Source organism: Microcaecilia unicolor, chromosome 6, assembly GCF_901765095.1.
Source record: "Microcaecilia unicolor chromosome 6, aMicUni1.1, whole genome shotgun sequence".
NCBI classification, from domain to species: Eukaryota; Metazoa; Chordata; class Amphibia; order Gymnophiona; family Siphonopidae; genus Microcaecilia; species Microcaecilia unicolor.
Window position 1 is genome coordinate 293,987,124 of NC_044036.1, and position 72,089 is coordinate 294,059,212.

The window sequence follows — 72,089 nt, forward strand, 5'->3', positions numbered from 1 at the left end:
GAATTTTGTGTCCCATTTGCCCATCTGGAAGCAGAAAAATATGTTAAATTCCAAAGGAAAACCAGTACATCATGGAAACTTGATCCGGATTTTAGATCAACTGGTAAAGGACCATGACATGACCATCTATTGGAAGAAGGTCAAGGGTCATGCAAAAGTTGACAGTCCCGACAAGCTGGGAAACGACTTGGCCGATCACCTGGCCAAGGAGGGTGCGCTTACAGGAGAATTATGGCGACCCCCAGATGTGGAGACTGCGGCTGTCCATGCGGTCACCCGACGACAGGCGAAGCAGTCCAACGACACGCCGGTGGTCCAGTGGTGCAGAGAAGTCCCATCCTTTGATCTTGTCATGGCACAGAAATCCGACCCGGTGATCGGTAGATTTTATGAGTACATATGGAATCCGCAAGACTGTTCCCTGACGGAAGAACACAAGCAAGATGAGGAAATGAGGATACTCTACGCCTCCCGAGAGAAGTTCAAACTTCACAAGGACCTGCTTATTCGGACGAGCAAGCATGGCATTGAGCAATGGGTGGTGCCTAAAGAATATCGAGGCATTATGTTGCAGCATGCCCATGACGAACCATGTGCTGGACATCGAGGGGAGAATATCACCTATGAGACCCTAAAGCAAGTAGCTTATTGGCCTCACATGCGACAGGATGTACAGTTGTACACGCGAGGGTGTTTGACCTGTTGTCGTTTCCAGCCATCTTCACCATCTCACCGAGCACCACTTAGGAAGAAGGGTATCGCCATGCCCTGGTCGGATATCCAGATTGATTGGGTTGGTCCTGTAGTTCGATCCACTCGTGGTAACAAGTACTTGCTCACAGTCACCTGCTTGTTCACCAAGTGGTTGGAGTGTCTGCCTGCACCCAACTGCACGGCAGAAACCACGGCTACCTTACTACTGAATCATGTGTTCAGCCGGTGGGGTTTGCCTATGCGAGTGGATTCAGACCAAGGTTCTCAGTTCACGGCAGAGGTGATTCAACATATGTGGAAGATGCTTGGAGTAAAGAGTAAGTTGCACATAGCTTACCGACCTCAATCTTCGGGACAGGTGGAAAGAGCTAATCGCACCATCGTGACCATTCTGAAGAAGTATGTGTCATCCTCAGGTAAGAATTGGGACCTTGTCTTACCATTGGTCCTTATGGCGATTAGTTCCACACCCCACCGTTCCACCGGAGTGTCTCCTTTTGAGATGATGACAGGTAGGGAAATGACATTACCAATTCATTTGTTGTACAGGACTAATGATGTGAACTTGTCCAGTGCTACCTCCACTCATGAATATGTCACCCATTTGCGTAAGCATTTGCAAAGTGCCTTTGCCTTTGCTCAGAAAAATTTGGAAAGTAGCGCTAGAGGTAGAAAAGCCTATTATGATCAAGGGACTACCTCTAAAGAATACCAAATTGGCGACAAGGTATTCTACTTCAATTTTGCCAGAAACAAGGTTAAAGAAAGGAAGTTTCTGCCTAGTTGGCGTGGTCCATTCCCAATAGTGGAAAAAGCTTCACCTGTGGCTTACCAAATTTGCCTCAAGAAAAATACTAAGGGTGAAGACACCCTTAAATGGGTCCACATCAATCAGTTGAGACCACGTCATCCCAGTCATTTGATTCCAGACGTAGGTGTTGATGACACGAACTGTACTAACACCCCAACAGCATAGTCTGTTTTCTTTGTACCTTGCAGATGCAGAAAAGAACCCTGATGATCGTGTTCTTGATCTCCGTGCTGCTGGGATCGTGGTCCAAGATGATCGAACCTGGTCCCATGTCTGGAGTTGTTCTGCAAGATACCCCTGGCTTCCTGATTACCCAGTCCCAGATTGTTCCACAGAAAGTAGTTGTGTCCCTTGACCCAATGCATGTACTACTGAAACATTTCAATATGAGTAACTTATCTCTGTCTGCTGTTACCCATTCCTGGTTTCGCAATTATATGCAAAATGCCCGTGCACAAGTGAAGAACATTTTGCATCAACTGGACAAAGTCATGGTACAACCTATGCAACCTTATAATTCCAGGTCCAGATCTAAGCGTTTTCTTGGTCTGGCCGGTGGTTTGATTTTTTCGGCCATTGGTTCACTTTTTGGTATTTCCATGTCTGTTGCCAACGTAGTTTCTGTCCAAAAGCTGCAGGCCAATATACAAGCCATCCAAGCAGACTTGAAAGCCATCGAGACCAAATTGGTAGTCCAACAGAGCCAACTTGTGGCCCAGGGTAAAACTATTGCTGATACGGTCACTCTTGTGAATTTACATACACATAAAATTAGTGCTAACACAGCTGATTTGTTGACAATTAAAGGTACCATGAATGAAGACCGTGTGTTTATACAACCTGTTAAGGACCTTATCCAGGATTTATTTAGGGAAGTAGATACTAGTGTTAGTAAGCTAATGCAGGGACAGATACCAACGTACCTGATACCATCTGATGTTGTTAAAGATGCCTTTGCCAAAGTTACCCGTTTGTCTATTGAACCTTTTCAAATTCAAATCGCATTTCATTTAGGTACTGCCTTTCCCCTTTATTTGGATATGGAGCGTATGGAAATTGCCTTCATCCTTAATTTGCCATTTATTATGCCTGAGAATGTATACCAGCTTAAACAAGTTGTAAACGTAGGTACGTGGCATGAGAATTTGTACCTTAATGTTGATACACCTAAGTATGTTGCTTACCAACAGGATGCTCCGCAACATTATTTGGTCCCTAACTTAGACCTTTGCCACAAAACTAAAGATGTTAATTGGCTATGCCCTGGTAAACCTTTCCTGAAAGACACAACAGAAGCTCTTTGTGGCTTGTCCACAGAGAATGTCCAAGAGAAATGTAAGGTTACCGTGTCAAAATATGACGATTTTTCTGATACCACTGTAGCTGTACTGGATACGGTATGGTTAGTTAGCACACCTAGTACGGAACTTACTGTCACCTTTCAGAAGCATGATGTAATCAACCGTTACACTCTTCCTTGCAATGTTTGTGTGATCGCTGTACCCAAGTATGCTGTTGCCCATGTAGGAGGAGTTTCCCTGTTTTATCTTGACACAGACCCGGTTGTTTCTGAGTTGGAAGTGCTTGATGTATTTCGTGGACATCCTATTGACTTTGCTATGGACCTTATACCCTTTTTACAGTCCAAAGACTCTCACACTGTTGAATTATCTGTTGACCATGAGACTCTCGAGGTTGCAGATTACAAACGTCGTTCATCTGATGTCACCCAGTTCCACATGTCCACTCACGTTGTCATCCCACTTTTGACCATCTCGTGGGTCATCATGCTCCTGTGTGCTGTAGTGTTTTGGAGAGACCTTCGTCATTTACGCTATCGCGTAAACACTTTGTCTCCTACGGCGATGAGATTGCAAGACTTTATGTAGTTACATCTGACCAGAGTTTTGCCAACAATTTATTCCGTTCACTTTTCTGTACTAATATGCTTTGCTTTGCATGATGTGATTTTCATGATCTATGTGATTATGGTTCATGATTTGTTTGATTAATTTTCATGTGTTAAGACTTTTAACTAACTGCACATGCGGGTTCTATTATTCAGTATTTTGCTGTATTAGCATGTGTGATTTCCTTGTGAACATTATTTTGCTTAATTGAACTGTTTGAAGAGCGTTAGTTTGCATTAGTTGAGATTTACTTTGAAACTTTTTGTAGTTTTGACCATGAAGTTTGTACCTGAATCCTGACTGAACTGTCTGGCTTATTTTTGTAGTTAGGTTGGAGAAGGCCTTTACTCCTTTGCAGTAATTTCCATCTCCAAGGGGGGGAATCTGTAGGAGTATTTGCTGTGATCTCACCCACCCTGTGTGCAAATGAGAGCACCTTGTCAGCCAACATGGACGCTGCAACCTTTCACCTATATGTCTGACTACCAACTGTGCAGAAGTCAGCATTTCAGCTTGTAATAGATTTACTGAAGCCTGCACCACCTCCAAGGTCACTCTGTATCGGGGGAGAATGCATGTCCCTGAGGGAGAGGGAGAGAGAGAGAGCGTACGAGATAAGACGGACAAAGGAAGCTTCATACAGATGCTGGGAGTACATGGTGGGATTATTTCTGATTGGCTCCCAGAAAACTGATTGGTCTGAGAAGCGGGAACAGAAACAAGTTAGTTGCTGAAGAACCGAACAGAAGTACAGAAGAACGGAAGAGGAGAACCCTTGCATTTCTGCAAGCACCTGATTACCTGAGAGACTTACTGATAATACCTGGCAAAGCTTTTCCCCAGATTACAGCTGTCTACAGGATCTATACTGAGTCTGTATCATCTGTGGCTGATCAAGACAAGTGCATCACCTGAGCTTGTGGGACCTCGCTGAGACATTCGGCTGAGGTATCGGAAGGAATCGGATCTGGTGACCGGGACGGTGAGATCATAGTTTACTTCCTTCAGGCTGGGTTAGATAATTAGTCTGTGCTCGGACCCATCAGATGTGTGACGTCAGGATTTATGATCTCTAGTTGCTGTTAGCCTAGTATAAGATTTGTGTGGTAATCATTAGGATCTCGGTATTGTGTTTATCTGTCATTACAGATTTTAGCCCATAGGATAATCGTAGTTATTCTCTATATTTTGGTATCATTGTACATGCAATCAGGAATTGCTGATGCTATAAGCTGATAAGAGTTTTCTATATTTTTGTATATAACGCTGTATAAATAAACTAATATATTCCATTGGTCTGTCCGTTATTTTCCATGCAGCTAAGGTTGGGCAGAGGCCACGCCCCTAGACATAAGCGAGTACATATGTAGGAATTGGCCTCTTACAAAATATATAACCACCTACATCACCGGGAGTAGGGTCCAGGCAATCCATAAATTTTTAATGTTCAGTGGTGTTGTGTGGTAGTGTGGCTCGAAGTTTTATAATTTTCTCTTTGAAGTATTTGGCCAGTTGATCTGCTGATGGGGTGTCTGTGCTGTCTGTGGTCACCAGAGTTGTGTCTATTAGTTTATTCACAAGTTGGTAGAGTTTATGTGCGTCTTTGTAGTCTGGTCCTATTTTGGTTTTGTAGTAAGCTCTTTTGGTTTGTCTTATTGTGTATTTGTATTTTCTTTGCTGTCTAAGTGATTTTCTGATACCACAATACCTTACAGGGAGCAGAGAAAGAGGGAGATACTAGATAGAAGAAGGGAGAGGGGGCAGATGCTGGATTGGGGGGAGGAGACAGTGGGCAGATATTGGATGTAAGGGGGAGAGAGAAGGTATACGCTGGATGTAAGGGAGCAGAGAAAGAAGGTAGACACTGGATGGAAGATGGAGAGGGGGCAGATGCTGGATGGAGGTGAGGGGAGAGAAAGAGGACAGAGTTACCAAGAGACTGTGGAAAAAGAGGAAGTGAAATAGGAGAGCCAGAGTGAGGGAAAGAGATGACAAGCTGTAGGAAATTGAACAATGTATAGTAAGAAAGAATTACATCTGGACAGAGGCTGAAAAATACATTGAAGAAAGCTGAACAGAAAAAGAGAAGAAATCCTGGCAACAGAGTTAAGGAGAAGATGAGGAAAGCAGAAATTAAAGAGTGAAACCAACATAATTTGAAAAATAAACAGTTAGACAAGAAAGGAAGAAAAAATTATTGCATTTGTTAGTTTAGGATAAAGTAGTGTGGTAGCTGTGCTAGTAAGCATTCATAAATATAGAGATCCTTTATTAAGTTGCAGTAAAAAGTGTCTTAGCGTACCCTTACATGGGTTTTTCACCTCTCCCTCTATCCACCTAAAAAATAAAAAAAAAAATTAGCACATGAATAGCATGCAGATTTGGAACTTATCGCAGTCTCTTATCCCATATTCCAGTAAGCATGCATGAGCACTTACTACGGCTTGGTAAAAAGACCTAATAAAAAGAAAATGGAACTCAGGGCTATCAGAATACAAGCCAGGAGGGAGATCGGGGAGAGAGGGGTGAAGGAGTAAACAAATGGATGGTATCATTGGAAAGAAGAGGGAGGGAGGGAGGGGTGGGGGGAGGAGGGTGAAAAGGGGGGGGGGGGAAATAATGTTGGATGCTGATAATGATCACAGACGACAATTGGCTTTGTAGATTCATATGTGCAAAATTTTATTTCTGTATCGATTGGTCAATAAAAATGTTGAAACATAAAAAAGAAAATGGAAATAAGGCGATATCTTTAGTACATTAATTTTATACAATTTGCCTAGTTTTAGTAAATAAATGCACAACTTGTCAATTCCAGATACTTTAAATTTGCCTGGTTTACCATGGCACATCACCCACTAGACTGGACAGCTGTTAATATGTTAGTGGAGTTCCTTCCTCATCAAGAAGAGATGACACCCTTACAGATTCAGATAACTTTTATTGGCCTAATATTTGTTGCCAGCTACATGTGGGAAGCATAGGCGCCTGGTATAAGAGGCTTGGAGAGGCTAAGCCTCCCCCCTGCTGCAGCAGAATGGATCAGCTGTGGATCCAGCTGCTCTGAGGGGATTAAATTGTTGATTTACCTCCATCCTCACAGCAGGAGCTGCAGTGAAAGCCCTCTAGCAGTTGTAGAAATTGGTTTATGGTTTGTTTACCTTACTGCTGGGAAAGCAGGGGGGGTTGACTGGAGGTGTCCTGGGTTGCCAGGGAGATATTTAACGAGGATGACTTCCTGACCTGCACTGAGGACAGATAGCAGCAGAACGGATACTGGGCCAGCATGATCAGAAAAAGTCACCAGACAACAAAGGTAGAAAAGATCATTTTATTTTCATTATAGTGTTTGGAATATGTCCACTTTGAGAATCAGGTGCTCAACATTAAAAGTTTATATTTATTTACTTATTTATGGCATTTTATCCCATATTAAACATGAATTAGGGTGTTTTGTGGCTGTACATGATAATTGTGATGATATGATCCCTTGTTTCATATTGTTGATGGTCTGCATTTTCCGTATGGGTGGTATATTGGTGTATTAGGTTCTGCCCAGTGTAATATTTATGGTACAGTAAGGTTCTGAGTGTGTTTTTGGACAAAGTTGTGCATAGTGTTTTGCAGTTGAGCGATTGTGGTTAGAATATGCTTTGAGCAACCATTTTATTCTTTGACATATGATACATATCTAATATCTAAATTTAATAAAAGTTATTAATTGTGACTTATTTTTATTTTTTATTTTTTTCTGTGTGTTATTAGACAATTATGGATTTAAGCTCCACCCCTGGCCCCACCCCTAACCCCACCCCCTTTAGCCTCCCCAAACAGTTGGGCCACCGATCGCCTATAGTGGGAAGTAATTTTGCAACAGAGGGATATTACAAAAATCAACCCACACTTAAGTTTTATAAGAAAAGTTGTATGTTTAACTGTCTTTATACAAGAGGCTCCTATAATAATCTCCAGCAGTACACAAATGCTCTTATACAAAGTTACACCCTGATTCAATGCAGGCACATGCCCATTTCATAAAATAAAATACATAGCTATAACAGCTCCCCCCAAATGCAGACCTCAGGAACACTTACAGGCAAACCCTCTGAAAAAAAAACCATAACAACACATGCTCCTATTGGATTTTATAAAGATGTGTGGATATGTATGCATTCGTAAGTACACGTGCCAATGACTCACACACAGAAAATGCTTTAGGAAAATATATTCCAAGGCAGTAAATGTGGGAGCGTACAGTACACGTTGAAGGCTATGCATGCATAAACATGAGTGCAAGTTCCTGATGCCCTTTACTGGATACACACAAGGCCTATGGCAAACTGCAGCTTGGGATGCATGCTTTTTCTTTGAGATTTCCAAGAACAGGTCCTGTGCCCTTCTTCCAAGCAACTCACATGCATCTTATTAAACCTCCTTACATGCGATCCCTTCCGCCCCCATCTGGTATCTCACCCAACCCAGCATCTCTCCCTTGTTCTCAAACTCTTCACCCCGCATCCCATCTTCCCAACTTGTCTTTGAAGTTGCCCCCTGCGACCAGGCCCACAGCCCAAGCGTGTTCCATCTGTAAAAAGTATAAAGCTGTTCCAGTTGGATAGGTAGTGCCTTAAAAGGTGGAGGACAAACAATATATATATATTGAATATCACTAAAATTGCTTAAAAAATGATGGTCTTCTTTTACAAAGCCACACTAGTAATTCCCAAGCGGCAAATGAGAGGAATTGATAGGTGGCTTTGTAAAAGAGGCCCTATTATAGAAACAGCAGTTATAATTTCAGTGAGGATATCCTGTTTCCTGATGGGTTAATCTTAACTGTTGTAATCTGCCTTGGGAAGCCTGGTGTTATAAAGCTGGAATATATTGAAATTACATGGAAGTAAAATTAAACTCTTCTTTCATTGGGGCACATGGAATCACATCTTCACTTCATCTGTTTTGTAGAAATGTACGTATTAGATATACAAATGGACTATTCTGTTTTGAGCATGTTTCAAGGACAAGTGGTTTTATAAGTCAAAATAACAATAAATATTTTGTTTAATGAAGATCTCTTGTTTAAACATAACTAAACGGGCTATAAGCCCCTAATGCAGGCCATTGTTTTTCTTATATTTTGTTATTGTGATAACTTATACTGTGCCAAAACTGAAAACTCTCTCTTCTATCTGGTTGATAATAAAAGGAGCTAATTGTGAACACGATCCGACCACCCTGAAAGGAATTATGATATTGAATAAATAAGTATATGTTTTTGTTCCTAGTCATGCATCGAAAGGTTATATAATCCTTTCAAGAAAGCCAGTTAATGTTTAAGTTATTAATGGAACATAACCACAGAGGCACGGTATGGTTGCATTTTCAATATGGTAATACTAGAGCCCAGCTAAGGAACAGCTTATTTTGAATTAGTCTTCACTGGAACAAACTTGCTTTCCTTATGCCATCCAACATCCAGCTGGATAGGCAGTGTCATAACAGGTAAAGGATAAAGCTTTTTTTTTTTTTTTTGTACATCCCACATTATCCCAAGCAAAGTCGGGTTCAATGTGGCTTACATTTGAAAATACAGTGAGACAGAATAATATAATTCAGTTATACCACAGGAGCAAGTAGATGGATATGTCTGAAACATTTAACAAAGTTGAGATTAGCATATGTACCCAACTGGGCATTTAAAACTCTGTCCTTTAATGATGCTGCATGTTCAGAAATCATAGCCATAAGTATAGACAGTTATTAAAATATTATCACATGCACACACCAGAATAGGCATCCATACACACAATGCAAAAGTAAAAAAAAAAAAAAAAAAGTCTACAGTACATCCAAAACTTAATTTTGATGTTCTCATTCCCACCTTAGAAAATTCTGTACAACAGATGAACAGTTCAGTAGGACCTAAAGCAGTAAAAATCAAGTAAAGTCAGAAACAACACAGTTTATATCTAATTGTTCAATTATCCTTAGGATATTCACCTTTGCATATAAAAAGCAAAACCATGTGCATGTAAGGACTGGATAAATTAATAATAAAAAAGAATTAAAAAGTTTAAAGCAAATGCCCTTAATATGTAATACTTGGTAGCAATAATGAAACAGTGATGGAATATTCACATAGTAGACAGCCTGAGCCTAATAGTGTGCTGAACTGGACAATGTGGCACATGTAGACTGACTCTGGACAGACCTTTTGCATGAAAGAAGCCCTTTCCTTATTATTCAATACCCCCCTGTGAAATAGTAGTAATAAAAAAAAGGCAAGTGCATTTTTATAATATACCACTGCATTCCACAAAACAAAAGGAGCAAGCACATACCATATTTTTCTTTTGATGTAGGCACAAGAAAAAAGATGTTAAATGCTCCCAGGTTTCAACCTAATGAATGTTTTTGTGTTTTTTTTTTTACTTATAAATAGTAAGTCTTATTGTTAAGCACCTGATTCTCTACATGACGTCTGTTTTGGTGTCCCTTTAATAGGTGAAAACATCTCTGCAAGACAGGGAGTCCCTAGAAGAACCAGCCCCTCCAAATGACACAATGATTTACAATTTAGAGCTAAGTACTACGCTAACCGATGAAACCAGTACTTCCTCTGTGTACATCCGTATGCTGCAGAAGCCGGCATATTTGAAAATATAAGTGCAATCAAGTGAAAATACTACCAACAATAAAGAACGACAACGTGGACAGAGCAGCTCATAGGTTTGCTTGCTTTGTTTTGGGTTAATGGGGATGACGGTTGAGCATAGGGGAGGGAAAGGGAGATTAACCTAATTGACTTCAGCCTTTTGACGTCATGCTATATACTGTTTCAATCAAGCTTCTTTACCCACTGCTGGCGTTTCAACTCTCCCCTCCCGCCCCCCCCCCCCCTCCTCTGACGCGACTTCCATCATGATATATTCTTCCTGTTTCCGGCAGGTTGTGGGAAGTGGGAGAGAACGAGAAGGAAAATCGTGGTGGGGTCTGATCAGGTCGCTTCAACTTCAGATATGAGTTTGAAGGTAGGACGATGATGGTGGTGGAGTAGGAGTGACTGGGATGTGGGATCTGGTATCGGTGCAGGACTGCGTATAGGCGGAAGAACATGTTGGACCAGGGAGGGCAAAAGAGAGAGGGGGAAAGATGGTAGATCGCGGGGAGGAGGGTTGTCCTGAAAGGTGGTAGATCGCGGGGAGGGGAGAGGAGGGATGCCCTGAGTGTGTAGGGCAGTCAAGTGTGTGTGACTTGGTATCTGTGGTCAGTGATATGAAGTCACAGCATATATGGAAGTGGAGTTGAACTGGAAACACTGTAGTTTTTATATACCTGGGCAAAATAAAGTGCAAAGCACAGCAACCAAATCTAACAAAAACCTGTGACCGTGATAGGAATTAGTAAGTCAGTGGCAAGAGAATTAGATTAATATACAATTACAATCGCTGCTGGTGTTGGTGGAGAAGAGTGGTATGGAGAGATAAGAGAACATAAGAATAGTCAGGCTAGCCCAGTATCCTGCTTCTTAGAATTACCATATTTGCACAAAGAAAAAAGAGGACACGTGCTGCCCCCTGTCACCTTGACCCCCCTCCCCGAAAGAAAGCCAGATCCCCTCCCCAATTTTCCAGCCTTCCTCCACCCACATGACTACCCCTCTCCTTTACCTTACCCTGGTGGTCTAGTGACCTCTTTGGGGCAGGAAAGAGCCCCCTCCTTGCTGCCTGATGCATCTGCAAACTATCTTTCTCCCTGCATCGATTCAGAATGGCTGCCGAGAGTTCAAGCAGTGACCTTGCAAGAGTTCTGCAGAAGTCTCTCGAGGCCGCTGCTTGGAACTCTCAGCAGCCATCTTGAATCGGCGCAGGGCAGGAAAGAGGGGGGGCGCTTTCCTGCCTCAAAGAGGTCACTAGACCACCAGGGCATGACACTAAGGTAAAGGAGGGGAGGATAGGATACCCGCTCATCTGCAAATCCGGACAAAGAGGCAGGATGGCAAAATCCACCTGGTTGACTGGCCGTGTCCTCAAAAAGAGGACTTGTCCAGGAAAAATTGGGCATATGGCAACCCTCTTCAAATTTTGGCCAATCCAGGTCACAAATATTGCCAGCATCCCCAAATTGTTGCAAGATTCCATGCTGCTGATCTCAGGAATAAGCAGTAGCTTTCCCCATGGCTGTCTTAATAGTAGATTATGAATTTTTCCTCCAGAAACTTGTCCAAATCTTTTAAAAACTCAGATATGGTGCAGCAATGAGTTCCAAAGGTTAGCTATTCATTGAATGAAATGCGTTTTCTGTTTTTAAAAGTATTATTGGGGGGGAGAGGTCACGTGATGCATGAGCGACAGTGGATGTGGGTCTCATTGTTAGCTCCGGAACCCGCTTCTAACCCGAGCTTTGGGAAGCTCTGCAACCCCACAAGACATACAGAGCAAAATATAAAGCTAGCAGGAGTGCATGGATAAATTTCTGGTACAACAAAAAATGTCGGCAGCCGCAAAAACGATGAAGAGAAAGGACGATAGGCTCCGTGGAGCCGAAAACAAAATGGCGCCGGCCTCACCGCCGCCCCAGATTCCAACAGACTCTCTGGTACTAGACCTGACCGATGCGGTAGTACGCGCTCTAGACCCACTCTTTACCCAGCTATCGGAACAGATTTCTGGGATTACAGCACTCACCTCCAAGTTGACACGCCGTGCGGCGAACTGGAAACGCGCGTTTCAGAGGTAGAGGATGTCCAGAATGAGCACGCAGAGAGTATTGCAAAACTGGAACAAGTAACCAGAGAATACCAGGAAAAAATCGATGATCTAGAAAACCGTGCCAGAAGAGAAAATTTGCGGTTTGTAGGGTTCCCCGAAACACTTACAGAGGGGGAGATTAAATCAACCCTAGAAACATGGCTGCAGGCGCGGTTTCCAGAGGCCAATGAGGGCGGTAATATCCAGTTGGACAGGGCACACAGAATAGGCCAAAAGCAACCCAGAGACATCGCTATGCGCAGAAAGCAGCGGTGCTTTGGCTATGTAAAAATAATAACGAGGATGCAAAGTTCGAAGGCAGCGCCATAAAGATATTTCAAGACTATTCTACCTCACTGGCGACAAAGAGAAGAGCCTTTACGCTGGCCTGCACATGTCTAGTGGAGAAAAAGCAAAGATTTATACTTCAGTATCCTGCTGTATTGAAGGTTCAAACAAACAGTGGATGGAAATCTTTTACCACGCCAGAATCAGCTTTGGAATGGATGAACTCCTCGGTGGAGTGAGAATACTGAGAACTAAAACGCCACTATTTCGAAGCGGCTGAGATCGCAGTGGGAGCACAGCTAATAGAGAAAACATTATGGATAGTGAATCTTGCAAAGGACAATGATTTACGGATGTTCCAATGGACAGATAAGTTATATAAAGAATGTTAAAAGTTTGAACAGTTTAAGCAGGGTTAAGGGAAGCAGAAAAGAGTTCATTTATGTATCATAAGGGTTGGAGGTGGGTTGCCGGGTGCATTAAACAGACCCGCGTGCCGAACATAAGGCATGCTGGGAAAGGTAAACGAGAAAGGGAAGGATTGTAGGGTGGGGGGGGGGGATAGGTGCGGGGGTGGGTAGGGATGAACAAGCTATGCCAGGACTCGTGGTGCATTACAAGGAGAAATGGACAAATAGAGTCAAACATAAGGAAGATAACATTTTGGAAGGTGAAGGGTTTTAGCTGGGAGACCTGGAGCCTTGGAAATTGTTAAAAACCTGCCCTCGCCCCAATCTCATAAGAGATAATGGCTAGGCCAGCCACACTGCGATTGGTGTCCTGGAATGTGTCCGGGATAACCTCTCCAGTGAAGAGGACCAAGATACTAGCCCACCTAAAAAAATATAGAGCATCAATAGCATGTCTGCAGGAAACCAACTGTGTCAAAAGCAGAGGATAGATCAAGAAGGATGAGGACTGAATAAAAGCCCTTGGATCTGGCCAGGAACAGGTCACTGTATTTATTATGTACAGTGGGGGAAATAAGTATTTGATCCCTTGCTGATTTTGTAAGTTTGCCCACTGACAAAGACATGAGCAGCCCATAATTGAAGGGTAGGTTATTGGTAACAGTGAGAGATAGCACATCACAAATTAAATCCGGAAAATCACATTGTGGAAAGTATATGAATTTATTTGCATTCTGCAGAGGGAAATAAGTATTTGATCCCCCACCAACCAGTAAGAGATCTGGCCCCTACAGACCAGGTAGATGCTCCAAATCAACTCGTTACCTGCATGACAGACAGCTGTCGGCAATGGTCACCTGTATGAAAGACACCTGTCCACAGACTCAGTGAATCAGTCAGACTCTAACCTCTACAAAATGGCCAAGAGCAAGGAGCTGTCTAAGGATGTCAGGGACAAGATCATACACCTGCACAAGGCTGGAATGGGCTACAAAACCATCAGTAAGACGCTGGGCGAGAAGGAGACAACTGTTGGTGCCATAGTAAGAAAATGGAAGAAGTACAAAATGACTGTCAATCGACAAAGATCTGGGGCTCCACGCAAAATCTCACCTCGTGGGGTATCCTTGATCATGAGGAAGGTTAGAAATCAGCCTACAACTACAAGGGGGGAACTTGTCAATGATCTCAAGGCAGCTGGGACCACTGTCACCACGAAAACCATTGGTAACACATTACGACATAACGGATTGCAATCCTGCAGTGCCCGCAAGGTCCCCCTGCTCCGGAAGGCACATGTGACGGCCCGTCTGAAGTTTGCCAGTGAACACCTGGATGATGCCGAGAGTGATTGGGAGAAGGTGCTGTGGTCAGATGAGACAAAAATTGAGCTCTTTGGCATGAACTCAACTCGCCGTGTTTGGAGGAAGAGAAATGCTGCCTATGACCCAAAGAACACCGTCCCCACTGTCAAGCATGGAGGTGGAAATGTTATGTTTTGGGGGTGTTTCTCTGCTAAGGGCACAGGACTACTTCACCGCATCAATGGGAGAATGGATGGGGCCATGTACCGTACAATTCTGAGTGACAACCTCCTTCCCTCCGCCAGGGCCTTAAAAATGGGTCGTGGCTGGGTCTTCCAGCACGACAATGACCCAAAACATACAGCCAAGGCAACAAAGGAGTGGCTCAGGAAGAAGCACATTAGGGTCATGGAGTGGCCTAGCCAGTCACCAGACCTTAATCCCATTGAAAACTTATGGAGGGAGCTGAAGATGCGAGTTGCCAAGCGACAGCCCAGAACTCTTAATGATTTAGAGATGATCTGCAAAGAGGAGTGGACCAAAATTCCTCCTGACATGTGTGCAAACCTCATCATCAACTACAGAAGACGTCTGACCGCTGTGCTTGGCAGCAAGGGTTTTGCCACCAAGTATTAGGTCTTGTTTGCCAGAGGGATTAAATACTTATTTCCCTCTGCAGAATGCAAATAAATTCATATACTTTCCACAATGTGATTTTCCGGATTTAATTTGTGATGTGCTATCTCTCACTGTTACCAATAACCTACCCTTCAATTATGGGCTGCTCATGTCTTTGTCAGTGGGCAAACTTACAAAATCAGCAAGGGATCAAATACTTATTTCCCCCACTGTATAGTTTGCTGTAGTTTGATATCAGTCTCCTGGCTTTTGAAAAAGAGAATTGAGAGGGGTGGGGAGGGTTTATTTATTTGTGAATTTGTCTGTCTAGACAAGGAGTGGGCATCCTCAACTCTCGAGGGCTAAAACCCAATCGATTTTTAGGATTTTCCCAATTAGTATGAGATATATTTGCATACAATGGAGGCAGTGCATGCAAATAGATCTCAAGTATATTATTGGGGAAATCCTGAAAACCCAACTGGGTTACCCACCACTGGTCTGGAATACAAAGATTGCAAAGATAGAGATGTTGCACACCTGTAACAGATGTTCTTTGTGGACAGCAGGATACAATAGCCATACGTGTGGGTGACGTCACAGCTGATGGTGTCAATCGGCCCATGTCCCATAGCCCAGAAACACCTGAAAGAGGTTTCTGAGCATTCTCAGTAGTTCCTGCCCTCTTTCAAACTGCTCAAGAGCATCCATTTTAGTTCAGAGCTGGCTTCAACAAAGGGAAGGGAAGAGCGGGATTGTGTCTCTGTTGTATCCTGCTGTCTACAAAAAACACCTGTTACATCTCTTTCTTCATGGACAAGCAGGATGAACAACAGCCACACTCATGGAGATTCACAATCTAAGGGTTGCTTAATATGATTTGTAAATTTGTAACCCAATACAAAAGGAGGAGGAGACAGTGGGGTAAAGGTAATAACAAATATGGAAGACAAAATTTTCTAGGAGATTTCCTGATAAAAGAAAGTGTTGCCTTATAAAAATTAAACCTAAAAAGGGAATTTGTGGCAGATAATCGAGTTGGTTTCCTCCTACTGTCTGAGACCTGTCTAAATGAGTCTGATCAGTTTGTAGCAAATTTAATGTCCCCTTATGGCTAAGCAATTCCTTTTGGTGCTAGAAAACATAAGAGGTGGAAGCCCAGCGATTATCTGCAACAAACTTTTCCAGTTGGAGTTAGTGGAGGTATTTATGAAAAATGAGTTGGAGGCTGTGTTAGTTAAAGTACCCCTGAGGGTACTGTAGGGGGAATACTAGTTCTCTATAGACCACCATGAAGTTGGGAGGGGAGTTTTGAACATCTCTGTGCAATACTGATGCAGTCATTTCAATTTCAATCCATTCTTATTGCTGGGGATTTCAATATCCATTTAGAGAAACAAAATGATAAAAGAGTAGTAGAATTTCTGGAACTTTTACAAAAATGTAATTTGCAGATTATAATTGAAGATAGTTAGGAGGTTATGTAATGCGTTGGTAGGACAGACGTGTTCAAGTCCCTCTCTGAGGTCCTGCTTTTTGAAACTGTTCCAGCACGATGATATAGAACACCTGCTTACCAAGCTTTTACCCCATGATCTTCTGAAAGTGTATGGCCAAATTTCTAGTTAAAATTGGGGGAGAGATGGGGAGAAGCCTTAAAAAAGATAAAGATCGGGTGCGGAATGGCGAGGACAAGATGGCGCCTGTGGAGGTAGCGGGGGCTCTGCCTTTTCTGAACGCCAACTGGAGCAGCTAGCAGCTGTAGTAGAAAAGTGCTGGAGCCGCGATTGGAGCGGATGTTGGGGCAATCCACGCATATGGAATCTTTGCTGGCAGAAACAACTCGGCGAACTGGAGACCTAGAGAAATAGGTTCTTGCAGTGGATGATGCTACAGCTATTTCTTCAAAGTCCCTGGAGAACCTAGATAAGTGGATGCGTAAGCAAGATGATCTTGAGAATCGCTCCTTTCGGAGCAACCTGTTGATTGTAGGGATGCGTGAGACTGTGCAAGACCATAACCTGGGACCCCTGATAGAACGATGGGTTTGCAGCAGACTTTTCTCTTACTGATGGCACAGGGTCACTGTGCTTTGAAAGGGCACACCGCCTAGGCCGTTATCAAGAAGGTCAGTTGAAGCCAAGAGTGGTGATCGTGAAAGTTCACAACTACATTCATAAGGTACAAAACCTGAGGGACTTCAAGCTAGAGAGAGATTCACTCTGCTATGAGGGCACGCCAATTTCTATTTATCAGGATTTCTTGGTAGCCCTCCAGGATTGAAGGCGTAGGTTCTCCCCTATCTGTGCAGTAGATGTTCATGAATAGGGAAGAATACAAGCAACTTGGAGCTTCAAGGTACTTGATTGCTTTTAAATATTTATTTATTGGATCAGGTTTATCAGTAGTAGTAAGAGTTAGCCTAAATGTTTGCAAAAAAATTTCAGGAGGGTCTTGATTCTCCAGTAAAGGTGGAGAAGGGTTGGAGGAGAGACCCGGAGAGGGTCTAAGTATTTTGTGAAAGAGAGAATAGAAGCGGATGGTCCAGGCTCTTCTTGTGTAGATGTTTGAGCTGAGTTTGCATTTTAATGGAGCCTGATGGCATCACCCACATGTGGGGCTGTTGATTATCTTGCTTGTCCATGGTGAACCATCCTATATAATAATTCTCACCTCCAACGTTCTGAGGCTGCCTGGAACCGTGGAAAAGGAAAGTGGAGTAGATAAATGTGATGTCATTCCTGAAGTGCCACTGATTGGCTGCTATGACATGCTGCAGGACGTTCAATAGACAGGAGTGGAGTGAACAAAACAAGTCTATGGTAAGCAAGGAAGCCCATTGGTTAATCTCTGATTCCACTCCCCAAAGCAGCCGTCATTCCTATACACTAAAAAAAAAAAAAAAAAAAAAAGGAAACCTAGGAGCTGCTTCTCATTGCCGTTTTTACAGCTGTTTCCACTGGACAAAAGGAGGGGGGAGACACACAGACCCTGCAACTGGGAAAAAAGGAGGAAGGAATGGAGGGGGGGACCCTGCAACTGGAAGGAAGGAAGGGAGGGAGGGGGGGGGACACCCCTGCAAATGGGAGACATACCGGGGGGGGGGGGGGGGGGGGGGGGGGCGACCCTGGAACTGGGAGAGAGGGGAGACCCTGGCACATACTCTCATTCTCATTCTCACACACACACTCGCACCCAGTCTCACTCTCTGTCACACACACACTCGCACATTCACACTCACTCAAACATACATACTCCGAGGAAAACCTTGCTAGTGCCCATTTCCTTTAAAACAGAAACGGGCCTTTTTTTACTAGTAATTACATAAAATCAACAGACACTATACAACAAAAATCAAACCTGTATATCTTAAAATCATAAAGGTAAAAAAAAAAAAAAAATATATATATATATATATATACATACTGCACTGGTTATAACAATCGATTTTAAGCTCTTTTCCAAAAGCCTGTTCAAATAAGTCATTCACCAGTGTTACTTTCCAATCTCAAAGCAAAAGTCTGTTCTTCTGGATCTTCAACTGAAAAGGTACACACTAGAGAATGACACGGGGATAAAATTTGTCCCCATCCCATCCCTGCAGGTTCTGTCTGTCCCTGTTCCCGCCCCCTCCCTGTGGGCTCTGTTCTCATTTGCAGAAGTCTCGAACACTTATGATTTTATATTTAAATCTTTTTATTAAAGTATAAAAAGGATCAATATGTTGTGCAACTGTTGTGTATAAATTACAAATAGAAAACAACAATAATAATGAGCAGCTATAATAAACCCTACCACCACCACCCTCTACCCTTCCAACCCCAACAATAGTTGACTTCTACTACCCCAAGGAATCCTAATCCACCATGTTAAAATGTCCAGGGGTACAAAATACAACCCATTCTGTATGCCCTAGAGGGGAGAAATATGCTCTATGAAGCACTGTTATGATTCTTTAATCTGTGGATGAATAAGAAGTCATCAACAATCTCAGGATTCAATCTAGCTCTCCTGTCTTCCACAGTCCTTCCTGCAACAGAAGATGTCTTCTTAGAAGATGTGCTGGTTGCCCCATGCAAATTTTGCTAGCGGTGGCCAGCATGTTTGCTTGTTTTTCCAAAAAAATAAAAATATTGTCTGCATCAATCAAACATAACAGTCCATTAACAGGCTTCAAAGTAGAAAGTGACACTGGGACAAAGTTTGTCCCTGTCCCGTCTCCGTGAGCTCTGTCCCCATCCCCGTGTCATTCTCTAGCACACACTTGTATTTCTGCAAATTCTAGGGACAGATCAGTGGCGTAGGAAGGGGGGGCGGTGGGGTGGTCCGCCCCGGGTGCACGCCGCTGGGGGGGTGTCGGCTCCGCTGGTTCCCTGCTCCCTCTGCCCCGGAACAGGAACCTGTTCCGGGGCAGAGAGAGCAAGGAACCAGCGGAGCCGACGCAGCTCCCAGCGACGTGCACTCAGGGCGGATCGGTTCTCTCGCCCGTCCCTCGCTTCCTAATTGAAGAAAGAATGCGCTCGGGAGGGGGGGTGGCTTGCTGCACCCGGGGGGGGGGGGGGGTGCATCAGCGACCCACCCCAGGTGTCAGCCGCCCTCGCTATGGCACTGGGACAGATAGAATGAAAGTCACTGTGTACCTTCAAGATCTTAAGGCCCTAAAAGGTTTTTAGATTTTCCGAATGGTTTACAGGTGGTGCATTGTTACACAACACATTATGAAACCAGTGGAATGAGCGTAAATTAAGAAAAATGTGAAAAGCAGGAAACTCTTGCAAGCAAAGAGGCAGCCACATTTTGAACTAATAACTTTATGTGCATATCCCTCGGGCAGTTTTATAAACATGTTATTTTTACATGTAACATGCTGAAATAGCTTATAAAATAATCCTTCTCAGACAGTCTGCCCTCACTTAGATGGTTTGCAACAGGTTTTACATTTTAGAACCAGATCTAATGTTTCATGAGAAAATGAATATAATTCTGCAAATATACATATTAAAATCCAAGCATCTGAATGTTTTCAACTGTGTTAGAGGATAGAAAAGATCATTTTGATAGATTTCATAGTGGATTCTCAGAAGGGTCTGTATTTCATGTTTTTTTAACTCTTTATGGTCCTTTTTTAGGGTGAAGATGGTAAAATTGATTGGCGGAAGCGGAAGCTGGAAAGTAAGAACATATTTGTTCATGGTAGTTTTTTTTGCTTATATTGAGAGAATGAACCCATTTCAGGTTTCCTTTGATTTGATTTACTGTTTGAGAACAGACTGACAAAATCCTTTGCATCCTTGTTAGACTACAGGAATTTTTTTTTTTTTTTTTTTTTTTTTGAAAGTTTATTAAACATTAATAAAAGTACAGACAGCCAGTGAGGCGCCCAAACATACTCAACACATATAATCAAAGACACTTCACCTCAACTAACAGTTTCTATGAAAATTTAACTTGCTCAACTTAGCAAACTTTTTCTTCAAAATTTTCCATGTTTTACGAAGGTTCCCACTTCTTAGTCAAACAAGTCCCCCCCCACCTCCCTACCCCATCCCCCCCCCAATGCACTCTTCCTCCCACTGTTCAATGTCCACCCACCAACAGCCCCCCAACCCACAGATTCCTCCCCCTTCCCAAACAATTAACATGAACAATTCTGCAAGAAGGGCTCCCACACAGTCTCCCACTTCCCCACAGTGCGGCACTGCTCCGAGCGAAGTCTTTCCCTCTCGCAAATGAACCACAGTTTGTTCAACCATCGCACCTTCGAGGGAACTACAGATGACTTCCAATGAGCTGCCAGTACCACTCTTGCCGCCAGCTTAGCCTGCCTGGTTAACAGCCCTTGCGATTGAGTAAGGCCCGGAGGCTTTTTGGAAAAAAGGAAAAATTCCGGAGACCACTTAATAGGCCTCCGAAACCAATGCTGTAATCTATATTGAATAGATTTCCAGTAGGCCCGCACCTTAGGACAGGTCCACCAAATGTGTCCCATCGAGCCTTTCTGACCGCATCCACGCCAGCACAAAGGAGAGACATCCGAGAACATGTGGTGCAACCTCACAGGAGTCAAATACCATCTGTAAAGCACTTTCAATACATTTTCCTGAAATGGAACAGATACTGACACCCTCGCCCAACCATTCTCCCAAACTGACCAGTCAGCCTCATCAAAAGTGACTCCTAACTCTTGATGCCAACACTCTCTGTGAAGAAGGCTGGGACGGAGCTGCTGACTCAAATAAGAATAAAGACACGTAATTAATCCTCTAGTGGTCTTAGAATCCTCACAAAGATCCTCTAAAAAGGAGTTTTCACGCAGTATTTTAGATCGAATTTCTCTAGTTTACAGAAAGTGCCGTATCTGTGAATAAGCAAACAATTTGTGCGGCAGAATCGGAAACTGATCCTGAAGAGACTCGAAAGAAATCAAACTACCATCATCAAAGAATTGACCCCAAGACACCAATCCCAAGGTGGCCCACCTAGAGAAAGGCCCATGTTGAAGTCCCGGAGAGAATAGAGGATTGTTAGCTATGGGCGAAAACCTAGAGAGCACCCCATCCGATGTGGTAAAAAGCACATCCCAATAAGAGAAAGTAGATAAAATCGAGGGACACAGATCACTGCATAAATCCTGATATCTACGTGGAAGCCACATTAAAGAGCGAAGAGAACAAGACCCTATCTCAGCCTGCTCCATGTGGACCCACAACTTATGGGAATGGGCCTGAAACCATTCAAAGGCCAAACGTGCCTGAGCTGCCTTGTAGTACCACATAATATTGGGAACTCCCAAACCACCTTTCCTCCACGTCCGATACAACAATATCCTAGGCAACCGGGGACGTTTATTTGACCAAACAAATCGGACCAATCGATCCTGAATCTTTGCCAAAAATCCCCTTGAGAGATTAAGAGGCAGAACCTGAAAAAGATATAATAATTTGGGCAAAACATTCATCTTTAATGTTGCGATCCTGCCGAGCCAGGATAAGTCTATCGCATCCCATCTATCCAAATCTTTATAGAGACTTTTCAACAAAGGAGGATAATTGGCTGAAAACAAATCTTTTAAGACTGGGGTTAGAGTGACCCCCAAGACTACAGGAATTTTTACAGTAAAGTTTGTCAGCTTGACAGACTATTTACTTAGGAAGGAATAATACATTCCAAATTTTGAAGTAATGGTATGACAGATATGACATGTAGTAGTAAATCTTTTTTCCATTTTTTTCACCAGCTGTCATTATCCAAACTACTACCATTGCATCCATTTTCACTGAACATGAGTTCAGTTTCTCTAGCTTTGTGTTTCTATACTGCAGAAAGGAAGGAGACCATCTTGATACTCATTCATATACCCTTAGTTAACATCCCCATCCAAGTGGAACGGCCCTCCTGCATGCCAGTAAAAGCTGCGCAATTAATTTTACTTTTTTTTATTTAATCTCTTAGTTGAATTTCTTGTATTGGTTTTCAATACAAATATAAGCAAGAGCTCACAGCATAACAACAAGCAATATGCTACAAAGTATGGCAACACTGGAGCTCACATTTAAGAAGTAGCAATCTACATCCGGAATCAAATTAAGTGAAAACGAGAGAGGGAGGAAAGAGGGAAAGGGGAGGGGGGGGGGCTGGAGGATACAAATCAAATTATAAAGCATGCATATGCCAAAAAATATATCAAATTTAGTACTTATCTTTGTACAGTAACAAAATAAGAGACAAGTGGTAGCCATTTTTCCCTATATGAAGCAAAACGAGAAGATTTCTTTGCAAGGTGTGAGTCGAATTTGTAAATTTGGAGCACTAAGTTCCACCATTCCTGGTAGGTAGCCTGATGTAAAGACTTCCAATGGGAGAAGATTACCTTCAATGCTAAAGAAACTATGGTGCTAACAAGAGCCCCTTCACTAGGAGTCAGCAGACTCTTGTAATACTGATCCCTGAGAATCACAAATTGATAAGTGAGTGAGCCAGGAAGGTGAAAAATGTCTACCAGCTGTGACCAGATTTCCAGCCAATACTTTTTTCAGTCCAGACCAGTGAGTTGTATCTACCGACCAGCAGATGAAGGTAGAGAAAGACAACCGTTTCTAGTCAGATCCACGGTAAAAGAAGAGGTGCAGTTTGGAGCTAGTTAGTATTTCTCTACAGCAGATCATGCAGGTTGGACTAGTGCTGTTGACTGGTTTCTTTCTTTCTTTCCTTCCTTCCTTCATCTGAGACCTGATTCCCACAGTTATAGGTCTAGCGTTAGATTTTTGTTTTTAAGCAGTGTGGGCTTGTGCTGAAGAGAATGGGTTGGCACAGGTCCTACGATGCCCCTGCCAGTGGAGTTAAAATAAAAGGGGAAGTGCTTGCCCAGTAATGTTTGTTGGAAAAAAAAAAAGTCTGCGGGAGTTCTGGAGCAAGAGTAGGGGAAAGTGGCAGTCTTTGGGGGCTGCCAGCCATGCCTGTCAAATGTTGTAGCTTATGCAACAGCCAGGGGCTTTCTGTGGTCACTGACTCCTCCTGTCCTGATCTGCACAGTGGGACTGTCAGCAGGACTGGATGACCCTAGAGTAAGTGGCAGGTTTTGCACCAGTCTCGGAGCAACCAGGGCTGGTGCTTGGGTCTCTGGCGCCCCCCTGCAAACTATCAGGTGGTGACACCCCCCCCCCCCCCTCGGTCTAGCATCTCCTTTCTCTCGTCTCCCTCCCCCCTTCTCCCACCCCATACTCTTTTTCAGCCCAGTGCCTTAAAAGGTGAAGAACAAAATATTTTTTGTTTTTTTTTTTGTTACTTGACAGCTTTTTGATTTATTTGAAAGCTTCCCATATGTAGATATAAATATCATGGAACCTCTAGATCACTACTGGGAATTCAAACTTACTCAAAAATTGACAAACTATCCTAAAAAGTTGGAATATAAATTTTTTTGTATCCCATCCACTTGTATCTTCTCAGTTTCAACCGGGAAATGTCTCAGGTTTAAACAAACAGGACCTCAAAACTTCCGATAGGAATGAATACTATAAGTATTAACACAATCCGCTATAATAGATGGAAGTGAGATATTATCATAGGTCCCCAAAATAAGAAAAAAGGAAAAAAGCATCAACTGCAAAAACTCCTTGACAAGGAGAAAATCAGATGATTTAAAAAAAACTTTTTTTCTCAAATGAGGAAGAAGTGAGTGACCATACAAATTAAATAACAAAAATGACCAAAGCTAGAATTTAACCAAAAAACCCAAACTAACAGGAACCTCCACAAAATGGCACCTTATATTGAAAAACAAAATAAAAAAACAGTTGCAGAAGCATGGCCAGCCCCACAAAAAAAAAAAAAGAGAGAAAAAGAATTAGCTGTAGCTGTGGCTGTCTCTGTAGCTCACCGTTTCAAAAAGCGATCTATCTCCCTCCAACAAGAGCACCTTGTTTTGCAAATCTTCATGCTGCCTCGGGAAGGAAAGAATAATCCACTGCCATCACTGGCTCAAAGATGGTGCCAGGAAGGCGCAGACGCTGGCGATTTAAAGAGACCATCTCACCCGGCTACCCAATCTCAAGAAAGCTGGCGAGACCAATAGGATCCTCAAGGAACGTCAATTAATACACCAATCAAAAATAAGCATTCCATTAGATGCTTCTATTTAAACCATTCGGTTCCACTGTATCCAACTTAAGATCCACTGTTGCTCTTTACGCCCTAATTTTTTTTTTTTTAATATCCCCCCCTCTCTTACCCAACCTAACTTGGTCAATTATCATACATCTCAATTGATCAAACTGATGTTTAAATTGAATACAGTGCCTCACCATAGGAGCTTAATTTTTCATTTGTGTTATGCAATGACGATGTTCAATCACGCTTATCTTAAATTTACGTGTGTGCCCAATATATAAGAGCTCACAAGGGCAATGAAAAAGATAAACCACAGTCATAGAATCATAAGTTGTGCTGCATATTAATGTGAATTTCGTGCCACTTCTCGAGATAAAAAAAGAACTCTCGATAGACACCGAACAAATAGAACAATGTCCACATCTCTTGTGTTGTCCTGCCAACTGTTGTTGAACTGTCCACACATCTGAAAAGCTTAATTTGTCCTGCAGATAGTTATTCTGAGCTATATAATCATAAGATGTTGATCATGAAACACTTCATTTGCATAACATTCCAATGATTTCTTATAATAGCAGCAATCTGAGGAGATCTATTTGAATACTTCAGAATGCACAGGACCACCGTGGAACTTCCTTTCTCTTTCTTGTTATCAGTTGGCTCCTACAGAGTCTCTCGATTGATTATAAAGAGCATGTTTAAAAGATCGTCTAATAAACTTATCAGGGTATCCTCTCTCCTTGCATACTGTCATAAGATAACAAAATTTCTATCAGTAGATTTGACATATACATCAGTTCTAAGTACCCCCTGTTCCTTTTTCACCAATACATCCAGGAACTTGATGTAATCAAAATGATGTTTTCATTCAAACTTGATGGTTTCATGACAACCAACAAATCCATGCGGATCATCCACTGTACCTTGCCACAATACAAAGATATCATCAATATATCGGCCCCAAAATTGGTCCTTAGCAAATTCAGGAAAGGTATATACATAACGGTCTTCAAACTGATCCATGAAAATGTTAGCTGTAGAAGGAGCAAAAGAAGCCCCCATAGCAATCCCTGATTTTTGAAGGTATAGTTCATCATCAAAAATAAAACAGTTGTTAAACAAGGCAATTTTGTTAAGTTTAAGCAGAAAATCTGTAGGGACCGCATGAGGACGTGGGTGTGTTTCCAAAGCAACCTACACAGTATCCACAGCTTCTTGTGAACAGTTAATTTCTAAGATTTCTGTCTCTGCTGCTCTTTTCTACACCTCACTTTTATACTGTATGTTTGCTTCTGACAGCTCTGTGCAAAGCAAAACATGGAGGTTTTGAAAACGGAGATGGCTGTCCTTGTTACCCTATTCAAATTTTTCTTTCAAATAAGGCACCAGAATATTAAAATATCTGAGATCCTAAAACTGAGGGGAAAAGTGTTCTTTATTTTCTTTGTTTCTGCTCTGTCCATTGCGTTAAAGAATCCCTTTTGGCTCTTTGAATTACACGTGCTCTTTCTATTCACTTATTAGGAAAAGAAGACAGAAAAAAATGGAAGGAAATGAAATTGCTGAAAAAGTTAGAGAAAAAAAAGGTCCAGGAGGTGACAGAGAAGCACAAGCAAGAAGAGGAGCAGAAGAAAGTGAAGGGTAATGCTCAGGAGAGGGGCTCTGGTTTAGGTGGCAGAAGGCTGTCAAGATGTGAATTGGCTTCATAGGTAGTGCAGTCCCTCTGTTAACAGGCATGTGTTATTTGCTTATTTCACATAGCTTGAAGTACCAAGTCCAGTTCTATTTTTTGTTGTTGGGGGGGGGGGGGGGGTAGAAACACATTGAGTGAAGGGATCAAATTTATAAAAGAGAAAAAGTTATGCATGTAAATTGTGAGAAATTGCAGGGGGATCTTGTAAGCTCTTTGAGCAGGGACTGTTCTTCTATGTTAAATTGTACAGTGCTGCGTAAGTAGCGCTTTAGAAATGTTAAGTAGTAGTAGTAGACTGGAAGACTGGGCTTCCAGATGGCAGATGTAATTTAATGTGGACAAATACAAAGTGATGCAGATATGGAAGAATCCAAATTATAGTTGTACAATACTAGGAGTCCCCACTCAAGAAAAGGTGGGAAAATGTGGGATACAAATGCTATAAATAAAAAATTAACTATATACCTGAAATCTTCTGCTTAGTGTGCAGCAGTGCCCAAAAAGTAGACAGAATGTTAGGAATTATTAGGAAAGAAATAGAGAATAAAACAGAGAATATTATAATGCCTCTGTATCCTCCGTGGTGTGACTTCACCTTGAGTATTATGTGCAGTTATGGTCATTGCATCTCAAAAAACATACCATAAAATTAGAAAAGGTATGGAGAAAGGCAACCAAAATGATTAAGGGGATGGGATGACCCTTGTATGAGAAAAGATGGGGGGGGGGGGAATAAGATAGAGGTCTATAAAATCTTGAGTGGAATGGGTAAACGTGAATCAATTGTGTACTCTTTTCAAAAAGTACAAATACTACAGGGACATGCCATGAAGTTACTAAGTAATACGTGCAAAACATGGGAGAAATATTTTTTAATTCAACTCATAGTTAAGCTCTGTAACTTGTTGGCAGAGGATGTGGTAAAAACAGAGTAGTTCGGATTAAAAATGGTTTAGACAAATTCTTGGAAGAAAATTCCATAAACCTAGGGAAAGCCGCTACTTAACCGGGAGGGAGAGGGGAAGGAGGTAAGTATCAAGGCGTCTTGCTACGTTTTGAGATCTTAGCATGGAGTCTTGCTACTTTTTGGGATCTTTCTAGGTACTTGTGACCTGGATTGGCCACTGTTGGAAACTGGATACTGGGGATGGATCTTTGGTCTGACCCAATATGGCAATTCTTATGCTCCAAGTTGAAAGAAGAGATTCTCAGCCATACAAGTCTGATTCATCTAGTATGAAGTGGGCTGAATAGGAGCCTCTATACAATCTATCAGATTGTGGTACATGTGAGCAGAGCAAGTAACTGTTAGCATGTTCTTTTCTAGGGCGCCAGTACACGTTGAGTGTGGCACTTCCAGGTTCTATATTGAATAATGCCCAGTCTCCTGAACTGCGTACATATCTTTCTGGCCAGATAGCTCGTGCATGTGCTATCTTCTCTGTAGATGAGATTGTGGTGTTTGATGAGACAGGAGAACTTTCACGGTAAGGACACTCCATTTCCTTGGCTGGCTCAATAACTTTTCTGTGTGTCCATATGCGCTCGTATTTTCTTTTAATGTGTTCATGAGGTATAGCTTGCATTTTACAGTATTTGATGTGAGTTTTACCTGTTTTTCTGTTTTAAATATGACGTGTTGCTGGAGTTTTATCTTGCCTAAATTTTGTATTTTGTTATGCAGGACTCCTTCCTGTGCTGGCTCCAATCCCAAAATGGCTGCCGCAACCTCCAGCACAGTCTTGTGAGACTGCTGCTGGAAGTCATGGCAGCCATTTTTACAATGGAGACCGCATGGACGGCAGGAGTGAGTGGGGATCACTCCTTCCCCAACTCATCACTAGGCTGGTATGGTAGTCCCAGAGGTGAGACCTACAGTGGGTCCAGGAGGGAGCTTTGTCTTTTTCGAAGGGAGGGAGGAAGTGGGAGCTCTTCCGATTTTTGGGGGGGGAGGGGGGACTGTGGAAGAAGGAGGGAATGCCAGACACCACAAGGGAGGGAGGAAAGGCTTGAATATAAACCAATACTTTTTGATGTTGGTTTGTGCCTTGGCCTCCTCTCCCCCACTTCAGAGAGGAGGGTTCCTTGAGTGCTTCCCTGGGCGGGACCAGATTATCTGATCTGAACAAAAAAACAAACCAAGAGTCTGTTTCCTGCACTGTTCTGCGGTCATGTGGGGGTTTCCTAGTGCTTGCGCAATGGAGGGAGGCTTGGGCTGGTTTCCATGGCATTTTGCTGTTCGGCTATGTTCTAGAATTCTGTTACCAGTTTCCCTGACCTTTTTGTGGTGTCTCCCTGAAAGTCTTCTCAGAAAGTGACAGTAGTTCATCAGACCTTGGACAAGTTCGTTGCCTTGGATGCAATTGTTCCAGTGCCTCAGGAAGAGAGAGGTTTTGGTAGGTATTCAGGGCCGGTCTTAGCAAGTGCGGGGCCCTATGCAGATCAATTTGACGGGGCCCCACCCTAGCTCCGCCCACACCCTAGCTCCGCCCCCACCCTAGCTCCAGAGCCGGCCACCCCTACCTCCGAGCTCCAAGGCCCCCAGCTCCAGGGCTTGTCGATCCTGCACAGTCAATGCCAACTGAAAACCATGTCTTTTTCACAAACACAGATACACCCTAATCCACTATAGAATAAGTAGTAATATTTAAACTTTCTATTTAGACAAAAATTAAACTGAACCCCCAAGATGCCAGACTCTGCATACAACACCACAGAAACAGAAAATGTCCCCTAGTACTGTGCAAAATATAAAGACAACAGATGTAAATTTGAAAAAAAACTAACAAATACCAATCACCACTTTACAAATTAACAAATAGAAATAAAACAAATATAGAAAATAAAATAATACCATTTTATTGGACTAATACATTTAGCTTTCAGAGGCCAAAACCTCCGTCCTCAGGTCAATACAGTATAGAGCTGTTACAGTATCCTATCCTGACCTGAGGAAGGGGGCTTTGTTCTCTGAAAGTTTGTCAAAATGTATTAAAATTAGTCCAATAAAAAGATTACCTTATTTACATGTTCCATTATAAACATTTATTAACACAGCTACAATACTAATATCCTAAAGCAGTTTGTCGTCTCTGGTTTCTGCTTTCCTCATCTTCTTTTCACTGTCTTCCATCCAGCATCTGTCTTCACTCTCTCTCTGCCATCCAGTGTCTGCCCTCTCTGCTGTCCCCTCCATCCAATGTCTGCCCTCTCTCCCTGCCCCTTCCGTGCACATCTGCACTCTATCTCTGCCCCTTCCATTCACTGTCTGCCCTTTCTATCCCTTCCATCCACTGTCTTCCCCTTCTCTCTGCCCCTTCAATCCACCATTTGCCCTCCCTCTCCCATCCATCCGGGTCTGCCCTCCCTCTCACTCCCCCTTCCATCTAGGATCTGCCCCTCTCTCTGCCCCTTTTTTCAGCCCCCAGTTCCAGCCCCACTATCCCACCAGTCCCCCGTTTCAGCCCCAGCCCTTTTCTCCCACCAGTCCCGAGCTTCAGCCCCCAACCACTCCTCCCTGTCCCCTTTTCAGCCCCCAGTTTCAACACCAGTCCCCAGCCCTTTTCTCTCACCAGTCCCAAGCTTCAGCCCCAGCCACTTCTCCCTATCTCCTTTTCAGCCCCCAGTACCCACAGTTTCAGCCCCTGCCCCTTTTCCGCCTCCAGTCCCAGTACTAGCCCTCTTATCCCACCTACCCTCTTTTTCAGCCCCCAGTTCCAGCCCCCTTCATCCACATGCCTTGTATTAGAACCCCCCTTTTCAGCCCCAGAACCATTCTCCCACCTGACCCATGCATGGCCCCCATTTCCCATATGGCCCCTTCTCAAACCCCAGTTCCAGCCCCCTTCTCCCATCTGAGAACCCCCATCCCACACCCTTCTCCCATCTGAGTCCCCCTTACCCCCTCCCCCCAACTGAGAACCCCCATCCCACACCCTTCTCCCATCTGAGTCCCCCTTACCCCCTCCCCCCAACTGAGAACCCCCATCCCACACCCTTCTCCCATCTGAGTCCCCCCACCCACCTAAGAACTCTGTTCTGCTGCACCCACTAACTTTAAAAAAAAATTGAGAAGCGCCGAGCAGCAGGCAGCGCCTCGCGTCTGCCCTGCTAGTAAAAATCTCCTGCACGTCGTTGGGCCGGCCTTCCCGCATTAAGTCTCGCCCTCCTCTGAGGTAATAGGCTCTTCCCGCATTAAGTCCCGCCCTCCTCTGAGGTAATAGGCTATTCCTCAGCGACCCTCCAGACCGGTCAAGACGCGTGGGTTATGTCCTCCTACCAGCAGAGGGAGACTGAGAAAACACTAAGCTTTTGAAGCCTGTATATATAACCTGTGCAGAACCTCCACTAGCCAGTATTTTCTCAGTCTCAGCAGAGGTAGCAGTTGACAGCCTGTGCAGTCTCCAATAATCTGGTGAGGTAGTTTGTCATTGGGTCGTAGGATTTTTTTTTCCTTCCAAACTTTATTCTGTTGCAGTACCCTGTACGTGTGTGTAAAAAAAAAAAAGTGCTTTGAGGCCCTGGGTCTGGTGGGGCCCAGTTTTTCCCCCTGGGGTGTTACACCTATGTTTGGGTCCCTCCCCCTGTGCTGCTCTCTATTTCTGTTTGCTTGGCAGCTTTGTGCCTCGGCTGCTTTCTCAGTATTGTAGCCTTGAGTGCCTTACAATTTCCAGATGCCAGAATTAGAGTACTGTGCCTTTAAGGTCAGTTATTCTATTTCATTTTGCTTGGCAGCTTTGTGCCTCGGCTGCTTTCTCAGTATTGTAGCCTTGAGTGCCTTACAATTTCCAGATGCCAGAATTAGAGTACTGTGCCTTTAAGGTCAGTTATTCTATTTCATTTTGCTTGGCAGCTTTGTGCCTCGGCTGCTTTCTCAGTATTGTAGCCTTGAGTGCCTTACAATTTCCAGATGCCAGAATTAGAGTACTGTGCCTTTAAGGTCAGTTATTCTATTTCATTTTGCTTGGCAGCTTTGTGCCTCGGCTGCTTTCTCAGTATTGTAGCCTTGAGTGCCTTACAATTTCCAGATGCCAGAATTAGAGTACTGTGCCTTTAAGGTCAGTTATTCTATTTCGTTTTGCTTGGCAGCTTTGTGCCTCGGCTGCTTTCTCAGTATTGTAACCTTGAGTGCCTTACAATTTCCAGCTGCCAGAGTTGGAGTACTGTGCCTTTAAGGGCATTTATTTCTTTATTTTCAGCGGACCGAACGGGGGTTTCGATTCCTTGCTGGAACGAGAGAGCAGCGCTTCAGTGCTTTTGCAGTGTGAGTGAGTTTTTGGTTTGGCGCGTTTGCGGAACAGCTTTTCCCTTCCCTCGTGGTTTATGGCGGCCCAGCTCCTCCGATGGCGCGCGTGCTCGTGGCGAGGGGTAGAGGCGCCGGGCGCTCAGTGTAGCTTTGCGGTGCACCTATAAAGGTGGCTGCGGCACCCCCCGACTTGACCGCGGAGGGATTGATGGTGTCGGGAGTCTCCGGGTCAGCGGGAGCGTAGGCAGGGCCGCTGTCAGCGGGAACAGTTTCGGCGGGAACAGCCGCCATCTTGAGACTGACGCGGCCCGTGGAGCCAGCTGTTTTTGGGCCTGCGGCCTCCGTTTTTGGCACAAAAGGGCCTATTGACGGTCCAGGAATGGTGGGCTTTCCTCCAGATTTTGTCTGGACGCGGTATCAGGCCTGGAGATCGGGACCCCCCCCCCCCCTAATTGGAAGAGGGGGCTATTTCCATCTTGGCTGAGAGACCACGGTTAGAGTGGTCAGAGGACAGGCAATGTTTTTTTCCTGTAGCTGCAGAAGCTGTGCTTAGTGATCTGGGGTAGTCAGATGGAATTGACGGCTCTCAGGAGCAGGATTGGTGGATTCCTGGAGAGGATCCTTCAATAGTGCGGATTTTCCATAGAGATGAGCTGTCAGAACTCATAGATCAGGTGTCGTCCACCCTTCAGTTTGGTCCTGAGGTGGCTTTGGGGGAAACTGTCCAGGATCCGTTGGTGAAGGGCATTCAGCGTCAGGCGTGATCCTTCCCTATGAACAAGGATCTCCGGGAGATGATTTGTCAGGAATGGGATTTGCCGTGTATGGTGGCAAAGGCAATGGCGAGGCTTTATCCCCTCCCTCAGGACGATAGGGATTCCTTTAAGGCTCCCACGGTAGATGCAGTAGTGACGGCAGTAATTATAGCTACGGCTATCCCGGTTGATGGAGGAACGGCCCTCCGTGATCCTCAGGATAGGAAGTTGGGATCTTTTCTCAAGCGTAATTTTGTTTTGTCGGCTCTAGCCCTGCAGGCCTCGGTTTGTGGGGGTCTGGTAGCTCGGGCATGTTTTCGTTGGGCCAAGAAGCTCCTGGATGATTCGGTAGATGTTGGTTCTTCTGGGGGTCAGGAGTTAGCCGACTTGGACATGGGTTCATCCTTTTTGTCTGAGGCTTTTATGATTTGTTGCCTACTTCAGACAAAAAATATGGCTATGGTTGTGGGTCTCTGCCACTTAAGGGAGCTATGCTCTTTGGAGAAGATTTGGACAAGTTAGTGTGAGGTCTTAGTGATACCAAGGTTCTATGGCTTCCAGATTTTCGGTTCAAGGCAGGGGCCAGAACTAGTTCCTCTCGGGGACGGTTTAGGGAGGCTCAGCGGTATAGGCCGGGCAGATCGAGTGGGACCTACCCCTAGCTGTCTGTTTGTCTGTCCAATTTAGATTGTAAGCTCTGTTGAGCAGGGACTGTCTTTTCATGTTAATTTGGACAGCGCTGCATAAGTCTAGTAGTGCTATAGAAATGTTTAATAGTAGTAGGACCTCTAGGGGTCGGTTTTTCCAGCGCGCACAGTTCTTTCGTGAGAGTCGTCACGGAGGGCGTGGCTTTTCCGCAGGAGGTTAGTATTCAGGCCGCAATTCCCAATGAAGGTGTGCGGGCTCAGGCTCTGGTGCATGTTGGGGCTCGGCTGAGTCTGTTTTACCAGAGCTGGGCCCAAATCAGGTCAGATCAGTGGGTTCTCAAGGTGTTTCGAGGCGGATATGCGCTGGAATTCGAAAGCTGTTCTCCCGAAGTGTTTCTGGAATCCTTCTGTCTGTCTTGGAGCAAGAGGGCAGCAGTGAGGGACACTCTGCGGTGGCTGCTCGCGTTGGGAGCCGTGGTTCCTGTTCCTTCAGATCAGCAACGCTCAGGGTGCTATTTGATCTATTTTGTGGTCCACAAGAAAGAGGACACTTTTCGTCCCATTTTAGATCTCAAAAGTGTCAATGCTGCACTCAAGGTGCCCTCTTTCCGGATGGAGACGTTGCGGTCGGTCACTGGTGCGGTCCGGAAAGGAGAGTTTCTCACTTCCCTGGATTTGACGGAAGCTTATCTTCACTTTCCTTCGTGCAGCCTTTTGGTTCCAAGTTACAGGGTCCGATTCGTCGGTTCCTTGCAGAGAAGGCGCCGACGGCCCGTACTTATCGTCAGGTCCTGGGCCTGATGGCGGCGACCATAGAGGTAGTTCCGTGGGCCAGGGCGCACATGCGACAGGTACAGTCAGCTCTGCTCAGTCGTTGGTCCCCTCTGTCGCAGGACTTGGAAATGTGTTGTCTGCTGTCGGTTGCCCCTCGTCTCAGTCTCCGCTGGTGGCTCAACCCGCGCAATTTGGGAAAAGGAATGCCGTTGGAGTCCCCACAGGGGCTGGTAATGGTCACAGATGCCAGTCTGCAAGGTTGGGGGGCACATTGTCTCGGTCAGGTAGCTCAAGGCCGGTGGTCTCGGGCAGAAACAGAGTGGTCCATCAACCGGCTGGAAACTCGGGCCATTCGGGTGGCGCTCCAGGCCTTGACGTCGGTGGTTCGCCACAAGGCAGTCCGAGTGCTCTGTGACAATGCCATGGCAGTAGCATATGTCAACCGTCAAGGGGGGACGAAGAGCCTTGGCGGCGCAGTTGAACTCATCTTCAGGCTCTCTTGGCAGCGCATGTGGCCGGGGTAGGTCACATAGATGCAGATTATCTCAGCAGGCACACTCTAGATCCCAGAGAGTGGTCTTTTCTTCGGTCAGTGTTCCAGTGAGTTGTGTCGGTCTGGGGACTTTCGGTGATCTTAGGGCAACGGCTCGCTATGCGCAAGTTCAGAGATTTTTTTTTTTTCAGTCGCTGAAGAGACCCTTGAGCGGAGGGAATCGACGCTCTTCTGTTGCCTTGGCCTCGGGAGTGACTGTATGTGTTTCCTCCGTGGCTGTTAGTCGGTCGAGTAATATAGCGCATCGAACATCACTTCGGTCGGGTGATTCTGGTAGCTCCGGATTGGCAGCGTCGACCATGGTACGGAGACCTGGTGCGGTTGGCAGGGGCGGCGGCCCTGCCTTTGTTGGGATCAGTTCTGTGTCAAGGCCCGATAATCATGCCGGATCCGGCTCGGTTTTCGCTTATGGCTTGGCTCTTGAGCGGCACAAGTTGAAGAAGAAGGGGCTTTCGTCCAGTGGCTTTGCTACGATGTTGAGTTGCCGTAGACGATCCACTTCCTTGGCGTATGTCCGGGTTTGGAGAATCTTTGAGCACTGGTGTGAAGACCATCGAGTTCGGCCGTTTCGCTCTTCGGTGGCGGAAGTTTTTTGGAATTTTTGCACGATGGTGTTGATAGGGGTCTGGCCTTGTCTACACTGAAGGTTCAGGTGGCAGCTTTGTCATGTTTTCGTGGGAAGCTTCAGTGAAAGTCCTTCGCGTCTGTGCCTGAGGTAGTGCGCCTCAGTGACGGATGGTGCCTCCGTGGGATTTGAAGCTAGTTTTGGATGCTTTGAACAGGCCTCCGTTTGTGCCGCTGGTATCGGCATCTTGTAAGGATTTATCTTTAAAGACGGTCTTGTTGGTGGCGATTACTTCAGCACGGAGTGTTTCAGAGCTTCAGGCTTTGTCTTGTAGGGAACCATTTTTGTCCTTTCTGAGGGAAAGGTTTCGTTGCGGACGGTGCTTTCCTTTTTTGCCCAAGGTGGTTTCCGAGTTCCATGTTAATCAGGTCATCTCTCTGCCAGTGTTGGGTGATATGGCTGGAGATTCGGAGCAGCGTGGTATTGCCAAGCTGGATGTCAGGAGAGTTTTGAGTTGTTATCTCTCTGGAACTCAGGACTTCAGAGCCTCTGACCGTTTGTTCGTTCTTCAGGGTGGCCCAAAGAAGGGTGCAGCGGCTCCTAAGGTGACCATAGCACGGTGGTTGAAGGAGGCGGTTGCATCTGCTTACTTGGTGAAGGGTCCTGTGGTGCCTAGGGGCTAGTCTGCTCATTCCACTAGGGGAATGGCAGCCTCGTGGGCGGAGAATAGTATGATTTCTCTGTTAGATATTTGTCGGGCTGCGGTTTGGTTTTCGTTGCATTCCTTTGTGAAGCATTATAGGATTCCTGTGCATGCAAAGGACGAGGTGCACTTTGGGGCAGCAGTTTTGACCTCTGGCCTTAGTAGGTCCCTCCCGTAAGTTAGTTACTGCTCTGGTACGTCCCACGCGTCTTGACCGGTCTGGAGGGTCGCTGAGGAAGGTGAAATTAGATCTTACCTGCTAATTTTCTTTCCTCTAGACCCTCCAGACCGGTCAAGAGCCCGCCCTGTCTGTATTGGAGGCCAGGAGGTGTGTTTGTTGGATAATTCTTGGCTGCTGTAGATTGTTGTTTCTCTAATTGCAGACTGTTTATTTCTGTTTTGTGATAGGAGTCCGGGACTGGTGGGGCTCTTCTTTGATAGTCCACCTGTAGAAGCCCAACTGTTTTATCAAAGGCAAAGGAACATGTTTCTGTAAGAGCAAGCGGAAGATGTTTCTTGTTTTTGCAGTTTACTGTGACCACGTACAGGGTTGCTAGTTGTTGTTAGTGTTTTTTGTTTCTCTGCTTTGTCAGGGTTATACTGGCTAGTGGAGGTTCTGCACAGGTTATATATACAGGCTTCAAAAGCTTAGTGTTTTCTCAGTCTCCCTCTGCTGGTAGGAGGACATAACCCACGCGTCTTGACCGGTCTGGAGGGTCTAGAGGAAAGAAAATTAGCAGGTAAGATCTAATTTCACCTTACCTCAGAGGAGGGCGGGACTTAATGCGGGGAGAGCCTATTACCTCAGAGGAGGGCGGGACTTAATGCGGAAAGGCCGGCCCGACGATGTGCAGGAGATTTGTAGCAGGGCAGACACGAGGCGCTGCCTGCTACTCGGCGCTTCTCAATTTTTTTACTGAAGAGCAATCGATCGTCGGGGGGGGGTGGGAGCGGCGGGCGGGGCGACCCCAGGCGCGCAGCGCGGGGCCCCCTTGAGCGCGGGGCCCTATGCGGCCGCCTCGGTCGCCTTGCCCTAAGACCGGCCCTGTAGGTATTACATCTATTTGTTGTGCCCAAAATGGAGGGATCTTTTCATCCAGTCTTGGACCTCAAGAGCGTCAACAGGGCTGTAAGGGTATCATCCTTTTGATTGAAAACTCTAAGGTCCGTCATTGTGGCAGTTCACAAAAGAGAGTTCCTGAGGCATATTTGCACATTCCCATTCATCCAGACCACCACAGGTTTCTTGCCTTTTGCAATTTTGGAGGCCCTTCCCTTCGGCTTGGCTACGGCACCAAGGACGCCAAGATAATGGTGATGGTGGCGGCATTTCTCAGGAATGAAGAAGTGTTGGTACACCCTTATCTGAATGACTGGCTAATTTGAGTTCCATATCATCATGCTGATCAATCCATAGACTGGTGGGTTGTGTCCATCTACCACTACCAGCAGGTGGAGATAGAGAGCAATCCTTTTGCCTCCCTATATGTGGTCATGTGCTGCCGGAAATTCCTCAGTATGTTCTCTATCTCAGCAGGTGGTGGTCACACACAGCAGCAGCTCTGGCTAGGTCTCCAAGCCTAATCCTTAGGTTTTGTTGAGTACCTGGGGTTGAGGGCTCTTCTTGAGCAAGTGCAAACCTGGTGGTGCCAGGTCCTTCCTTTTCTCCCCCCCTCCCGCTGGCTCCGTTAAAAAAAAAAAAAAAAAATTTGAACGTCCTTTAAGGGCGTTTATTGCAGTTGCTCACTGGGACACCAGTTCGTTACAGCTTGGAGCGAGAAGCAGGTAATTTTTACCTTTTGTAGCGGGCAGGGGGTTCCCCGTTCGGCCTCCACGTGGCTTATGGTGTCGGAGGGCGAGGGCGCGAAGAATCGCTCCCCGGACAGCGTGTGCGCGGGGGTTTTAAAGCCTGAATCGCCTTTTTTGGGCGTCAGTTTGGAGTCCGGTCAGTGTCCCGGTTCTTCCTCCGGTGCGGCGGTTTTTCCCGCCATAAACGCCCATCCCCTGCTGCTCGCCCCCCCCCCGCCCCCCATTTTGGCCGGCCACTCTGCTCGGACGGCTTCTTCTTGGGCCGCCCTCGAGGTGGGAGACGTTAATGCTATGGTCGCCCTTGATTCGGGCAACGGCAAGAAAGCGGCAAAAGTTAAGCGCCGTTTTTCCCGCGCGGCTCCTCGGAGTTTCGCGCCAGACGCCATTTTGGATGCGCAGCATGTTTCTCCCCTGCTCTTGCGAGCGCCGGTTGAGGGTGCGTCTAGGGCCTTGGCCCAGGCTGCAGAAGTGCACAGTCTGGGAGGTTTCTCCCCTGAGTTCATTTTGCTGCTGCATCAGGCTTTTCTTATGCAAAACGCTGCCCCTGCTCCCCTGTCCGATAAAGGGGTTGAGGCCTCCGGAAGCAAACGCCCTCGGGTGGATTTCCAGGCCCTAGAGGAATCTGTCTCCTCTGATGTAGATGAGGGCAGCGTATCTGAGTTCTCCCAACGGTCCTTTGGGGATTCCTTGGAGGAGACGGATTCCCGCTCGGATGGAGCGGATGACCGCTCTGCAGCGCGGATCTTTTGCTCAGAGGATTTGCCCAATCTGTTAGTGCAGGCCATGAGCATCTTGAAGATTTCCTCTCCGGAGGACGTCTCTCCCTCAGCCTCTGCTGGCTCTGCCATTATGCTGGGGACGAAGCGCCCGCCTAGAGCCTTCCACGTGCATGAAGCCATGCACACCTTGATTTCGGCTCAATGGGATGTCCCAGAAGCGAGCCTTAAAGTGGCTAGGGCTATGTCCCGCCTCTATCCTCTGCCTGAAGGTGAACGGGAGGCCTTTCTTTGGCCTACCGTGGATTCTTTAATCACTGCGGTGACTAAGAAAACGGCGTTGCCGGTGGAAGGTGGCACGGCCCTAAAGGACGCCCAGGACAGAAGATTGGAGGCAGCTTTAAAGTCGTCCTTCGAGGCGGCTGCTTTAAGGTTGCAGGCCTCAGTTTGCGGCTCCTATGTGGCCAGGGCGTGCCTGACGATTGTGCAGCAGGCTTCCCCCTCGGATACTTCCTTGAGGGCTGATTGGCTGGCCCTGGAATCGGGCTTGGCCTACTTGGCAGACTTGCTGTATGATGTCTTGAGAGCCTCGGCTAAAGGCATGGCTCAGACAGTCTCTGCACGGCGCTGGCTTTGGCTGAAGCATTGGTCTGCGGACCACGCCTCTAAGTCTCGCCTGGCTAAGTTGCCTTTTAAAGGCAAGCTGCTCTTTGGGGTCGAGCTGGACAAAATCGTGACCGATCTCGGCACGTCTAAGGGCAAGAGGTTACCGGAGGTCAGGGCTCGGGCCAGTGGTGCCCACCCCGGTTCCTCCAAAGGACGGTTTCAGGAAGCCCGTTGGTATCGCCCGGGCAAGTCTGGCTCCTCTGCCTCCTCTTCCTTCTCTTCCTTCAAAAGGAACTTCTCCCCCAAGCAGCATTCCTTTCGCAGAGACCGCCGTCCCGGAGGTGCGTCCTCCGGTCCTCCCCCAGGGTCTCGTACCCAATGACAGGGCCCTGGTCCATGGCCCAGAGCAGATTGGGGAATGTCTATCCTCGTTTCTGGGCGAGTGGACCAGGGTAACTTCAGACGCTTGGGTGCTGGAAGTCATCAGAGACGGCTACAAGCTAGTGTTCTGCCGACCCTTAAGAGACGGGTTTGTGCACTCTCCCTGCAAGTCTCCGGTCAGACTGTGGCAGTGCAGCAGTCTTTGGACAATCTGATCCGCCTGGGTGCGGTCGTTCCGGTGCCAGAAGATCAGCTTGGCAAGGGACGTTACTCCATTTACTTTGTGGTACCAAAGAAAGGAGGTTCTGTACGGCCTATCCTCGACCTCAAAGGGGTCAATCGGGCCTAGAAAGTTCGGCACTTCCGAATGGAGACTCTCCGCTCTGTTATAGCGGCAGTGAGGGCAGGGGAGTTCCTGGCATCCTTGGACATCAAGGAAGCTTACTTGCATATTCCCATCTGGCCTCCTCATCAACGCTTTCTGCGTTTTGCAGTCCTGAGCCGACACTTCCAGTTCAGAGCCCTCCCGTTCGGGTTGGCTACTGCTCCGCGGACCTTCTCCAAAGTAATGGTGGTCATCGTGGCCTTCCTGAGGAAGGAAGGAGTACAAGTCCATCCTTATCTGGACGACTGGTTGATCCGAGCCCCCTCTTATGCAGAGTGCGGCAGAGCTTCAGACCGGGTGATTGCTCTTTTGAGCTCCCTGGGATGGATCATCAACTGGGAGAAAAGCCAGCTGCGCCCGACTCAGTCCCTGGAGTATCTGGGAGTTCGTTTCGACACCCAAGTGGGCAGAGTGTTCCTGCCAGACAATCGGATTGTCAAGCTTCAGGCTCAGGTGGACCAGTTCCTAGTAGCATCTCCGCTTCGGGCTTGGGACTATGTGCAGCTGTTGGACTCTTTGATGGCCATGATGGAAGTAGTGCCCTAGGCCAGAGCCCATATGAGACCTCTACAGCACTCTCTGCTGCAGCGATGGACTCCAGTGTCGGAGGATTACGCTGTGCGCCTTCCCTTGGATCCAGCGGTGCACAAGGTGCTGAGCTGGTGGCTGAGGCCAGACAAGCTGTCCGCAGGAATGCCTCTTTTGACCCCGGAGTGGGTTGTCGTCACGACGGACGCCTCTTTGACGGGCTGGGGAGCCCACTGCTTGGGAAGGACAGCGCAGGGGCTCTGGTCTCCTGCAGAGGCAAAGTGGTCTATCAACCTCCTGGAACTCAGAGCCATTCGGTTGGCGCTTTTGGAGTTTCTCCCGGTACTGGCGGCGAAGCCGGTACGGGTCCTGTTGGACAATGCCACGGCTGTGGCCTATGTCAATCGCCAGGGAGGTACCAAGGGTGCCCCTCTAGCCAAGGAGGCCATGAATCTATGGCAGTGGGCGGAAGCGAACCTGGAACAGCTGTTGGCGGCCCACATTGCGGGAGTCATGAATGTCAAGGCGGACTTTCTCAGTCGCCATACTTTGGATCCCGGAGAGTGGCAGCTATCTGCTCAGGCGTTCTTGGACATCACGAAGCGCTGGGGCCAGCCGAGCCTAGATCTGATGGCATCATCGGCCAATTGCCAAGTGCCGTGCTTTTTCAGCAGAGGACGGGACCCTCGATCTCTGGGAGTAGATGCTCTTCTCCAACAGTGGCCGACACAGGAGCTCCTCTATGTGTTCCCGCCCTGGCCCATGTTGGGCAGGGTGCTAGGCCGGGTGGCAAAGCATCCGGGCCGGGTAATCCTGGTGGATTCGGACTGGCCCAGACATCCCTGGTATGCGGACTTGATCAGGCTCTCAGTGGACGGCCCTCTGCGGCTGCCAGCGGAGCGGGGCCTGTTGCATCAGGGTCCCGTGGTGATGGAAGATCCCTCCCCCTTTGGTCTTACGGCCTGGCTATTGAGCGGCAGCGTCTGAGGAAGAAGGGCTTCTCAGACAAGGTCATCGCCACTATGCTGAGAGTGAGGAAGTGCTCTACTTCTACTGCTTACGCCAGGGTTTGGCGTACCTTTGCATCGTGGTGTGAGGCAGGCTCTCTTTCTCCCTTCACTGCTCCAATTTCTTCAGTGTTGGCGTTCCTGCAAGAAGGTCTGGAGAAAGGCCTGTCGCTCAGATCCCTTAAAGTCCAGGTTGCGGCTCTGGCTTGCTTCAGGGGTCGCCTGAAGGGTGCTTCCCTGGCCTCGCAGCCTGATGTGGTGCGCATTCTCAAGGGAGTTAATCACCTACGCCCTCCTCTGCGCTCGGTGGTGCCTGCGTGGAATCTCAATCTAGTGCTGAGAGCCTTGCAGAAGCCGCCTTTTGAGCCCTTGTCGAGGGCATCTCTGAAAGACCTGACGTTGAAAGCAGTCTTTTTGGTGGCTATCACTTCAGCCAGACGAGTTTCCGAGCTCCAGGCGCTATCATGTCGGGAGCCCTTCCTGCAGTTCACTGAGGCAGGAGTGTCTATTCGCACGGTGCCTTCCTTCCTGCCCAAGATTGTTTCTCGTTTCCATGTGAATCAGCAGCTCTGCCTACCCTCCTTTCGTAGGGAGGACTACCCAGAGGAGTACTCTGCTCTCAAATTTCTGGATGTGAGACGAGTCATCATCAGATACTTGGAAGTGACCAATGATTTCCGGAAGTCGGATCATCTGTTTGTGCTGTTCGCAGGTCCTCGTAAGGGTCTGCAGGCATCTAAGCCTACAGTGGCACGATGGGTCAAGGAAACCATTGCAGCGGCTTATGTGGCCGCGGGGAAGATGCCGCCTATCCAGCTGAAGGCTCACTTCACTAGAGCACAGGCGGCCTCGATGGCAGAGGCCGGGTCCGTGTCCTTGGAAGAGATTTGTAAGGCGGCAACTTGGGCATCGGCTCATACCTTCTCCAGGCATTACCGCTTGACTGTGGCTGCTCGGGCGGAGGCCCGGTTTGGAGCTTCAGTGTTGCGGTCAGGGATTTCTGGGTGAGTACTGCTTCGGTACATCCCACCAGTCTATGGATTGATCAGCATGATGATATGGAAAGTAAAATTATGTATCATACCTGATAATTGTCTTTCCATTAATCATAGCTGATCAATCCCTAGCCCCTCCCAGATATCTGTACTGTTTATATTCTGGTTGCATTTCAGGTTCAAGTTTAGTCTTCTGTTCCTGTTCAGGAGGATCTTCATGTTCAAGTTTTTTTTTCGATTGAATTCTTCTGGAGTTGAGACGATTTTGTGTTACAGTGAGCTGCTGCATTCCTCTCCCCTCCGTTTTACGGGGCTGGATTGAGATCTAAATTCTGCCGGCGCTCCCTCCCGCTTCGTGCGGCAGTAGGGCAGCCTTATATCCCTCCCGCTTCGGCGGTGTTAGGGTCAGCCAGCTCCTCCCGCGGTTGCGGTCGCAGGATAAGCCAGATCCCCCTGCATCGGCGGGTGTGGTGGCCCTCCCCCGCTCCGCGGGGATGAGCTGGACAGATTCCCCTCCCCCGTTTCGGCGGTGGTGAGCTGGGCAGAGTGTCCCTTTGTGGGTGTAATTCTCTAAGTGCTGAGTCCTGCGGATGGAGCTTTGATATCGACATACTGAGGAGTTTCCGGCAGCACATGACCACATATAGTCCCAGATGATCAAAAGCCCTGCGCTGTTCCAAACAGCGCCCTAAAAATAGCGCTGGGACAACGCAGGGCTTTTCTGCATTGATGATCAAAGATAATGCATGCAAATCTAAGCAGCGCTATTATCTTTGATCACCATGTTTAAAGTGCGGGAGAATTGTGCCGAGCATGCGCTCAGCACAATCCTCCCGCACTTGTTTGACAGGTCTGGGCTGTCAAAAGCCCAAACCTGTCAAACAGCCTGTCCCGAGGCCCGAACAACAAGGCCCCCCCCCCCCCCCAAACCCCCAGAAGTCATGGCCGCTGCCGGCCAAACCCTCTCCCACCCTCCTACCCAGTGACGGGGGGGTGGGGTGGGGGCTGGAGGATCGGTGGGTCTCCAGCCCCCGAAACCCCCAGAAATCGTTGCTCCATCGACGGGGGTGGGGGTGGGGGCTGGAGGTCCAGTGGACCTCCAGCCCACCCCAAATCCTCCCCCCAGCGTCCTTAAATTCCCTGGTGGTCCGTGGTGGCGTGACGCCCCTCTACCTTGTGTTGGAGGAGGGACGCAGCCTGCCTGCCTCCCTCCTCTTCCAGTCAGTCGACGGCCAAAATGGCGGCGCCCAGCACCACCCACTGCATCCTGGGATGCACTGGGCGGGGCTACAGACCATGTAAGGGAGCGATTCCCTTACATGGTCTGTAGCCCCGCCCACTGCATCCCAGGATGCAGTGGGCGGTGCTGGGCGCCGCCATTTTGGGCGTCGACTGACTGGAAGAGGAGGGAGGCAGGCAGGCTGCGTCCCTCCTCCAACACAAGGTAGGGGGGCCGGGACGGGGACAGGGTGTTTTAGAGAGGAGAAACAGTATCACCCAGTGAGAGTCAATGAATCTCAGAGAAATAGGTTCTTCCAGAGGGAGAAGTCCTTTCAAGGAAGCCACAGAGGTGGCTGAGAGTCCAGGGCAGGACCCCTGGGACACTCCAGCCCCCCCCCCCTGTCGATGGAGCAACGATTTCTGGGGGTTTCGGGGGCTAGAGACCCACCGGACCTCCAGCCCCCCGTTCGCGTTTGCCTTGGGGGGGGGAAGGGGGCCTGCCAGCATGCAACTGCATGCTGGACAGGGCTCACCATTCCTCCCCAATGATCCGCAAAATCTAACACCAGCTCGGAGATGGCGTTGATTTTGCTGCGGCCAGCGACCCAATCTTTGGCGCGCTGGTCGCTGATCATTGGGGATGAATGCGTTAAGTGCCAATTAGCATGCATTTGCAAGCTAATTGCGCTAGAAGCCCTGTTTAGCATGCATTTGCATGCTACTTGCGCAGAGAGCCTTCGAGTGCGCTGTTTCAGGCGCTCGAGGGCTCTGATCATGGGTCGGTTGCAAACTCTGGCGCTAGTATGGCGTTAACAGCCTCTAGCGCCAGTTTGCTTTTGATCATGAGGGCCATAGGGAGGCAAAAGGATTGCTCTCTATCTCCACCTGCTGGTAGATGCATACAACCCACCAGTCTATGGATTGATCAGCTATGATTAATGGAAAGAAAATTATCAGGTATGATACATAATTTTACCTTAAGCTCTTTGAAGAGAGTAAGAGGGTCACAAATCAGGTACTAAATGTGATTTATCACCTGATAGAGGTGGACCAAGATGTAGGAGTAGCCTAGTGGTTAGTGCAGCGGACTTTGATCCTGAGGAACTGGGTTTGATTCCCATTGCAGCTCCTTGTGACTTTGGGCAAGTCACTTAACCAGGGGTGTGCTGGTAAATTGTTAACAGGGGCTCTCTCTTGCCAGCAAAGTAAAAGAGAATTCAGGAGGGGCCCAAACCCACATTTTGGGATCCATTTGTTAAAGTAGCCATGGAGAACCGGCTCCCAAAATTCTTAAAAACTTAACAAACGGCTCTCGAGAGCCTGTGAGAGCCTGCTCCAGCACACCACTGCACTTAACCCTCCATTGCCCCAGGTACAAATAAGTACCTGTATAAACTATGTAGACTGCTTTGAATGTAGTTGTGAAAAACACAGAAAGGCGATATATCAAGTCCCATTCCCTTTCCCTTTCCTTGCACAGGGATACTGTCACCACTACTATCACTTGGAGCCGTTGCTAAACTGAAAGGCAGGGCACAAATCTGATAATGCTGTCTTAAAATGGCAAAACAAAGGTACCCCTGATGAGCCTGTTGAATGGAAATATTCTGATATGCTTCTGTCAAATCTAGTGAAGTCAGAAATTCTCCATGTATGACCACCACAACAATCAGCTGCAGGGTTTCTATGTGAAACCTGGGAACCTTTAGGACCCTGTTGAAATCTAGGATAGGATGAAAAGTACCCTTCTTTTTGAGGACTAAGAAATAGATTGAATATCTTCCTGTATTGCAACCCTCGTTTAGCATGGGCATCAGCCTCTGCAGCATATCTCTTACCATCCCTGTTCTTTATCCAAGAGTAGCAGACACACCAGGAAAACATCCAGCAGCTGTGTGAACTTCAGGACATACCCTTCTTGAATAAATCTCTAGGACCCACTTGTCCTCTGTGATCTAGGCCTACCTCTGGTTAAACCTCTTTACTGTAATTGTCCTCTGATTGCTACTGGACAGTGGGCCTCTACACCTTCATTGTGTACCTCTGGAGTGTCCCAGGGGTCCTACCCTGGACTCTCAGCCACCTCTGTGGCTTCCTTGAAAGGACTTCTCCCTCTGGAAGAACCTATTTCTCTGAGATTCATTGACTCTCACTGGGTGATACTGTTTCTCCTCTCTAAAACACCCTGTGGCATTCTTGGCCAGATCTGCTTATCTTCAAGCAATAGAGCGACCTTGGACTTGCCCATGCTCTTAATCTGCTTATCCAGGTTCTCTCTGAACAGTAACATTGTGAAAAGAAAGTTTACTGAGCTTGCTCTTTTGAAGTCACATCCTCTGACCAACTGTTCAACCACAGACACACACTGCTACCAGAAGCACCATCTCTTTTACCATTGACACCACTATGTCAGCCTGTGGGAACCTAAGATTCTCTTTATTCTCGAAAGGCACCATTGACCAGCTGAGCTTAAACCTCACATCTGGGATGTCCCACTTGGCTAAAATGTGTCTGGCTCTATGGATAGGAGAAGACCAGGCAGGTTTTCTAATGCCTTTCAACAGAGGATCCACCTTTTTGAGTCCATTCACTCTGACCCTTCTTCAAGAGGTTAGATCACCTGCGAGATAAAACCGTGTAGCTCATCCCTATGGAAGATCCAGACCTGGAAGGGGGAGGGGCAATTCTTCCTATCTAGCCTTAACCTCTCTTCTAGTGTCCCTAGGTTGTCTAAGGACCCCCCCCCCCCCCCCCCCCCCCCCCCCCCCCCCCCCCAGACACTGCCTCAAAATCTTCCTCTCACTTGAGGTGCTACCCTTTGGGGGCTCCCTTTGCTATCTCGGGGTTTCTCCTGCTCCTGTGGTAGTCTGACCCCTGACTCCCTGAGGCTTTGATACATCACTAAAATAAATTACAGATGGAAGCCTACCCCTCTGGGATGATTTCACCTTTGCTGCCTTGCTTTTCTCCAGAGAGCAGCTCCACTGCAATGCCAGCCATATCCAAGATGGTGGCGGTTTCCACCAAAATCGGATCTGCCATCACTTCCACACTTGGGCCTCTGCCGAACCATCTGGAATCTGACACAAGGCCTTGATGTTAGCCGCCACAGCTCTGATTCAGTGCTGCATAGCAAAAATCTTGCAGCTACTCCCAGAGACCTCAATACCACGTTAACTGCATGCATAGCAACACAGCTGTTTGTCTGACTGTGCCGTAAGGGATCCTGGAGGCTCAAGAAACCAACAATTGTGGAGCTGCTAAATGTCTTCTCCCAGCCCGCCCCACCCACCCCCTCCCGCTGCAAATGGTAGCTAGCAGAGAGCAAGCAGACTGCAAGTAAGAAGACTGTTGTCAGTTAAGGAGCCAATTCATCTGACACCTGAACGGCTGTCTTTTTATCTGCTCCTTGTTTAGTCCTTTCCAAGCACTCAAGTCTCCCTCCACCCTGAATTAGGAGAGGGGAAGAGAATGGCTGCTGTGGTGTAACATTCCCAAGACAAAAACTGGGCTGCACTGATCCTTTGCCTTCAGGACATTGTCCCTTCAATCTAAATTTTATTATTCAATAGTTTTTATTAAAGAAGATGCATTTAACATTGTAATTGAGTATTGTATACAATCCTCTTTATCACACCGCTTGTTAACAATAACCAATTCTAACATCAACAAATTACTTTTATTATTGTTCTTTCCCCGTTCCTCCCTTCCCCCCCTCCCTCTCATTCTTCTCCTCCTTGTATGGTTGCACATTTCAGTCATCTCTTTATTGATTATATATTTGCAACGTATTCATTATTAAACTGCGGGCTCTACCCCCAAGCGATTGAATATAAGGTTCCCATATTACCCAAAACTCCTTTTTCTTTTTGGCAGTACCTCTCGCATCTCTGGCCTCCCAAGTAACGAGCATCTGTACCTTCAATCTCAATTTAAAAAAAAATCTTTTTGACTAGGCAATCTGGAATTCCAAAAAGGAAGAGCCTCTAGTCCCCTCCCCCTCTAAGAATTCCCTTGTTATCCAACCTACCTTCACCAAATCAGGATTGCATTGGACACATGCCTGCCATCTGCTGGAGACAGAGAAATAGTGGCTAGCTCTGGTTTGCACAGGATAATTATAAGATCACTTTAAAACCAGTAGATTTTAGTTTCCATATGTTGGTAGGATGTGTAAACCCACATGTCTAAATTGGCCTGGAGGATTGCTAAGGTTGTTTGCTTTTCATTTTATTATTATTTACTTCAGAGTACCCACATCCCTTTATTGTAATTGACTGGTGGTTTTAGTTTTAGATCAGTTTCACTTTAGAGAATACTCCCAATAGTTAGGGCTTTCTATTGTACTGCTACTGCTGAAGGATAAGATGTTTCATGCACTTAAACACGATTCTTTTTCTCACAGGAGTACAGAAGGAGAGTTTACGGGTGTTGGGAAGAAAGGACAAGGATGTGTCCAGATGGCTCGTATTCTGCAGTATCTTGAGTGTCCTCAGTAGGTCCTTTAAGAATACATTTACTTTAATGTAGTATTCTGAGTAGGCTCCTGAGTACCCTGTTCTCTCTGTCCTCCCTCCCTCAATTGAGGCTAAGGGTTTCTTATTAATTTGTTCCTCCTCTCCCCACAGATATTTGAGGAAATCATTTTTCCCAAAGCACCAAGATCTTCAGTTTGCAGGTAAAGGTACTTCTGATTTCGATTCCCCTAATCATTTATTAACAGAATTGATGGGTGTGGGAGAGAAAAAAAAAAAGACAAACATCAACCTTTGTGTTAGTAAACAGAAGGACATACCCCTTACTCTGTGAGTAGTGGTTGGGGAGAGGTGCAGGGGGTAATAAACGCAGTTCATCTTTTAATCTCCTTTGTGTGCTGTTCCTGTCAGGAGCTAAGGTGAGGGCAGATCTTCTAAAGATAAGATATGTTAGTGGAATTAAATTAATACACCTCTATAATTATCTTCCCAAGCTTTGATTGGTTTTCCTGTTCCCCTCATCTTGATTTTTCTGTTTGTTCAGTATTACATGTTTGTATATTTTTTAGTGTAACCTTAGATTTCAAAGGTTTAAAAGATTGTCTCAAGTCATAAAACGTTTGTGAACATTCTGATGAGAAATGTCTATTACAGTCATTCATTTTGAAATCCATTTGTTTGTTTATTTATTTGTACCCCACATTTTCCCACCTATTTGCAGGCTTAATGTGGTTTACAGTAGCTACCTCCGGTGGTGAAACAAATTAGAGTGATGTTATAGTCAGATAAATATATTACAGACACAATAGGGAATCATAGAGAAGAGGAGTTATATAGAGTACATTATAAGTTTTTGTTTCTTTGTGTAGCTGGGTTAAGGCATTTAAGTTTGGTCAGTAGGGTATGCCTTTTCGAACAAGTTGGTCTTTAGTGATTTCCGGAAGTTGAGGTGGTCGTACGTTGTCTTTACGGCAGTGCATTCCAGAGTTGTGTGCTTATATAGGAGAAGCTGGATCCATAAATTGATTTGTACTTAAGTCCTTTGCAGCTAGGGTGGTGAAGATTTAAGTATGTTCATGATGAACTGGTTGAGTTTCTGGTTGGCAGGTCTCTGAGATCATACATATATTCCGGGGTGTCACCATAGATAATCTTGTGGACCAGGGTGCAGATTCTGAACGTAATACGTTCTTTGATTTTGAGCCAATGTAGTTTTTCTCAAAGGGGTTTGTTGAAACCTTTTGTCTATATGCAGATGAAGTGTCTGTAAAATAATGGCCGTGTGGTTATCTTTCAGGCCTCCTGAATCCCCTGGACAGTCCTCACCACATGCGGATAGATGAGGAGTCAGAATATAGAGAGGGGGTAGTGCTAGATCGCCCTAGCAAACCTGGAAAAGGATCCTTTGTGAACTGTGGTCTGAGGAAGGTGGGTTTGTGATCCCTCTTCTGCCTAGTGCAGAGGGAAAGATAAAAGGCATCCTTCTGAGACAACCAGCCTTTACTTCAACACATTCTCTTGTTCTGCTACCTACATCTTACTTCATCTTCTTTGAAAATATTACTTTCATATCAGACACTCATTTATTTTCTTCATTTCTGAATGGCTTCTCTAGCACTAGCTTGGATCAATTAATGCCATAAAAATGTCTTTAAACAACTGGTCCCAAAAAAGCATTAAATACAAATGATAAAAATTTATATATATAAAAGGCACCTCCAACGTTCCAATGAAGCCTCAAGCCGGAAACTTGAGGCGCCCGAGATATCCGGTTTGGCCTGCAGTCAGTGTAGCTCCGCCCTCGCGTCAAAACGCGATGACGTAGCGGGCGGGGAACGCACAACGCACGAGTTCCACAGATTCAGTGACAGCAGCGGGGAGTCCCACACATTCAGTGACAGCAGCGGGGACAGCGCTGCGAACTTTAATCACAAACTCACAACCAAGTGACTGAGGGACGGAGGGAGGGAGGGAGTGGGGGGTGTGGAACTCGGAAGGGAGGGACGGAGGGAGGGAAGATGATGGCCGGGAAATTACCTTGCTAGCGCCCGTTTCATTTTTTTCCGAAACGGGCATTTCTTACTAGTGTGCAATAAAGTTGTACAAACACCATATTATATAAATCATAAAAACCAAACACACCAACAGTGAATACCTACATCAGAAATAACTACTGCATATCAAAGCGTAATGGATAATAATATAATGATACTTTTTCTAGATTCCTACATAGCCTCTTTACCAAACCGATCTAGGATTCCTGGTGCAGCACTGCCGACAAAGCCAATTCACTCTCAGTGAGCTTCGTTGGCATTGCTGTGCGGGAATCACTAGTGCAGTTTAAGAGGCCCTAAATTCCATAATCTCTCCCTGGGCAGAATTGTGAGTACAGGATGTCTGTGTGCACAGCCCCTTTCTCCTGCTGGTAAAAATGTCCTGGCTTTTGTGATCTGCTTGGGAGCTAGAAGGTGTGCTTGTCAGTGTTTTGTATGGTGGCTGAAATTTTTTTTATTTTGTCATAGGAGGTGCAGATAGACAGACAATTGCAGCCTGGCCTCAGAGTTACGGTACATCTGGACAGGAATCAGAAGCCAGGTACAGTCATACACTTCAGCTTCAGCAGCCATAGCTGATTTGGCTTAGGAAAGGTTTGCTGCCTGACACCTTCAGCTCTGGGGCAGCCTCGAACTGAGACCTCCCTGTGTCCTGCCTCTTTGTGTACCACTGTAACATTTCCTTTTCAGAGAGCAGAGTATGGAAGGGAGTTGTCGTGTCTCCTCATTCTCCACGAACAGTGGCTGGGCTGTTCTGGGGTTACAGAGTCCGCCTTGCTTCATGTTTAAGTAAGTATACATAAGCAAAAGAGAGCAGTTATATTATTGTATACCCTGTGACACTGGATGTTTCTTAATAGATTTCTTTAACACACAACAAAAATAGAAAACTCGAGTTGGAGTAATTTTTACATTGTATTGAATAATAAAGTGCATGTAATAAACGGATTATAAATATTCCATCTCGTCATGCTTAAAAACATTTCATTGTCATTCCTCCAGTCAATTCCAGACTTGTGGGTTATGCAGTCCTAACAGCAGGTGGAGGCTGAGAAACACTGACTTGTGACATCATTCCATAATTGTCCTGTTCAGCCCTCTGCTAGCTTGTTTTTTTCTCAGTCTCCAGCAGGTGATGGGATGTGCTATCCTGTGCAGCCCGCTCTGGCTGTAGTAGGTTGAAGCTCTGTGGTGTTAGGAGCTGGGATGGCTGCAGCCATCCATTTGAGCCCTGAGATATTAGACCTGTGTCCCTCCCCCCCATGCCCCTTGGTTTGCAGTGGGGTTGGTGGATTTTGCCTCCCCTCTCCCCACACATACTTTTGGGAGAAGGCCCTTGAATGCCCACTACTGGGGGACCAGTTGGTGACAGAGGGGCTCCTGGTCCAGGGGCCATTGACATTTTAGACTATAGATCAGTTTTCATAAGGTCTGGCTCTTGAAAGGGCCAGGTTCTTGGAGAGAGGTTATTTCTCCTGAGTTATTTGGAACCCTTTTGCACTGTAGGAAGAAGTCAACATCTCTGGTTTGTGTTAGGATTTGATGCATCTCTGAGGCATGATGTAGAGACAGGAAGTTTAATTTGCTCAAGGCATCCATATTGGAGATTTTGGAATTCCTGTAGAATGGCTTGGATAAAGGTCTGGCCTTAGCATCCTTCCCTCCCTTCACCTCTCCCCTGTTTCCTGTGGGACTTTTCTTTTCCAGCACAACAACCTTTAAAAAAAAAAAAAAAAAAAAGGAAAAAGGCTTGCTGGAGAGCTTGGGACAGAGTATCAGTCCTGAGCCTTTCTCATCTGTGGTAAGACTTGTGGAGACTGTGAGTTTGGAGGAGCAGCCAGCAGTGGTAGGTCTGACTAAAGTTTGACTCAGAACCACTTGTAGGACTGAAAGTTCTACATGGTGCAGGGGAAGGGATCCTGACTCACCACTTGGGATACATTGTACTGTGCTGGTGACAGGGTGAATGGCGACTCTTGCAGAGGCAGTTAAGTGGTGTTCTCGCTGTGGGACCTGCTAAATGACATTGAGGCATTGCATGCAAACCGGGAATTCTGGGGCCGTGGAAGAAACAGTTGGCAGCGGCACATCTTCAGATTCAGCGCAGCATTCGAATACGCTGGGGTCTTTGGTCTCTCTGGCAAGGCCCGGTGCACAGTTTGATGTGGGAGAGCCGGGAACAGGTGCCATTTTGTTGGGACCGATTTGACAGTGAGGAGCAACCTCTGGCTGATCATGCACTGAGCATAGCCACTATTTTACAGGCTCAGGGTCTGACAGAGCATTCAGCTACATCGGGATCTTAGTTTTCTCCGGAGTTCATATTGTTCTTACACCAGGCTTATTTACCGAAGCAGGGACAGTCAGAGTTGCTTCAAGGTGCTTCAGTTTCTCATCCTGCTGCCCATCCGGCTCCTAAGAGATCTTGTTTAGACATCCAGGAATGGGCAGGTTAGGGTGCAGATTAGGGTATCTCTGCTTCTCCCTCCTTATCTGATGTGGCTACAGTCTACTCAGAGGAGACATCGTTGAAGGAGCTATTAGAGGAGGGAGAGCTCCCTCCTGATGAGGGGGATGATCCAAAAGTTCTGAGGTGGTTTCATAAAGAAGAGCTTATTGCTCTTTATTTCTGAGGCACTGGTGGCGCTTTCCATTGAGGAGCCTTCTGCTTTGGTGTTGGGAGTCCATCTTCGTCAATCAAGAGGAGGTTTAGAGGCCCTTCTAAGGCCTTCCTGGCATGGTTCTCTGTGCAGTCCAAACGCAGCCTTTTGGAGCTTCTGGGCCCTCTCTGAGACACCCTTGCACCTGTAACAGCAGCCTGATACATAGACAAAATAAACTCTGGGGAAAACTGACTGTTCCGGGGGAGGGGGTCCCCCCCACTGTGGTTCTCACCACACTCTGGGCCCGGCCCTTCTCCCCCAATGCTGCATGAGCTGTTGTGGCTTGGCTGTTGCGGAGCAAACTGTCTGCAACCACCACCAGACACATCAGCCCCACAGTGGCTCCCGGATCAGCAGTGTCACAATTTTCCTTCTCCATGGTGCCTGCAGATATTCTTCCCTCCTCCTTTCCTACAAAGTCAGCAACCATGGGGAGGTTGGAGGCAAGCTGATTCCACTGGACCCAAGGCAGAAGCCCTCTTTCACTTTATTTTTCTTGTTGTTTGACCTGGCCAGGCACTAAAATTTTTGTTCCTACAAACGAGGAAGAGAGAAGCCATGATGCAAGTACCCAGCTCCGTCAACTTGGCAGTGGGGAGGAACTTGGACAACTGAATCTGACACCCCAAGGCAAGGAATGAGCTGCACTGACCCTATCCTTCTACACACATGCTTCCAAATCACCACCAAGGACTTTTTTTTTTTTTGTGCTACCAGCCTACTCCAAAAGGAACTAAAGACCCCTGACCCACCTGAACCAGATCTAGGCTGCACAGGGTCATGCACATATACCATCTGCTGGAGACTAAGAAATATTGGCTGAACAGGGGTCTTATAGGTTTACTTTGAAGTTGATCAGAACATAAGAATAGTCATACTGGGTCAGACCAATGGTCCAACAAGCTCAGTATTCTGTTTTCAACAGTGGCCATTCTAGGACATTAGTACCGGGAGAAACCCATCTAGTAGCATCATTCCATGCTACCAGTCTCAGGGCAAGCAGTGGCTTCCCCATGTCTGTCTCAATATAAGTTCCTCCAGGAACTTGTCCAAACCATTTTTAAACCCAGATATGTTAACTGCTGTTACTTTATCCTCCGCAAAGAGTTCCAGAGCTTTAACTATTCCTTGATTGAAAAAATATTTCCTCCTATTTGTTTTAAAATTATTTACATGTAACTTCCTTGAGTGCCCCTTGGTCTCTGTACTTTTTGAAAGAGTGAAAAAGATTAAATAAATAAACTTGAAACTTGAAATAAAATATTGATTCACTTCTACTCTTTCTGTACCACTCAGGATTTTGTAGACTTCAATCATATCTCCTCTGGGCTTCGCTTCCTTTCTTCTCTATGGGCACCATCGCTCTTCTCTTTCCTTCCCCTCTATAGGCAGCATCTCATCCCATTCCTTCCGTTCCTCTCCATTGGCACAATCTCATTTCCCCTCCCCCTTGGGAGCTCCTGCAGCCTTTTCTCTCCATCTGCTCTGCATTCCCCCCTAACCCCCCCCCCCCCCCACACACACACACACATACATACAAACACCACAGACAGCCTTTTCTTTCCTTTCCTACCATCCTGTGACTCTTTCAGATGCTTCCTCCCTCCTGCATGTATTTTTCTCTCCTACTGCTGTCCCCCCCCCCCCCCCCCTCCCCAATGCTCCTGCAGCTTGTTTTTTTCCTGCCTGCCACACACTGCAGCCTTTTCTCTGCTGTCACCATGCTCTCTGGCATTTCATCCCACCTCACCCTGCTGCACGTGGCCCTCCAAACTTACTTTGTACACATGGCATTAACCACACGCTGCTCCGCTCCTCTCTGTAACCAGAGCCCTCCCTCTTTAGCGTCCGACTCCTGCAGCAGGAAACGGGAAGTTTTATCAGAGAAGTTGGGATACTAGAGAGGGAGGGCTCCGGTTACAGAGAGGTGTGGAGCATCATGTGTTTAATGCCACTGTGTTTACAAGGCAAGTTCGGAGGATGGTGGACGGGCGGGATGAGATGCCAGAGAGCGGGATTGCAGGAGAGAAAAGGCTGCCGGTGCATGGCGGCGGGTAGGGGAGAACAAGCTGCAGGAGCACCAGGGAGGGAGGGGGGGCAGTAGTAGGAGAGAGCAGCATGATGCGATTAATCACGTTAGAATTATTAGCGCAAGTTAAAAATGTTAACATGTTAATAGCATTAAAACGTGTTAAATGAACAGCCCTAGCCAGGACTGGTCTAGAGTGACACTAAAGAATTTGAATGTTTCTTGTTGGTGTAAAAATTTGCCTTTTCTTGTCAAAGAGTTTTTCCCTTTTGTCTGTGGATATTGGTTCCCAAGTTAGAGAGGGGAGTCCTTGTTTCTGCTTGCTACATAAGAACTGTCTGGCAGAAGGCTGCACAGGATACTTAGGAATGATGTCAAAAATCAGTGCTTCTCAGTCTCCACCTGCTGGTAGGACTGCATAACATAAGTCTATAATGGTTTGGAGGGATTCAAGGAAATAAAATTAGCAGGTGAGATCCAATTTCAGTTTTCCACTTCCTCCAAATTTTTACATATTACTACAGCTCCTGTGAGCATATCCCACTTTATCTTAAGGGATTATATTTAAAATACTTGTTAAGCTAGTGCTCACTCAGTGGAGTGCTCATCTCCTTCCACTTATAACAAGAAGAAATTAACATAACAACTTACCAGGGAGGCACTGGAAAGATTTGACTTGTTAGTTGAAATCAGTATAAACTGGCCTTGTACAAAGCCATGGCATGTCATTACAAAGGGAAGTTTTCTGGCAGTCCAATTATTTATCATTCCCAGGTGCAGTTTTTGCAGAGTGCCCCTTTAAGGATGGCTATGACCTGTCCATTGGTACTTCGGAGAGGGGCTCCAGTGTGGACACTCTGTCACTTCCTTCATTCAGGTAACGGGAATGTGATTATTAATTTGTATGTTTCTACACTTAAGTTCTTTTGGAGTTACGTACTTAACTCATATACTACATTTACTTGGTCACTGTAAGTTGTGACTTTACAAATTGTTATACAGCATGAATTTGTCAGATCCCATTCTATGGTGCTAATTTTCAAAGCACTTAGACTTACAAAGTTCCTTAGGTTACTGTGGAACTTTGTAAGTCTAAGTGCTTTGAAAATACTTCTCTGTACTGTGTCATTTGTGATATATATTTTTTTATTTAGCTCACACCTTTCAGTAGTAGCTCAAGGCAAATCACATTCAATAAAGCAGGTATTTTCCTGTCCCTGGAGGGCTTATAGTCTAAGCTGTATCTCGGGTAATGCAAGGTTGTGACTTGCCCCAGGTCAGAAGGAGTGACAGTTGGATTTGAGCCTGTCTTCCTTGGTTTTCAGTTTGTTATGCTAACCATCAGGCTACTCCACTCCAACATAGCTTCAATATAGCTTTTCCCAGAGGTCTCTTAGACCTGCTGAAGAGTGACAATAGAGCAATCACAAGATTGTTAATGGGAAGAGCTTATGGTGGTACTCTTGTAAAGACTTTGAGAGCATTCCATTGTGTACAATGGGCAGAGAGTTCTCTAACATGAGCTCTGACTATTACAACTTTGTTCCTTTGGTAGTAAGATATTGATGCTGCAGGTGTTCATGGGCACAATAACCTGTTACTGGAGAAACTGATTTTTGTTTTATTTTTCTAGACATGCTTTGATTGTGTTTGGAGGCCTCCAGGGGTTAGAAGTGAGTGTGGACAGTGACCAGAGTCTTGAGGTCACTGATCCCAGTGTTCTATTTAATATGTACCTGAATACATGTCCCAGACAGGGCAGCCGGACCATCAGAACTGAGGTATGTTCTCCACACCATATGCAGCAGTGTATTGAAAAGGTTTGGGCACTGTCTGTGGGGCTGGCAAAGATTTGTTGGTATATGGGTGTTCCAGGTTTGCTTATCTCTGTTTATAGGAATAAGGGCTCATGAAAGGCAGTACGAGCAGGCAAACAAAAAACCTAGTTTCTGTGTATCAATAGCAGGAACACTTACATCCAAAGTTGCAGCGAACATACAGCAACTTTGGATGTAAGCGTTCCTGCTATTGATACACACAAACTAGGATTTTTGTCTTCAGAACCTGTAGAGCAAGCCATATGTTTAAATTGCACAGGGACTCCTGAAGCAGACCTCTGTGGTCGCAACACGATTCATGTCGAGTCCATTGTACTTTGAATAAAGTTTCTGATGTGAACTCTTTGAGTCTGTTGGACATTTTCTGCATCATCTTTGGTGTCACCTTCACTGTGTTTGCCTGCTCGTACTGACCTGTGTGAAGGTCTTTTGTTCTTTTGAGCTTGTCGATTCCTCATGAAAAGCAGGACAGTCTGGGGTAATGCAACACTTACCATTGAAGCTGGATGAGGCCGAGAGACGAATGGGATGGGTAGAGGTGAGTAGTTAGTATAAGCCTAACTATATGTACATTGTTTTTGCAGTAATTCTTACTGACAGACCTGGATTATAATTTTCCTAATTACAATTTTTGGTTTGTTTCTAGGAGGCAATTCTGATTTCTCTGTCGGTACTGAGACCCAAGATCAATGCAGCTTTTGGAAATCCCTGTGAAAGCTGAAGGAACTGCCAGCAGATGCTGTGTGGAACATTACTATAGTGCCGACCCTTTATCTTGGGTTATAGGGACACTGCTATGAATCATAAGAGCTGGCAAAATTTGTTGAAAATTCTGTAGTTTCTCTATAAAACTGGAGGTTGGGGGTGGAGGCAGGCCCACTTCTGAAGGTGCACAAGCTCATCCAGTTCAAGTCTGGAAAGCTTTAGCAATCATTGTCCTTAAGAAGCCACATATACACTCAACAGTTGTACTGTGTACAACTGTCTGTACCAAGCATTGGGTAGATGGGGATTTTGTAAAATAACCAATTTACTATAATAGCTCTGTGGATAACATACTAACATCTATCAGTGTGGATATAAGAACATTTGGACACTTTGATTTTTGACATTTGTACTGGTTAGTAAAATAAATAATACCAGCTTTTGAACATTTTTTATTAATTTAAAGTAGAACTTGTGCTCCTATGTCCATTCTCTGTTCCTTCTCAGTTAGCCGAAGCTTTGCATCTGCTTCAGTGCAAACAGAAAAAAGGAATTTTAGATAGAAAACACAGTGCTGGAAGTAATGTACACCTGTGATTAATGCCATGATTAATGTTCTTCCACTAGAGTACAACAGCATAAGGAAAAATTATTCTTACCTGCTAATTATCTTTCCTTGAGTTCTACCAGACCAGCCCAAAAGCTATGGGTTATGCACATCAACCAGTGGATGGAGACAGAAAAATGTCCAGAGTACTTTTTTGTTTTGTTACATTTGTACCCCGCGCTTTCCCACTCATGGCAGGCTTACATGGGGCAATGGAGGGTTAAGTGACTTGACCAGAGTCACAAGGAGCTGCCTGTGCCTGAAGTGGGAATCAAACTCAGTTCCATTAAGGGCACCGTGCAATGTTTGTGCTTCAATATTTTGAATAACCAAGCAATAATATGGTGTAAACATTCCTTAAGTAAGAAAAAGAGAGTTGAATCCTTCTCTCAAATCTGTTGTTCTCCAACTGCTGAATTCTCAGTAACGAAATAGAACATTGAAAGATAAGAAACACAATCATCAATAACAATATCCAGAAAAAGAGAATGTCTGGAATGGGCCGGACAGGACTCAAGGAAAAAAATTATTAGCTAAGAATTTTTCTTTCCTTATCCCTATCAAAGCAGTCTCGGATTAGAAAATCATCCCTTATGATGGGGAGAGATTCTGCAACACTTGCCCTTAGTACCTCTGCCCCAAATGTGGCTTCATCTCAAACTGCCACATCTAGGCTATATGTCTAGCAAAGATTCATTTGATGTGTGAGAAGCGCAGGACTGAGCACTACAAGAAGTATAGTCTGAGCTAAAGGAAGCTGAATTTCTTCCTGCTTATTCAATGCTGAGACCATCAGTTCTGTGCGCAAAGGAGGATCACCCCAGCATACACTACACTACCTCGCTGCTCCTTCGTGGCTGCGTCAGCGAGAGCAGCACTTTGCTGTTTCTGCTGAAGCTCCCTTGTGAAACCACCACAGCCTAACAGAGCTGCAAATTAAAAAAAAAAAAATGTTGGTGCAGCAAGGGAAAAGTCAGTTTTCAAATCTCACTGGCATGACAGACCGCTTCTGATGCTAAGCCAGTATCCAGTCTGAGGCTGCCTGAGCTCTTTCATGGTATTAACCTGACAGGAGCTCCCATCTAAGAAACTTCCCAGCTCACCTTCCTGAATACAGTTCTGCATAACAACTGGGTGAAAAGGAATGGGGAGAAGTGGGGGAAGGCGAGACTCAGACTTATCTGAGTAATTCTTCCAACGCAGCCAGAGCAGTTAAAAAATTTTAATCACTTCTTTATTTTTATTAAACTACTTGACACTCTTGCTCAACTAAAAGCCAGTTCTCCAACTGGCCTAGGAAATGAAATTCTCAGACAGTTCAGGATCTGCATAGAAACCTGTCAACATCCACTGGAGACAAAAAAATGCTAACATTCAAACACTGCATGATACCCTTAATGGGCAAAGCACTCTTCCATCTCCATCCCGCTGGTTAATGGTTATTGCCTCTAGACTGGTCTGGTATGGACAATAAGGAGGCATGGAAGGTCATTTATACATATAGGGTTGCTACCACTTCAGTTAGATTACCCTAGAGTGGGTGGAGCCAATGATTTTGTTTGTTTATTTAAAATATGCCACATTGCCTTTTCTGATGAGCAGGTCAAAGCGGTTTACATTCATAAATTTAAAGGTTAGAAAGGAACTCCATGAGATAAGAGTGTGTATGTGTGTGCATACGGTGATATTTTTTGCAGATGACATCTTACCTTAATAGCCCCATTAACATCCCTTGCCAAGGTAGTAGATGAGCTAAATTGTTATGGTGGGCTGTCAGGCTTCCAGGTCAATATGGGTAAATCAGATATTTTAGGTCTTCATCTGGAGCCCTCCTTAATGGCTATTTTGCAGAACCAATTTCCTTATCTGTTATCTCAGAGTGAATCTTAAGCCCACGCTGGAAGGCCTATACAAAGCTAATATTACTTGCAAAATGCAAGAGCTATTTGCTGAACTGGATAGATGAGAGGGCCTTAATCTTTCCTGTGTAGGTTTGGTCCAGGTGGTGAAAATGACGGTTCAACCTAAGCTTTTGTATTTATCCCCTTGCCTCTCCCCCAGAAATTCTTTACATCCTTAAAAAGAAAAAGTTTTGTATACATCTGGAAAAGTCGTCTGCCACAGGTACATGCAGTTATATCGGCCACGAGCGAGAGGGGATATGAGTGTCCCAAACTTTTTCCCCTTTATTTTCAGGCTGCGTGGGTAGCCGTTTGTCTGACCCCTTGGAATTGGTTAGAGCAGAGCTGACTGGGAGCGGGAGCTGTATCACTGATCTCTACTCTTTGGCTTCCGAAACAAAAACTACTTACATAAGAACATAAGTGTTGCCATATTGGGACAGACTGAAGGTCCATCCAACAGTGGCCAATCTAGGTTACTACCTGGCAAGATCCCCAAACAGTACAATACATTTTATGCTACTTATCCTAGAAATGATTAGTGGATTTTTCCCCAGGTCCATCTTAATAATGGTGTGGCGAAACAGTGAGTTTCTGTGCCTATGAACCGTGTTTTGCTGCTGCTATGTTTCTCCTGGTTGGCCAGCAGATGGCAATTGTTTTCTTTAAAGTTGTACCAGAGGTCACGTGATGCTGAGCTGAAGAGCGGGCGCGTGTGAGGAGCGCTCCTGCCCGGACGGGTTAAAGTATTATATACAAACCCCCAGGCCACGATGATGGTGAACAGTATCTCCTCACAACCTTTTCGATTATACAGGGGTACAAAGCAGGGATGTCCTCTATCGCCCCTCCTTTTCATATTAACACTGGATGCCCTAATTGGGATATTAAGTGGCACCCGGAGATTAGGGGCGTTCCTATAGGTAATAATTTCAGCTTTTGCAGACGACCTATCTGTCCATGTTACTGATCCTCAAAAATCGTTGACAGCTTTGCTTGAGACTATTGCGGAATATGGTAATTATTCCGGCTTTAAATTAAACCTTAGTAAGTCCTTAGCACTAGCATCACAGCCTAGTGTTAGAGCAGGGTGGCAGAGGAACTTTCCTATTCAGTGGGCAGAACATTCTTTCAGGTATCTGGGAATACATCTTACTTTGCACACCTCTAAACTATTTCGAACTAATTTGGATTTATTGCTCCAACATACATCAGATATCTTGCGGGGGTGTTGCCATCTGCCTCGTAGCCTCCATGGACAGATTCATTTATTTAAAATGATAGAATTTCCCTGCTGGCTGTATGTAATGCAAATGTTGCCCTTAAGATTGTTAAATAAAGATATTTGTAGTTTACATCACTACTAAAATAATTTTTTCTGGGCTAGGACAAAGGCAAAGGTTGGGGGCTTGGAAGGAGGGAGGCCTGGGAGTTCCAGATATTAAGAACTACAATAGAGCATGCCTGCTTAGACATATGGGGGACTGGTTATTCGAGACAGAAAACTTTACCTTGTCTTTAGAGCAACAATATTTCAAACCTTGGCATCTGTGGTATTTGTTACATGCATTCGCAGCCTCCATCTCCAGCAACATAAAATATAGTGTGTCATTGTGCCTGTTGAGGGCGGTGTGGCGGGAGTGTATGGGACATTGGAAGATATTGGCAGAGATATCGGACACATTACCGATTTGAGGGAACACTGATTTTGAACCAGGCATGACAGAGTGTTCCAGTCCTGGGAAACTAAGGGTATTAAATATTTGACCCATATAATGGGACATACAGGGGGATTAAAGACAGTGGCCCAGATACTTGGGGAGGAGCAGCTGTCTGTGGGACATGTGTTTACATATAAACAATTCATTATGTGGCCTCTTTGGACCAGGCCGGCCTGGGGAAGGGCCATGTTGAGAAAGTTCAATATTTTTATGTTAAGGCTGGGGAAGATCAGGTCACAGTTTCAGCGCTGCACAGGGCCTTCACACAGATCTGCCCAGAGAAAGATTATGTGGAGGTGGGAAGGAGATGGAGTGTAGATCTGTGCAGATCTGTAGACTGCCTTGACTTTAAAGTACTGGTGGGGAGAATGCCTAGTCTCACGACAAATGCAGAGCTAAGGGAATGTCAATTCAGGATACTGAATTGGGCTTATATGACAAAGAAACAGTTGTTTAAAATAGGTAAAGTGGATTCTCCACAGTGTGGATGCTGCCACATCATAGAGGGAGATTTTTTTCACGCTATCTGGGCGTGCCCGGTTGTGAGAGAATTTTAGAAAAAGGTGTTGACATTTATAGGGAGCATTTTGGGGATGCCTATACCTTTCTCCCCGTCCGGAGTATTATTAGATCAGCTAGGAGCTTTTGCAATGTTGGGGAGGGGAGGCCGACAACTAATTAGGAAGGTTAGTATTGTGGGTAAAAAGACAATTTTGGGGGTATGTGTAAGTCAAGACTCTCCTTCTTTCTGGGTCTGATGTAATACAGTTCATACTTTAATGATTTTTGAAAGCAAGCACGCCTGGAGATCACCTAAAGGAAGGAAACCCTTTGTGTTGGTTTGGGGGACATACCTTCAGTCAGTTTCCCACAGGGCCCGAAGTGGGGTTTTAAATACACTCTAGATCCTGATGTGGAGCGAGTGTATGTGTTTGGGTTTTTTTTGTTGTTTGAGTGTTGAAGGGGGGGAGGGAGTTCAGTGTGCTTGGAAAGTGGAGCACTTGAGCTAGATGAGGGAAGGCCACTAGAGATCAGGCCTTCTCGAACCTATTCAAAGCAGCTGTATTGATGTTCAAGTGCTTGCTTTTTGTGATCCTTGTTCACAGATTATCAATAAATACGTACGAGTGTAATGTCTACATGGGAAGGGGGGACGACAGAATTACACTGTAAAATGATGAACAACCGACTACGTTTTTGTATGTTCTTTATTACATGTTCAGTAAAACAAATTTTAAATATAAAGCTGTACCAGACGTGACAGTTTGTTCTCTTTTTCCTGCCTGTGAGGTAATTTGTCAATCTCAGTTTGGAAGTAGAGGGAGAAAGGCCCCTCTGGCTGAGACCCTGTGATCAATTATTCTAGCCATTAAGCCCGTAAAAACGGGCAAGTATTGCAGCCCTCCTCTCTCCCCTCGTCCACTGAGCCTCCCCCCCCCCCCCCCCCCCATATCCAGCAACCTTCCTCTTTCCCTTGGCCTCCCCCCATGTCCAGGTACCCTCCTCGCCGCCACTCCCTCCCCCCTCCGTGCCGGGCCCCCTGCACTGACCTGACAGCGCCTCTCACCTCTGTGTGAAAGCGCTACAGGCAGCAGCAGATCGCTCTGCTGCTGCCTGCAGTGCTTCTACACGGAGGTGAGAGGCACTGTCAGGTCAGTGCAGGGGGCCCGATACGGAGGGGGGTGGGAGCGGCGGCGGGGAGGGTGGAGGTTGGTTCGCGCGATGTTCTTTTCCAAGCGGTAGCGGCCAACTCCATTTCCCTCTCTGTTCTGCCCTCTGACGTCATGACATCTTGACGCGAGGGCGGGACAGAGAGGGAAGTCTGTACTGCGCATTTGCAGGTGAGTCGGCCACTTGCCATTTATATGTTTGATTTCCTGTAATTTCCAAACACTATTCAGGTAGTGATAAAATGTTTTCAGTTACCTGTTATTGTGTGCTGTTTTCGCCATTTGTTTTATAGTTCACTGGTCAATATTTTATGAAAATAAACATAAATGTTCGCTCTGCTTAAGAATCCTGGTGGTTTAGGTCTGTGGGTGCTTTCTTGGAACTGTAAGACCCCTGGGAGTGTGGCCTCCAGTAACTTAGAAATCACTGGGGATAATTTGAAAGTGGGAGACTCACCCAGAGGTGGTTCTGACCCAGTCAGTGGGAGGAGGGTGCTAATGTAGAGCACAAGTGGCAGGTGCTGGGGACAGACCCTCCAGGTGGCCACAGGGTTAGCCCCAGGTTGTGGGTGACGTGGAGGGGCATAATCGAACGAGGCGCCCATGTTTCCCTGAGGACGTCCTCGCAGGATGACCTGGCGAAGGGGCGGGGAAACCCGTATTATCAAAAAAAGATGGGCGGCCATCTTTCGTTTCGATAATACGGTCAGGGACGCCCAAATCTCCACATTTATGTTGCCCTTAGAGATGGTCGTCCCCGGTTTTCGGCGATAATGGAAACCGAGGACTATTGTACAACACTACCATAGCCCTAAGGGGTGAAGGGGGGCACCTACATGTGGGTACAGTGGATTTGTGGTGGGTTTTGAAGGGCTCACAATTACCACCACAAGTGTAACAGGTAGGGGGGATGGGCCTGGTTCCACCTGCCTGAAGTGCACTGCACCCACTAAAACTGCGCCAGGGACCTGCATACTGCTGTCAGGGAGCTGGGTATGACATTTGAGGCTGGCAAAAAAATATTTTTAAAGTTTTTTTTTTTTAGGGTGGGAGGGGGTTAGTGGCCCTCCTCTCAGTATCCTTCTCCACCACCGCCAACTCCAGGCTCCGCCCTTTCTCCCTCACCTCACCCTATGCCTGGAATAAACTCCCTGAGCCCATATGCCAAGCCCCCTCCCTATCCATCTTCAAATCCTTACTCAAAGCCCACCTCTTCAATGTCGCTTTCGGCACCTAACCATTGTACCTCTACCCAAGAAATCTAGACTGTCCCAATTTTTGATTGCACTTTTTGTCCTTCTTGTCCTTTAGATTATAAGCTCCTTTGAGCAGGGACTGTCCTTCTTTGTTTTTTGTACAAAGCTGCGTAACCCTGGTAGCGCTCTAGAAATGTTAAATAGTAGTAGTAGTAAGGGGAGGTCATCCTCGATTCCCTCCGGTGGTCATTTGGTCAGTTCGTGCACCTTTTTGAGGCTTGGTTGCAAGAAAAAAATGGACCAAGTAAAGTCGTCCAAGTGCTCGTCTGGGACGCCCTTCTTTTTTCCATTATTGGCTGAGAATGCCCATGTTTTAAGCACACCCCAGTCCCGCCTTCGCTATGCTTTCGACATGCCCCTGGGAACTTTGGTCGTCCCCACGACGGAAAGCAGTTGAGGGCGCCCAAAATCGGCTTTCGATTATGCTGATTTGGGTGACCCTGGGAGAAGGACGCCCATCTCCCGATTTGTGTTGAAAGATGGGCCCATAGGTGTTTCGTGACAAATGGCTTAACAACTTTGGGTCATCAGCAAATTTAATTACCTCACTAGTAGTTACGCCCATCTCTAGATCATTTATAAATGTGTTAAAAAGCAACGGTCCCAGCACAGACCCCAGCGGAACCCCACCATCTGCCCTTCTCTACTGAGAATACTGACCATTTAACCCTACTCTCTTTTCTATCCTTTAACCCATTTTTAATCCACAATAGAACACTACCTCCTATCCCATCAATTTCCTCTGGAGTCTTTCATGAGGTACTTTGTCAAATGGCTGAGGTCCCATTGAGAATATGCTTCCCTCTCCAAATGTGGTACATGGTTCGCAAACAATTTTTTCAAGAGCAGTATTTTTTTTTTTGTCTAATGCCTATTTCAGCCATTCTGGGTGTCCCAGGGGCTATGGATGATCTTGTTTATAGGGATGGGAGCATCCGGGCCTCTGCAGTCTGGGGCAGTTTTGAGAGGAGGGAGAACTCCTATCTTTCACGGAGTTGATGGAGGAATATGGCTTATTTTTCGACCACCAATTTCATATTTTCAATTTTTGTATTTGTTTAATCCTGCCGTATTTGACATCCACCATGACGGTATTTTGTAAGCCACATTGAGCCTGCTAATATGTGGGAAAATGTGGGATACAAATGTTACAAATAAATAAATATTAGGAGAGTGAGGGATTACATTTGTCATAAAGGAGGATATGGGGTGCTGACTCTGGAGGAGACAAACTTAGAGCAGACTATGAGAGAAGCCAGTTCCAGAGGCTGTCTCTCGCTTCTTGCCTCTATAGTGTTCTTTCATATTCTATACCACTTTTGCATTACACTTAGAGGTGGGAACAAGATTTAGAAGTTAATTATGGTTGAAAACATGGGAGACTGGCTTGCAATACCTTCTAAAGGTGTCTATAGCCAGCTCACTTGTGGACAATAGATATAAGATGATATACTGTATCATTGGTATTACACTGTATATCGACTAGCTCATAGTCAGGGTTCCACTCAATTTTGGAGGGGATGTGTGGAGCAAGGCAATATGTATTGCATTTGGTGGACTTGTCTCAAGGTGCAGGTCTATTGGGCGGAAATCCTGGCTCTCCTTCAACAGATGATGGGGTGAGCTTGAGCAATGGGCCTCTGGGATTCAGGATGCATCATCGGCCACAAGCACCAAGCTGGACAAGATGCAAGTGCAATTGAAAGAGCAAGTCGTTAAGCTTACCAGAAAGTATCCTGGAACATACACTCACTCAGTGTCTGAAACAGTGGTTGATGGAGCTTTTGCCTTTAACTGCTAGCAAAGGACAACCAAGTATGGAACACACTCTGGAATAGGGAAGGCATGATACAGCCTAGAATAGTGGTGGCACAGAGTAGAGGAATAGCCTAGTGGTTACTGCAGTGGACTTTAATGCTGGCGAACTGAGTTCAATTTCCACTGCAGCTCCTTGTGACTTTGGGCAAGTCACTTAACCCTCCATTGCCCTGGTACAAAATAAGTACCTGAATATATGTAAACCGCTTTGAATGGAGTTGCAAAAACCTCAGAAAGGTGGTATATCAAGTCCCATTTCCCTTTCCCTTAACTATGCTTGTAAAATTAAACACTTACAACAATACAGATGTAACAAGGAGAGCCTTAATAATGAGGAGAGCGCTGGATGGGTTCCAGATATATCTCAGATCTTCATCAATCAGGTACCTTGCAGCATGATCCTTGTGATATAGCACAGATTTTTTTTACCACCACATCTACACCTTTTATGCTGCCTGCACTCGTGAATATGGTCCAGATTTCTTTGATTATCTACGAGATGCGGGCCTACCTCAACTAGTTCAGAGTGACTGAGAATTGCTTAATAGACCTCTTACTGCTAAGGAACTTTAAAAAAGCAATTAAAACCACCAGAACTGGAACAGCTGGGGATAACCCTGCAGCCACCTAGAAGGTCTGTCCCAGCACTGCCCAGGCCCACTTGCACCTCACCTGTGCATGTGCTCCTACACTGGCATACCCTCCACCTACCACTGGGTTCCGCTTGCCTATAGGCGAATCTCCCACCTGCAAGTTTCTAAGGACACTGGAGCCACAATCCAGGGGTCCCACAGTTCCTAGAAAACACCCACAGACCGAGAACACAAACCACCAGGATTCTTAGTCATTCCAGGATAACAGCACTAACAAACTATTAGGTTTATTATCATAAAAAAGGGAGAACAGTGAATGGTGAAAAGGTGTAAACAGTAACAGGTAAAATAACAAGGATTCAGTACAAAAGCTAACTATACACTTTCTTACTGCATAAGTACTAACTGGGGAGGACAGGAAAATAACTGCTCACAGGAATGGAACAGGGTCTCGGTGCAGAGGTCTCTCTCTCTCTCTCTCTCTCTCTCCATACTCCCAGCTGAGCCTGAGGAAATTCCAGCACATTATGACTAGATCTTAGGCTTCAGGGCCAATCAGGGTCCAGAGCATTAACACTAAGGGGGTTTCTGGCCAGTGCCACTGCAGGTTACTCATCCCTAGGGTTTTCCTCTTTTCCTGTGAGGGGAAGGTAAACTGAAAAGAAAACAGACCTCTGCTATAGCTATAAAGCAGAGGACAGACACCACCTTCTGGACAAACAAGGGAAGTGCATTGAAGGGGGAAAACTACAAAATTACAGGTCACAGGCAGATAGTTTCCTGTTTTGCCACAATTACTATACCCTGCAAAACTTAGCAGTATAAGGGTGCTGAAAACTTCTTTGAGGACGTGGGACTGGCTAAGGAGTTCCTCAGTTCTCAATATTAGCTCTACTAGCACTGTATCTTGAATCTGGGAGGGTTGTAGACTCTCTTGGACCTCATCACTGATATACCTGAAGTCTATTACGCTTAATGTTGCTTGTATTTGGAGATGGGCTGGCCCTTTGTTTCCTGTGATGGGACAGATTGGGTATTATCCTGTCCATTTGACTGCTTATAACTGTGGCTGTCAGTGCCTCTTCACATCTCAACTTAGTCTGTTTCCAGCAGTCTTTGAATGTATGGTATGACTGCAGTGAATACTTGGAGACTTTGGGTTCAGATTTGCAGGTCTTTCATTCTCAAGCCACCAGCATTATAAGTAACGCCACACTGGGAAAAGACCACCCCCCATCCTTGCCGTGGCGCTTGCTCACTCTATCATCGCCGCCCAGCAGGAACTCCAAACAGCGCTGTCAGAGCTTTTCTCTCTGCCACGTCCCACCCAGCCTGCATAAACAGGAAGTTGCGTGAGATGCGGCACAGAGGAACGCTCTGACACAGCGCTGTTTGGAGTTCCTGCTGGGTGCGACTGGCGATGATAGCGTGAAGTACAAGCGCCGTGGCAAGGATGGGAAGAGGGTAAGAAAATGTGAAAGTGCCAGAACTGCAGGAGGGGTGAGAGGCGCTGGACATGCGAGGGTGGAGGTAAGGGAAGAGGCGCTGGTCTGGACATGTGGGAGTGAGGTTGAAGGGAAGGGAGGGAATGTTTTGGTTTGGGTGTAGCGCTTCTGGGTGGGCCTGAACCAAGACTGGATGGGCCTAGGCCCACCCAGGCCCACCCGTAGCTACGCCCCTGCAGTATTCTACAACGTTGTGGCCTTTTTATGGTCTTTGTCAGTGACACTGTGGCAGCGAGGAGACTTTTGCATTTACTGGTGCCAAGAGCAGGTGACAGACTAACCCTCTTGCACTCTAGGGAGGACTATGTGTTTTTTCTTCACTGCTTTTAACCTGTGTTTGTGGCTCTAGATTAAAATTATGATTTCCATTCTGCTTATTTGTATTTAGCAATCAAATTAGGTAGACCAATTCTTCACGTGTGAGGAGTAATTCAATGCAATACTGTCAATCTCCCAAACACATATTAATTAATTATATAAATCAGTCTCTTAAATCAGTTTCCATGTTAGTGATGGATCCATACATATATTTTAGTGTGTCCGGGGATCTTCAGATTTATTAAAGGTTTCCACCATATGGGAACTGAGTCCCAAATCGTTAATGGTGTTCCTTATATCCTCATTGATCCAACCGTGAATCACACTTCTATTTATGTTCTTTTATTTTATCTTTATAGAACCGTTTTTTTTCCCCCAAAACTTTTTAAAAATCTTTCAAAACTTTTCAAAACCTTTTTTTTAGTAGAAATAGATTTATTTTAAAAAAATATAAATAGTACTTAGCTTGGCTTAAAGCATTTAGCAGCAATGATTTTTCATCCAGCCAAACCTCTGCCAACATGGCCAGGTTTCGTTAAACTTCTTCAGGGAAGAGGCTAGCATTTCTATGTTCGCTATCACTTCTCAGGAAAAAATGGCTATCCTGAGAAGTGACAGCGAACACAGAAATACTAGCCTCTTCCCTGAAGAAGTTTAACGAAACCTGGCCATGTTGGCAGAGGTTTGGCTGGATGAAAAATCATTGCTGCTAAATGCTTTAAGCCAAGCTAAGTACTATTTATATTTTTTTAAAATAAATCTATTTCTACTAAAAAAAAGGTTTTGAAAAGTTTTGAAAGATTTTTAAAAAGTTTTGGGGGAAAAAAAACGGTTCTATAAAGATAAAATAAAAGAACATAAATAGAAGTGTGATTCACGGTTGGATCAATGAGGATATAAGGAACACCATTAACAATTTGGGACTCAGTTCCCATATGGTGGAAACCTTTAAGAAATCTGAAGATCCCTGGACACAATAAAATATATGTATGGATCCATCACTAACATGGAAACTGATTTAAGAGACTGATTTATATAATTAATTAATATGTGTTTGGGAGATTGACAGTATTGTATTTGTATTTAGCAGCACTTGATTGTGTGCTGTGTGAGTTTTGTGATAAGCTTGGGGACAGAAGCTGGAACTGACAGTCTCTCATGGCCAATATGCTGGTTTTATTGGCCCAACACGTCAGGTGCTTGTTGCGGGAAACTAGACTTCTTGAGGATCTACTCACTGCATTGGTAGTCGAGAAGTCTTTGCATGCATCCACTACGGACTAATGCTACCAAGCAAACAATCCATAGTATCCTTTAAAGGATGCTTTTGGTTTCTGTGGTGTGTTGGGTTTTTTTTAAATTATTTTTTATTTCTTCACTTATTCTAATTTGTATTGGCGGGGTTAGTATTTTGGGTCCTGCTTTTAGGGGGATACGGGTGTCAAGATGTGATGAGTTTGATTAGAGAACCCTTTAGGGAGGTGATTGGGGGGGGACATTTTGGGAGGGAGGGGGCAGTTTGATTCAGTGTATGGTTATAGTGTGTGTGGGGGGGGGGGGTGTTGTGGAGGGCATTGTGGAGAGGATAGTGTTTCACATTTCCTGATACCATTTTTTTTTTGTTCTTGTAGTGGTGTTTCTCCTTTGTGGTTTATTGTTCTTTAGTGCCTGTTTCTGTTATGATCTATGAAGGTGGTGCAGGCTGAGACACCTGTTCCTCCTTCCTTTTCTGAGGATATATCTGCTACTGCTCCAATGTTTGATTGGTAGAAGTTATGGTTAAAATAATATCTTGAAATGTAGGAGGCATTTTCTCACCAGTCAAACGCAGTAGGATTTTGCAGGTTCTGAATTGGCAAAAAGCTCAGGTGGCGTTGTTGCAGGAAATCCATTTGACTTTTCTAGAACGTAAAAAGCTTTGCCAATGTTGGGTTGGCGATTACATAGAGGGGGCCTACTCATAATAGGAAGGCAGGAACCATCATATTATTTTGAAAGGGTTTATTTATGGAAAAAAAGCATTGTGTAGTAGACCTTCAGGGATGCTACATCGTTGCCCATGTTATTTTGAATCAACAGCCCTTGGTGTTGGTTAATGTGTATGTACCTAATCAATATGACAAAATATTATCTTTAAACCCTCATGGGGTATGCAGACAATAATTATGGGTGGAGATTCCAATACTATCTTTGACCCTTTGTTGGACAGCTCTAACTGATCATTGGCTATTCTGGTGGACTTTTCTAAAGGGATTCCTTTATTGTGTACCTCTTGTGATTTATTAGACATGTGAAGACTTTATCCTGGTGAAGGGATTTCGTTCATCATTCTACAGCTCACGATATTCAATCTCGCATTGACTATCATTTTTAGTTTCTTCTAATTTGTCCTCGCCTTTGCTACTGGCTAAGAGAGGTCCCATTCAGGTCTTAGATCATGCTCTGATATGGATGATATTGAACTGGGGTCAGAACGACCCAGGGGTTTTCGCTGGTGTTTCTTTAGAGAATTATGATATCACATTTCATGATTACTTACTTAGTAAACGGAAAGAGTATGCTGTCAATAATAGGATCCACTGTGTTTCTGATCCGGTTCTTTTCTGGGAAGCCACCAAAGCTGTTTTAAGGGAGAGACATTCTATCTTACTCCACACATAAGAAAAGAATCAGGGAGGCTGAACTGCTTCAATTAGAGGTACAGTTGAAAAAAGATTGCCAGACCTTTTGAACAGCATCCCATTAGCTCTAATAAAGCCCATTTATTGGCATATAAATCAACGTTAAACCAATTTATTCATTCCAGAACTCAAAGACCCATATTGCATTATCATTAAAACTGTTTAAGCATGCAAATAGACCGAGGGTTTGTTGGCCTGTCTGGTGGTGCAGGCTGGGGGTCCCTGTCAGGTGGTTCAATTACAGGATATTATGGGCCATCATGTTAGATCCAAGAAGGGTACTTGCGACATGTTTAAAGAATTCTATGCTAAACCTTATTCTCCACTGGAGGATTCTGGGCTGGACAGCGTGGCCTACCTTTTGGGTGAATTGCTGCCCTATCTAGATGATTCTCAAAAGAGGCACGTTAAACACACCAATTTTGAAGGATGAGGTGTGCTGGGCTATAAATGCTAGCCTGTTGCATAAAGCTCCCATGAGGGATGGTGTATCTTCCGAATTTTATAAGGTTTTGATGTCTGAGGTAAAAGAATTAAACACTGTTTAACTACAGTGTTTAATTCTTTTACCTAGACTGAAATTTTATCTGCTATTCTCAAGAATGCTCAAATTGTGGTGCTTTTGAAAACTGGCAAGAACCCTTGCCGAGCGGATTCCTACAGACCTATTTTGCTTATTAATTTCAGAGCTAAATTGTTACTAAGGTATTGGCAAATCATTTGGCTTGGATTCTTCCCCAGCTGTTGGTGGACCCCCAAGTGTGAGACTGCGCTCAGTGGCGAAGAATGTGAGGAGGAGTTTGGCCTCTTTGGAATTAGTGAGGCTTAGGTTGGCGCCTTCTCTGCTTATGAGTTTCAATGCAGAGAAGGCATTTGAAAGAGTTAATTGGTCCTTTATGTTTGAGGTACATAAGTACATAAGTAATGCCATACTGGGAAAAGACCAAGGGTCCATCGAGCCCAGCATCCTGTCCACAACAGCGGCCAATCTAGGCCAAGGGCACCTGGCAAGCTTCCCAAATGTACAGACATTCTATACATGTTATTCCTGGAATTTTGGATTTTTCCAAGTCCGTTTAGTAGCGGTTTATGGACTTGTCCTTTAGGAATCTGTCCAACCCCTTTTTAAACTCTGCTAAGCTAACCGCCTTCACCACTTTCTCCGGCAACGAATTCCAGAGTTTAATTACACGTTGGGTGAAGAAAATTTTTCTCTGATTTGTTTTAAATTTACTTCACTGTAGTTTCATCGCATGCC

General features: G+C 45.6%; 1 protein-coding gene across 1 annotated transcript; it reads left to right on the forward strand.

Annotated features, from left to right (window-relative positions):
* The first annotated feature begins 10,383 nt into the window (after positions 1-10,383).
* SPOUT1 (SPOUT domain containing methyltransferase 1) lies at positions 10,384-57,549 on the forward strand. Its single transcript, XM_030207896.1, has 12 exons — positions 10,384-10,466; positions 19,935-19,977; positions 25,939-26,055; positions 27,435-27,594; positions 47,403-47,492; positions 47,626-47,675; positions 48,770-48,900; positions 49,995-50,067; positions 50,217-50,315; positions 54,993-55,095; positions 55,852-55,999; positions 56,703-57,549. The coding sequence occupies exons 1-12, from the start codon at positions 10,455-10,457 to the stop codon at positions 56,775-56,777; spliced, it is 1,101 nt and encodes a 366-aa protein (XP_030063756.1). The 5' UTR covers positions 10,384-10,454; the 3' UTR covers positions 56,778-57,549.
* Positions 57,550-72,089: the final 14,540 nt, after the last annotated feature.

Excerpts from the sequence above, each read along its gene's own strand:
- SPOUT1 (XM_030207896.1), top strand. Across the intron at positions 47,676-48,769 it reads CCAAGATCTTCAGTTTGCAG|GCCTCCTGAATCCCCTGGAC; the intron begins GTAAAGGTACTT and ends GTTATCTTTCAG. Across the intron at positions 56,000-56,702 it reads GCCGGACCATCAGAACTGAG|GAGGCAATTCTGATTTCTCT; the intron begins GTATGTTCTCCA and ends GTTTGTTTCTAG.